Source organism: Silurus aristotelis, assembly GCF_946808225.1.
Source record: "Silurus aristotelis genome assembly, chromosome: 16".
NCBI classification, from domain to species: Eukaryota; Metazoa; Chordata; class Actinopteri; order Siluriformes; family Siluridae; genus Silurus; species Silurus aristotelis.
Genome location: NC_139589.1, coordinates 14,269,137 through 14,341,225, shown reverse-complemented (window position 1 = coordinate 14,341,225; position 72,089 = coordinate 14,269,137). Strand labels below are relative to the sequence as shown.

Below are 72,089 nucleotides of genomic sequence, written 5' to 3'. Positions count from 1 at the left end.
TAATGCTACTTAAAAAAAATTGCTGATAGTGCATAATCCACTGACTTACGGTTAGAAAGGTCCAGTTCACTGTAGCATAGTGTGCAATTATAAGTTTGTAAGCTGTAGCCTGTTATAAAACACCATGCCCCATGGCAGATAGATGGCACTTATTAGGTATATAATTGATTCTTTTTTATTTTTTTATTAATTATAATTAATAGGTATATATTACTAGTGGTATGTAAAATGTTTACATGAGAGTTGCATATGCAGTTGCATATGCAGATCTGATTATGTACATGATATTGGATCCAACAACAAGCAGTATTAAGTACAAATATATTACTTTATTAATTTTAGTACTGTCCAATTTTTCTTCCATTTTTTTGCATAGAGGGCATAGGAGGAGTTATCATCCAATTATGGTTACTATGGGGATTTTATGAATAACATTTTTGAATAACCTACTTAAAGTGTAGCAGATGGGTGCTTGATTTACTAATTGATCCTTCAGTCCATGTTTTCTATCTGCCAATTTTTTTTAGGCTTAAAGACAAGTGCGTATGTTTAAAAGTGGTTGTCCAAATTTTTGTGAAAAACACATGTAAGTGAAAAATCACTTTCTTATGTTAATATTTCTATATTTCATGCCCTGAGTAATGAGTCTAATCAGTCAAAATTGAAGACAGGCTGTCATCAACGGGGTGACATCACGACCAGGGAGTATAAAGCGCACCTGGAGAGAAGACGGCTTCAGCTTCTGTTTGTTCATGAAGCGCTCTGTGTGACATTTAATGATTGTCTGTCTGTTTTGTCAAAAGTATGAAGGCATCCAAGACAACCAAGCAAACGTTTCGGCCGTGTGCTTCTCCCTGTCCTCGTTTTATTACAGGAAGGGATACACACAGACTGTGTGTGGCTTGTTTGGGAGCGGAGCATGCAATTTCGGCTCTCGCCAGCACTGTGCTTGCATGCCTATGCGGCTGCTCCGGGGCGTGGCAGGCTCGTACGAACACGGAGCTCCTAAAGGTTGTGACTCGTGGCCGTTCAGAAGCTTGATATAGCTTGGCTGGCCAGTGAGCATAAAGCCCCTCCCTCAGGCAAGCTTGATGAGCATTTTTTGATTAGCATTTTTTTCACAGCCTCCACATTGGGGCTTGCCATTTTTTCCTGACCTGCACACAGAGGTGTCAAGGTCCTGGGCACGGCCTTTCTCGTCCCACCCCTTCGGTCCCAAGACTGCAGTTTATTTCAACGTCTCTGTGCTTAGGCATTGTAGCTATAGTATCATGCCATGGGTTGAAGAGACGCTAGCACGCAATTTTTTCCCGGGTGTGGCATCTTCCCTAAAACCCCCGATATTACCCACCAAGCCCCTGCGCACAACCTCGGCACTGGTGAGTAAGGCTTACACCTCGGCAGGCCAGGCCGCTGGATGTCTGCACACCATGCCGGTACTGCAGGCATACCAAGCCGACCTGCTGTGGGAGCTGGATCTGGGAGATCCTTTGGGCGGCCAGTTTTCTGAGATTTGCCATACAGCGGATCTGTACACAATGGACACTGCCAAGGCCATTGGCCAGTCTATGGCCACTCTAGTAGCCACTGAGAGACACCTCTGGCTTACCCTCTCTCCTTCGGGCCTGTTTGGCGACGCCGTTTATTTGGTAGTCGACAGGTTCCAGGAGTACAAGAGACAATCAATGGCGTTCCAGCGGTATTTCCTACATTGCTCTCATGGGGCTGCTTGGCAGGTGCAGCACCAACCCCAACCCAGCACTTCGTACCTCCAAGTGCATCATGATGCCCTCTCTCCTGTGTGGGATCCCAAACGGCGCCCTGGGTCAAAGCCCTGTGAGGTGACAGATCTGAGGACTGTAATATTCAGGAAGAAGGCTAAATATGCATGACCTGCTCGGGGTTTAGTGTTTAGTTAACTCCTCTTACAAGCCTGCAATTTTATCGAATACAGATAGATGTTTTGCAAATTGTCAACATTACCATCATAGTAGTGTTCTTTCAGCAATCAAGAACTCTACACTTTTTTTGTCCCACAATATCTTAGCATTTGCAAAGTTTTATACAAGTAGTATTTATACATTTGTTGAAGGATTAATATAAGTGTTTGAACTGCATGTGAACTGTAACATTATGTTCTGTGTTTAAATTGTAAGATTGTGCTTTAATGATATCTAATAACCAGGATTTATACAAGAGGGATCTGTAGTGTTCATTGAACAGCAATATGAATTATAGATAGTAGATACAGATGACACAATTAATAAAATAACAAACTTTTAATAGATTTTTCAGAGATACACTAATTTATGCTCTGTGGAACTTTCTTGATATCTTCTAATTCACAGACTCAACATAAATATTAGCTTCTTCATAAAATAAATACAGCAGAGTGGACTTAAGTGAAGTGAGCCATTCAGAACTTCACAGCTTGTCCTCTCAAAATATATCAGTGGAAATGATTGCATCACATGAGTCTAAAAGACAAGACGCAGGGGAGGAGCACCAGCTGCCTGTCTTTGTCAGTTGACAGCACTAATCTGCTGAAGACAACTCTCTGAGGATTTTGCAGAGCTAGGAGGAGAAAGAGCATGAAGCCATCTGTGCAGATATAACTTTCTCCCAGCATTAGCAGTAATAGTTTTCCTTCTCACAATTGCTGATAATTACTGTTGATGGAGCATGGAGATGTTTCCTCTCCCACAAGAGAGAACCATGCTTGTCGCTATGGCAAAGAGTGGGTAGTGGATAATAAATGAGGGGTTTGATGGGTTGAGACAGTGCCATGCAAATGCACAATTAAATATTCATGTTGCGAGTTTTGGTTGTTGAAGTTTCCACTGATCCACTGGATCTCAAAGCCTAGGATATTTCACCCAAATGTATGTATAATAAACAAAACTTCAAATAGCAAAAAGATTTTTTACACAATATTCACTTGTAAAGTACTACAACCAAATAAAATCACAAAGAAGTGACTTGACATTATACTAAAATCATAAAGAAGTAACTGGGCATTATACTAAGTGTAAACATCGACCTGAAATCGAAATCATCATATATCCTAATGACAAATCAGCTTCATTATCTATGTTGCCACTCTCATGTTTTGGAGAATAGAGAATAGAGAAACCTATTTTACTGGGTTAAAAGTGTGGTAGCTGGTTCTCAAATTCAACAATGCTAGCAAATTAGAGAAACAACCATGCATATATTCATGAAGCACATCATGTTTGTGCCTTTGAAAAAAGTCAGTTTTTGCTAGGGTTACACCTGTGATCTGTGGTGTTCTCTCCTCAAGTGAAGTTTCACCATTGGGCACAAATATATGCACCTTAAACTTTTGCTACAAAGGTGAAATCACACATTGTCTAAAATTTCTTGCATACTATAGCATTAAGAATTAGTGCCTGTTTTACTCGAGTCTAGCAAGTGGTTTAATTTCCTCTCAGCATGTTTGACGACTGCATGTTGTGCTAAATGATGGCTTTAAGTAGTTTTAATTAGTTCAGTTTGGTAGTGTTTCTAGGGATTCTGAAAAGTGCAAGCAAAAAAAAAATTCAGCTCAGAATTTAATGAAGCAATGTTTCACCAGGATCACGGTGCTATTTAAAACCTCATAGAACTATGTGAGACTACATAGAATTGAATAAGACTGCTCAGAGCTACTTAGGCTTACATATCCATGTTTAAACAGCACAAAACATACATTTATAGTATAATTATATTTAAATATAAATATTCTAAAAGCAGTACAATAAAAACATTGCAGTGCCCACTAGTAGACCAAGTGTGGATAAAATGTCTTATGTAACACTTTATGCAAAAAAAGATTTTACAATATAACAGTAAAAATTCTGTACAATTTAAATATAACTATAACACAAACTATAACACTAGGTATTAACTAGGATAAATACAGTATACTTCTTAATGTGACTGTGTTTTAGCAGAAATGTAAGAAAGTGTATTTGTGTAAGAGAGAGAGAGACAGAGCGAGAGAGAGAGCGAGAGTGAGAGAGAGAGAGAGAGAGAGAGAGAGAGAGAGAGAGAGAGAGAGAGAGAGAGAGAGAGAGAGAGAGAGAGAGAGAGATTTGAATGTTTTCTCTTTACATGCCACTCCAGAGCAAAATCCAATAAACTATTCTCTTTCTACTTGTGAGTAAATTGGGCTACACTCTGGTATAAGTGCTTTCTCACTGCCAGCTTTCACACAGTTATTCAGTGTCAGTGCCCCAAATTCCATACAATATGGCATACAGACAACGTTTCCCTGCTGAGAGCCCATTCGGATTTAAACATGCCACAGAGTAATGGCAGTAATTGATCTCAACAGTTCGTAAACTTGAAGGCCTGAAAACAATTAACACTTTTCTCGAGCATACTGGGCTCTCTTCTGACCAGCCAAAGAATAATATTTGTTTTAGCTAGCTGTGTCACGGATCACGTAAGATCATTAAGCTTTTAATGTTTGCAAAAGATTTGCAAACAGCTTTGACAATGTCAGTATTTTTTTCTTTTTCAAGTATTTATGATCTTCAGCAAGGGCTTTGTTTTCTTGCTCATTTAAGTGCTGTATTTAACTCCTTTCCTATATTCCCAGGGTGTGCGTTCCTTAATGTAATCCATCCCAAAGCAAATACATCTCAGTTTCTTCAAACTAGCCCATAAATGGCATGCACATATACACACAGTTAAAGAATACATTACCTATGACTTTGGTTTTGAAGCATGTTCAGTGTTTCCTTTCAATGACATTGACTTTGCAGCTGAAACATTCATGCTTTGGAAAGATATGGTTTGTATGAGACTACTGTTGAATTGCTTTTGTTGGCACCTCTTGATTATATCTGATTAACCCAAATAATATCAGTGACATAATATATTAAACATGTTGCACAATCTCCAACATAATTTTAGGAATTAGCTTTCACAAGATCCATGTACAAAGCTTGTTCTTTAAATTTTACTGTATTTTATTTTCAAAACCAATATGTTTATGCAATTTAAACTCATATACTCATATCTATAGGGAGAGCATGCAGTAAATGCAAACATTTTAAGAGCATGAATAGGAACTGAGTAGACATGATTTACTTAGTAATGTTAAATAATAATTCAGAACCTTTTTTTCTTCTGCTTTTATGTTGCAAAAAATGTAAGTTTAGTAAGAGACAAATCATAAAGACATAGAACTATATTTAGAAACACCTTTGACTGAAACACAAAGTTTTCAAGAAAGATTCAAATAAAAGATTTTCACAGATTTCAATTATAAAATAGATTTTATTAAATTGGTATTTGATTGTTTCTTGCTGCCAGCTTTCAGTGTTGTCATATATAAGATGTGTTAGCTAAAAGCTGGTTTAAAACTGTTTTTAGTTTGGTTGAATGACATCCAAATTAGGCAACATTTTGCGCATACTTTCTAAAAAGTAAATCTTGAACTCAGCTTCTGGATTAATGCTTTTAGACTGTTTTTGAGCTGCTTTATTGAAAAATAAATGTAAAAAATTGCACTTCATTAAAGACATAAATAAAAAATATCTTAATAAACTGGAAAATAAGGTAAAAAGACAGTTTTAGGTTTGTAGCAAACAAACATTTTTATGTGAAGTCGGGGACAGTTTGCTGTTAGCATGGAGATGCAAGCTATTAAAAAACTCTTTTAAAGTTAGTGGGATGTTTATATTTCACGAATAGGTCAAGCACATTCCATATGACATTAAATGAATTATTAAAGCAAACGATATACAGTAATCACCCATTTCTCGTCCGCGAGAAAACGAAAAACCGCGATAGATGGACGCCACCTCAAAAATGCTATTTTATGTATACAGAACTGTACTGTATTAACATTTTACTTCATTTTATAATTAATAATTATATTTCTATTAATACATTTAATTATATTAACATAAAACTCCATAAAAAACAATTCCCTGTAAGTTTTTGGTCTTTCGGCGAGAGACCGGGGAAATCAGCGAAACAAATTAGTTGTGGCAAATGCAATTCTGCGATAAACCGGGGGCGCGAGATTCGAACCGCGGTAAAGCGGGGGATTACTGTATTTATTAGTCCCTCGTCATTATCAAGAGTCACAGTGCCCTCTATTGGGTGTAACAAACAATTCACACTACATTTCACACAAAATAACCCTAACCCATAAAGGAATATAAGGCCAATTTATTATTATTAATTAATTATCAAATAGTACCAGCAATATAATAACTGCCAACTCAGTATATAGACTATAAACAAACAGTAACTATTGCAGGTTGATGGCAACAAAATAATGTTTGGCAGTTCTCTAGATATTATATCTTATACACTATATGGCCACAAAGGTGTGAACACCTGATGATCACACCCATATAAGGGACTAAGATGAAAACATAATTGTATAGGATATATTTGCATGCTGTAGCATTAAGATTTCATATCACTGGAACTAAGAGTTCCAAATATGTTTTAGTATGACAGTGCACCATGGTTTTACAAGGTTGGTGTTGAAGAACTCAAGAACTGTCCTGTACTTTTATTATCTGTCTGAAGAATCTATCAAGATTTTTATTTAAAAATCAGACTGATGTTAGCCATTTATAATAATAATAATAATAATAATAATAATAATAATAATAATAATAATAATAATAATAATTATTATTATTATTATTATTATTATTATTATTATTATTATTATTATTATTATTATTATTATTATTTTGGTAATATATGATAACAACAATAATAATAATAATAATAATAATAATAATAATAATTATTATTATTATTATTATTATTATTATTATTATTATTATTGTTGTTGTTGTTGTTGTTGTTGTTGTTGTTGCTGTTATTATTATTATTATTATTATTATTATTATTATTATTATTGTTGTTGTTGTGATCATATATTACCAAAATTATGTCAAATAAATGTAAAAACAGGATGTAAAATACATCCGGTTAGTAACTATGCTTTATTGTGATGAAGTGGTGACAGATAAGATGTTGAACTTTTTACTTTTTAAGAAAATGTGTCCATTAAAGGCTATTTAGTAAACTATTTAGTAAAAAAGTGACCTAACAATCTACCTTTAGTGAGTTTGTTTTTTGGGTTAGATTTTAGGCAAGCTATATAGGTTTGTTAAGGCACTATAAATTACAAATGGTAACTACCTAGCCAACTAAGACTCTTAAATTCATAGGGATGATATCAACTTTATAGATATGATTCTTTGCTACTTACCTGAAATGTCTATATATATATATATATATATATATATATAACATGACCCACATTTTGATGTTGTACTGTGTTTTATTCTTACTGTGTTTACAGTCATAGCCAAACCCCAATGGTTGGGGTGGATTGGAGGAGACAATGATGAAGGACTGTGTCAAGATGATCTTCTCCAGTCTGATCACATCATGCTTGGACATGGCTCAGCACTCTCTCAGTCAGTAACCTTCAGTCTAAATTCTTCACCATAAGATGTTTACCACTTTATGCTCCCAGTGGCCACACAAGTTCTAAATACTTCATTAGGAGGATACATGAAAAATACAAAAATGCTTAGCTGTCAATCTCTGACACTGTTTAGCATCCAGTAGATCCTGAGTGGGCTGATTTCAGAAATCCACTTAAAGGAATGTACAGTGGTGGCTCAGCTTATGGCACTAAGTACTGATACTTCGTCTGTCCACAAAACAGCTTGACATTTATTCTGTTGGTGTTTGTTTGTTGCATGGGTACTTATTTACATTTTGATTTGAAAGGCTGCCTCTTCTGTACTACTGATTCTATCCTCAAACAGAAGAATCTCGAAATTTAAGTGGTTTCACACTTGGAGGTAACTTATAACAGGACTCTTGAGTGAATTCCAGTTGACATCAGGAAACCATCACCACATCCTGTGTGAGTGTGTTTTGTCTGTAATGAAGACAAGCTCAATGGAGTCAAGAAGTTAAAGTTCAGAAAGTATAGGGCATTTGTGAAAAGGGTGTTTTCCGGGAGTTCTTGTTGTTGGATAAAGTAGACATGCACATTGTCTTTTTCCAGTGTATTGTTACATTTTTACATTTATCAAGTGGTCGGAGGCCATTTTGCAGAAATTATGCACTTTTAAAGTAAGGTAATGTACCTTGCCAAGGTGGGGAAAGGCTTTTTTCCTGCCAGCTAATGTGTTAAATAGTTTATAAATTCATGTTAAATCTAATTAATTTCAGCATTCTATAAAACTGCATTGTCTCATCTCTGCATTGTCCATATAATGACTATTTAAAAATTACACAACTTACAATAGATTTTAATGTTGTTCAACTTGAATAGCTTAATATATAGTATTCTTTCTATTTGAATAGATAATTTCTGCCAAAGTCGATCAATCTAGAATTTTAGTATAGGTTGTGCTTTAGATTCTGCAAACATTAGATGTCATTCCATTGCCTCACCTGTTTCATAATTGTCTTTATAGAAGTCCAACAAGCCATGTTTGCCTCCATATATATATATATATATATATATATATATATATATATATATATACCATATTTTCCGGACTATAAGCCGCTATTTTTTTCCCACGGTTTGAACCCCGCGGCTTAAACAACTAAGCGGCTAATTTATGAATTTTTCCAGGGTTTTTCCCGGTTTCACATGCTTCTCAAGCCAAACTACTGAGCCCCATAACATTAGACCAATGAAATTTCCGAATGGGTTTAGGTGAACCAATGAAACTCTTTATATTAAATCAGATGCCCTCCCACTGAATCGGACCGCACCACATCATAAATATGGATGAGGTTCCTCTGGCGTTTGACCTGCCATTAACTCGGACTGTCAACAGGAAATATGCAAATCATTCGTCACGCTGAAATCAACCGGGCATGAAAAAACACACTTCACCTGTGTTCTGAGCTGCACGGCATCGGGAGAAAAGCTTCACCGATGGTGATTTTTAAACGCACGACGATGCCAAAAGAAAAGCTCACAAGAAATTGTTGTGAAAGGAAGAAGGAAGACAGTGAACCATGACTTTCTTGGTAGGCTACTGTTTAGATACAAGCCGTGTAACAGGCACTGTCTTTCGTTAAAGCCTGTGTAAAGTTCATCAGTTTCAGTGTAGACACCTGGGGCTTATAGACAGGTGCGGCTTATTTATGTTAAAAAAAAGAAATCTTTGTCAAATTCAGTGGGTGAATTATATTTGGGTGCGCTTAATAGTCCGGAAATTATGGCGTGTGTGTGTGTGTGTGTGTGTGTGTGTGTGTGTGTGTGTGTGTGTGTGTATATATATATATATATATATATATATATATATATATATATATATATATGTATATATATGTATATATATATATATATATATATATATATATATATATATATATATATATATATATATATGTATATATATATATATATATATATATATATATATATATATATATATATATATATATATATATATATATATATATATATAGAGCTGATTCCAAAAAAGTTGGGACACTGTACAAATTGTGAATAAAAAAAGGAATGCAATGATGTGGAAGTTTAAAATTTCTATATTTTATTCAGAATACAACATGACATCAAATGTTTAAACTAAGAAAATGTATTATTTTAAGGGAAAAATAAGTTGATTTTAAATTTCATGGCATCAACACATCTCAAAAAAGTTGGGACAAGGCCATGTTTAACACTGTGTGGCATCCCCTCTTCTTTTTATAACAGTCTGCAAACATCTGGGGACTGAGGAGACAAGTTGCTAAAGTTTAGAAATAGGAATGTTGACCCATTCTTGTCTATACAGGCTTCTAGTTGCTCAACTGTCTTAGGTCTTCTTTGTCGCATCTTTTCGTTTTTATGATGTTTTCTATGGGTGAAAGATCTGGACTGCAGGCTGGCCATTTCACTACCCGGATCCTTCTTCTACGCAGCCATGATGTTGTAATTGATGCAGTATGTGGTCTGGCATTGTCATGTTGGAAAATGCAAGGTCTTCTCTGAAAGAGACGACGTCTGGATGGAAGCATTTGTTGTTCTAGAACTTGGATATACCTTTCAGCATTGATGGTGCCTTTCCAGATGTGTAAGCTGCTCATGCCACACGCACTTATGCAACCCCATACCATCAGAGATGCAGGCTTCTGAACTGAGCGCTGATAACAACTTGGGTTGTCCTTAACCCTTTTTAGTCTGGTCTTTTTTCTGATCACAGAAAAATTTTCCACTTTGCCACAGTCCATTTTAAATGAGCCTTGGCCCAGAGTAAATGCCTGTGCTTCTGGATCATGTTTACATTTGGCTGCTTTGTTGACCTATAGAGTTTTAGCGGGCAACGGCGAATGGCACAGTGGATTGTGTTCACCGACAATATTTTCTGGAAGTATGCCTGAGCCCATGTTGTGATTTCCATTACAGTAGCATTCCTGTATGTGATGCAGTGCCATCTAAGGGCCCAAAGATCACAGGCATCCAGTATGGTTTTCCGGCCTTGACCCTTACACACAGAGATCGTTCCAGATTCTCTAAAACTTTGGATGATATTATGCACTGTAGATGATGATAACTTTAAACTCTTTGCAATTTTTCTCTGAGAAACTCCTTTCTGATATTGCTCCACTATTTTTCGCCGCAGCATTGGGGGAATTGGTGATCCTCTGCCCATTTTGATCTCTGAGAGACACTGCCACTCTGAGAGGCTCTTTTTTATACCTAATCATGTTGCCAATTGACCTAATAAGTTGCAAATTGGTCCTCGAGCTGTTACTTATATGTACATTTAACTTTTCCGGCCTCTTATTGTTACCTGTCCCAATTTATTTTGAATGTGTAGCTCTCATGAAATCCAAAATTAAGCCAACATTTGGCATGACATTTCAAAATGTCTCACTTTCAACATTTGATATGTTATCTACAGTGGGGCAAAAAAGTATTAAGTCAGCCATCAATTGTGCAAGTTCTCCCATTAAAAAGATGAGAGAGGCCTGTAATTTTTATCATAGGTACACTTCAACTATAAGAGACAAAATGAGAAAAAAAACATCCTGAAAATCACATTGTCTGATTTTTAAAAAATCTATTTGGAAATTATGTTGGAAAATAAGTATTTAGTCAATAACAAAAGTTCATTTTAATACTTTGTTATATACCCTTTGTTGGCAATGACAGAGATCAAATGTTTTCTGTAAGTCTCCACAAGGTTTTTACACACTGTTGCTGGTAGTTTGGCCCATTCCTACATGCACATCTCCTCTAGAGCAGTGATGTTTTGGGGCTGTCGCTGGGCAACACAGATTTTTAACTCCCTCCCAAGATTTTCTATGGGGTTGAGTTCTGGAGACTGGCTAGGCCACTCCAGGACCTTGAAATGCTTCTTATGAAGCCACTCCTTCGTTGCCCTGGCGGCGTGTTTGGGATCATTGTCATCCTGAAAGACCCAGCCACGTTTCATCTTCAATGCCCTTGCTGATGGAAGGAGGTTTTCACTCAAAATCTCACGATACATGGCCCCATTCATCCTTTCCTTTACACAGATCAGTCGTCCTGGTCCCTTTGCAGAAAAACAGCCCCAAAGCATGATGTTTCCACCCCCATGCTTCACAGTAGGTATGGCGTTCTTTGGATGCAACTCAGCATTCTTTCTCTTCCAAACACGACAAGTTAAGTTTTTACCAAGAAGTTCTATTTTGGTTTTATCTGACCATATGACATTTTCTCAATCCTCTTCTGGATCATACAAATGCTCTTTAGCAAACTTCAGACGGGCCCGGACATGTACTGGATTAAGCAGGGGGACACGTCTGGCACTGCATGATTTGAGTCTCTGGCGGCGTAGTGTGTTACTGGTGGTAGCCTTTGTTACTTTGCTCCCAGCTCTCTGCAGGTCATTCACTAGGTCCCCCCGTGCGGTTCTGGGATTTTTGCTCACCGTGGGTGAGATCTTGCGTGGAGGCCCAGATCGAGGGAGATTATCAGTGGTCTTGTATGTCTTTCATTTTCTAATAATTGCTCCCACAGTTGATTTCTTCACACCAAGCTGCTTACCTACAGCAGATTCAGTCTTCCCAGCCTGGTGCAGGTCTACAATTTTGTTTCTGGTGTCCTTTGAAAGCTTTTTGGTCTTGGCAATAGTGGCGTTTGGAGTCTGACTGTTTGAGGTTGTGGACAGGTGTCTTTTATATTGATAACGAGTTCAAACAGGTGCCATTAATACAGGTAACAAGTGGAGGACAGAGGAGCCTCTTAAAGAAGAAGTTACAGGTCTGTGAGAGCCAGAAATCTTGCTTTTTTGTAGGTTTTTTATTTTTCACCATAATTTGCAAATAAATTCTTCAAAAATCAGACAATGTGATTTTCTGGATTTCCTTTTTCTCATTTTGTCTCTCATAGTTAAAGTGTACCTTTATACATGTGTCAGAATACATGTGAATACATGTGTGGGAATGAGAGGGAGGGCAGTGGAGTGATGCCGTTGCAGGGAGAAGAGCTGGAGAAGGTGGAGGAGTTCAGGTACCTGGGGTCAACAGTGCAAATTAATGTGGAGTGTGTTAGAGAAGTAAAGAAAAGAGTGCAGGCAGGATGGAGTGGGTGGAGAAGAGTGACAGGAGTGATTTGTGTTAGTAGGGTATCTGCAAGAATGAAAGGGAAAGTTTATAGGACTGTGGTGAGACCTGCGATGTTGTATGGTTTAGAGACAGTGGCATTGAGTAAAAGACAGGAGGTGGAGCTGGAGGTAGCAGAGCTAAAGATGTTAAGGTTTTCGTTGGAAGAGACGAGAATGGACAAGATTAGAAATGAGTTTATTAGAGGGACAGCGCATGTAGGACGTTTTGGTGACAAGGTGAGGGAGGTTGAGATGGTTTGGACATGTGCAAAGGAGGGACATGAATTATATTGGTAGAAGAATGCTGAGGATGGAGCCACCAGGTAGGAGGAAAAGAGAAAGGCCAAGGAGGAGGTTCATGGATGTGGTGAGGGAAGACATGCAGGTAGTTGGTGTGAAAGAGGCAGATGTAGAGGACAGGTTGGTATGGAGACGGATGATCCACTGTGGCGACCCCTAATGGGAGCAGCCGAAAGAAGAAGAAGAAGAAGAAGAAGTTAAAGTGTACCTATGATGAAAATTACAGGCCTCTCTTATTTTGGGAAAACTTGCACAATTGATGGCTGACTGAATACTTTTTTGCCCCACTGTATAAACTGAAGCATGTGTGTGTGTGTGTGTGTGTGTGTGTGTGTGTGTGTGTGTGTGTGTGTGTGTGTGTGTGTGTGTGTGTGTGTGTGTGTAGTAACTGATCATGTGAGATGACTTGGAAAAGATCCACACTTGTCCTACTGGCTTAGTGCTGGGACTTCTCTTGTGCTACCACTATACCTGCTTTCTTGGTGATTTCACATTAGTCTTCATACCACCTTAGTGCTGAAGCGCAATTCCTCCTCTTTATTCTTTACTCAGCTGCTTGTGGTTTTGCTTGGATAGCATTGTAACTAGCAAACATTTTGTCATATTTAAAGATCAAGCCGACAACAATCACTATGGATAGCAATCAGATCATGCCAATAATCAGAACTCACTCAGATGCCTGCTGATCCAACAAGGGTTGGTTTGAAAGAAGAGTAATTTTTAGCTGCAAAATGGCAACCACATGAAAAATACATGTTTGATCCTAGCGGCTTTACAGAGCAGTTTCTATTCACAAGGCAAAAAAGTAATTTGGGGAGCTTTCAACTGAACACAGATAGGACATTACAGTCATCTACAATCTTGAATTGTTTTTTCTCTCTCTCTCTCTCTCTCTCTCTCTCTATATATATATATATATAGAGAGAGAGAGAATTGTTGTTTTCTCTCTCTCTCTCTCTCTCTCTCTCTCTCTCTCTATATATATATATATATATATATATATATATATATATATATATATATATATATACACACACACACACACACACACACACACACACACACACACACACACACACACACACACACAGCGGGGAAAATAGGTGTTTAACACATCAGCATTTTTATCAGTGGGCTATTGACACAAAATTTCAACCAGATGTAGCCATCAAGCCAAATATTGAATTCATACAATTCAATATTTGCCAAATATTGAATTCAAGAAAATATATATATGGCAAATATTGAATTGTATGAATTCAATATTTGGCTTGATGGCTACATCTGGTTGAAATTTTTGTTTTTTTATATTTGCCAAATATTGAATTCAAGAACCAGGACACCCTAGGCCGTAGGTCGATGATCGACTTTGTGGTCGTTTCATCTGACCTGCGGCCGTATGTCTTGGACACTCGGGTAAAGAGAGGGGCGGAGCTGTCAACTGATCACCACCTGGTGGTGAGTTGGATCCGATGGCGGGGGAGGAAGCTGGACAGACTCGGCAGACCCAAGCGTACTGTGAGGGTCTGCTGGGAACGTTTGGCCGAGCCTCCTGTCAGAGAGATCTTCAACTCCCACCTCCGGCGGAGCTTTGACCAGATCCCGAGGGAGGCCGGAGATATTGAGTCCGAGTGGACCATGTTCTCCACCTCCATTGTCGAAGCGGCCGCTCGGAGCTGTGGCAGTAAGGTCTCCGGTGCCTGTCGAGGCGGCAATCCCCGAACCCGGTGGTGGAAACCGGAAGTGTGAAGGTTGTGTGAAGGGTGTGTTCCAACTATAGGGGGATCACACTTCTCAGCCTACCTGGGAAAGTCTATGCCAGGGTACTGGAGAGGAGAATACGGCCGATAGTAGAACCTCGGATTCAGGAGGAACAATGTGGTTTTCGTCCAGGCCGTGGAACACTGGACCAGCTCTATACCCTCTACAGGGTGCTGGAGGGTTCATGGGAGTTTGCCCAACCAGTCCACATGTGCTTTGTGGATTTGGAAAAGGCATTTGACTGTGTCCCTCGCGGCGGCCTGTGGAGGGTGCTCCGGGAGTATGGGGTCGGGGGCCCTTTACTAAGGGCTGTCCGGTCCCTGTATGACCGAAGCAGGAGCTTGGTTCGCATTGCCGGCAGTAAGTCAGAATTGTTCCCGGTGCATGTTGGACTCCGGCAGGGCTGCCCTTTGTCACCGGTTCTGTTCATAATTTTTATGGACAGAATTTCTAGGCGCAGCCAGGGGTCGGAGGGTGTCCGGTTTGGTGACGACACGATTTCGTCTTTGCTCTTTGCAGATGATGTTGTCGTGTTGGCTTCATCAGACCAGGACCTTCAGCATGCACTGGGACGGTTTGCAGCCGAGTGTGAAGCGGCTGGGATGAGAATCAGCACCTCCAAATCCGAGGCCATGGTCCTCAGTCGGAAAAGGGTGGCTTGCACACTTCAGGTTGGTGGGGAGTTCCTGCCGCAAGTGGAGGAGTTTAAGTATCTTGGGGTTTTGTTCACGAGTGAGGGAAGGGTGGAACGGGAGATTGACAGACGGATCGGTGCAGCTTCTGCAGTAATGCGGTCGATGTACCGGCCTGTCGTGGTGAAGAAGGAGCTGAGCCGCAAGGCGAAACTTTCGATTTACCGGTCAATCTACGTTCCTACTCTCACCTATGGTCATGAGCTCTGGGTCATGACCGAAAGGACAAGATCCCGGATACAGGCGGCCGAAATGTGCTTCCTCCGCAGGGTGGCTGGAAATTTTATACCGGATCGGTCGAGGCCCGGGTTAACAACGACCGCCACAGGTATCGTTAGCCGACAGGGTACCGGTGGAAATTGGGCCGAAGGAGGAGAAGGAGAAGAGGGAGACGTCTACAGAGACGGCAGGGAAAGGAGCAGTGCAGGAGAGTGGAGGTTCGGGTTAGTACTTTAAATGTTGGTACTATGACGGGTAAAGGGAGAGAGGTAGCTGATATGATGGAGAGAAGAAAGGTAGATTTGCTGTGTGTTCAGGAGACCAAGTGGAAAGGGAGTAAGGCCAGGAACATTGGAGGTGGATTTAAACTGTTTCATCATGGTGTGGATGGAAAGAGAAATGGTGTAGGGGTGATTCTGAAGGAAGAGTACAGTAAGAGTGTAGTGGAGGTGAAGAGAGTTTCTGATAGGGTGATGATCGTGAAGGTGGAAGTTGAAGGGATGATGATAAATGTCATCAGTGCCTTTGCTCCACAAGTTGGCTGTGAGATGGAGGAGAAGGAAAAATTCTGGAGTGATTTAGATGAAGTGGTAGATGCTGTACCTAGGAAAGAACGATTGGTGATTGGGGCAGACTTTAATGGGCATGTAGGTGAAGGGAACAGAGGTGATGAGGAGGTGATGGGTAGGTATGGTTTTAAGGAGAGGAATGTGGAAGGGCAAATGGTGGTAGATTTTGCTAAAAGGATGGAAATGGCAGTGGTGAACACTTATTTTAAGAAGAAGGAGGATCATAGGGTGACGTATAAGAGTGGGGGAAGGTGCACACAGGTGGACTATGTGCTATGCAGGAGATGCAACCTGAAGGAGATTGGAGACTGTAAGGTGTTGTCAGGGGACAGTGTAGCGAGACAGCATCGGATGGTGGTCTGTAGGATGGTTTTGTAGGCGAAGAAGAAGAGGAGGAGAGTGAGGACTGAAAGAAGAATAAGATGGTGGAAACTTAAGGAGGAAGAGTGTAGTGTAAGGTTCAGGGAAGAGGTCAGACAGAGGCTTGGCGGTGTTGAAGAGGTGCTGGATGATTGGGCAACTACTGCAGGAGTGATGAGAGAGGCAGCTAGAAAAGTACTTGGTGTGACATCTGGAAATAGAAAGCAAGACAAGGAGACGTGGTGGTGGAATGAGGAAGTGCAGAAGAGCATAAGGAGAAAGAGGTTGGCAAAACAGAAGTGGGACAGACAGAGTGATGAGAAAAGTAGGCAGGAGTACAAGGAGATGCAGCAGCAGGTAAAGAGGGATGTGGCGAAAGCCAAGGATAAGGCATATGAGAAGCTGTATGAGAGGTTGGACACTAAGGAAGGAGAAAAGGATTTATACCGATTGGCCAGGCAGAGGGACCGAGCTGGGAAGGATGTGCTGCAAGTTAGAGTAATAAAGGATGGAAAGGAAAATGTGTTGATTAGTGAGGAGAGTGTTTTGAGAAGGTGGAGGGAGTATTTTGAGCAGCTGATGAATGAGGAAAATCAGAGAGAGAGAAGGTTGGACGATGTGGAGTTGGTGAAGCAGGATGTAGATAGGATTAGTAAGGAGGAAGTGAGAGCAGCGATTAAGAGGATGAAGAGTGGAAAGTCGGTTGGACCAGATGACATACCGGTAGAAGCGTGGAGATGTTTAAGAGAGATGGCAGTGGAGTTTTTGACCAGGTTGTTTAACAGGATTTTGGAAGGTAAGAAGATGCCTGAGGAATGGAGAAGAAGTGTGCTGGTACCGATCTTTAAGCATAAAGGAGATGTGCAGTCTTGCAGTAACTACAGGGGAATTAAGTTGATCAGTCACACCATGAAGTTATGGGAAAGAGTAGTGGAAGCCAGGCTGAGAGAAGAGGTGACCATCTATGAGCAACAGTATGGTTTCATGCCAAGGAAGAGCACCACAGATGCCTTATTTGCTTGGAGGATGTTGATGGAGAAGTATAGAGAAGGACAGAAGGAATTGCATTGTGTATTTGTGGATTTAGAGAAAGCGTACGACAGAGTGCCAAGAGAGGAGTTATGGTATTGTATGAGGAAGTCAGGTGTGTCAGAGAAGTATGTGAGGGTGGTGCAGGACATGTATGAGGACAGTGTGACGGCAGTGAAGTGTGCAGTAGGTACGACAGACTGGTTCAGGGTGAAGGTTGGACTGCATCAAGGATCGGCCCTGAGCCCTTTCCTGTTTGCATTGGTGATAGACAGGTTGACGGACGAGGTCAGACAGGAGTCTCCCTGGACTATGATGTTTGCGGATGATATTGTGATTTGTGGTGAGAGTAGGGAGCAGGTTAAGACGAGCCTGGAGAGGTGGAGATATGCGTTGGAGGGAAGGGGAATGAAAGTCAGTAGGAGTAAGACAGAGTACATGTGTGTGAATGAGAGGGAGGGCAGTGGAGGGGTGCGGTTGCAGGGAGAAGAGCTGGAAAAGGTGGAGGAGTTCAGGTACCTGGGGTCAACAGTGCAAAGTAATGGAGAGTGTGTTAGAGAAGTAAAGAAAAGAGTGCAGGCAGGGTGGAGTGGGTGGAGAAGAGTGACAGGAGTGATTTGTGATAGTAGGGTATCTGCAAGAATGAAAGGGAAAGTTTATAGGACTGTGGTGAGACCTGCGATGTTGTATGGATTAGAGACAGTGGCATTGAGTAAAAGACAGGAGATGGAGCTGGAGGTAGCAGAGCTGAAGATGTTAAGGTTTTCGTTGGGAGTAACGAGGATGGACAAGATTAGAAATGAGTTTATTAGAGAGACAGCGCATGTAGGATGTTTTGGTGACAAGGTGAGGTGGGCGAGATTGAGATGGTTTGGACATGTGCAGAGGAGGGACATGAATTATATTGGTAGAAGAATGCTGAGGATGGAGCCACCAGGTAGGAGGAAAAGAGGAAGGCCAAGGATGAGGTTCATGGATGTGGTGAGGGAAGACATGCAGGTAGTTGGTGTGAAAGAGGCAGATGTAGAGGACAGGGTGGTATGGAGACGGATGATCCGCTGTGGCAACCCCTAATGGGAGCAGCCGAAAGAAGAAGAAGAACATTTAAATATACAAGTTGAGTCATAATAAATAAAGTGAAATGACACCGGGAATAAGTATTGAACACATTAAGATAACAAGGTGCAAAATGGCATAGAAAGCCAGGAGATCACCTGAAATCTGTCACTATTGAGAGAGAAACCCTGCCTCCTATCAGTACTAATTGATATCAGCTGCTTTAGCCCTCATTGATAGCCTATAAAGGCTTCTCATTACCCAGGAGGCACACAGAAAAGACTTCATGATGGGTAAAAGCAAAGAACTCTCTCAAGATCTTCGAATTATTATCGTTGAAAAGCATTTTGATGGGAATGGTTATAGGCGCAATTTCAGAATGCTGAATTTTCCTGTGAGCACTGTGGGGGCCATTATCCGGAAATGGAAAGAGCATCAGTTCACCATAAACCGGCCACGATCAGGTGCTCCACATAAGATCCCTGTCCGAGGAGTCCAAAGAATAATCAGGAGAGTTCGCCAAGAGCCAAGAACCACTCGGGCAGAACTTCAGGAAGACCTTGCATCAGCAGGTACTGAGGTCAATTTCAGACCCCTCCGTGATTTCTAAGTGGAAGAACTAGCAAAATAGCAGAGTGTTCAAATACTTATTTTCCTCACTGTATATATAGCTTTCAATAGGTCCCCTGGTGGTCTAGTGGTTAAGATGCAGCGCTCCCACCGCTGCGACCCGGGTTCGATTCCCGGTCAGGGAACCATCCCCAGCCACTCTTAGTGCCGGTCCCAAGTCCGGATAAATTGGGGAGGGTTGCGTTAGGAAGGGCATCCAGCGTAAAACATGTGCCAAATCAAACGTGCGGAGGATCCGCTGTGGCGACCCCTAACGGGAGAAGCTGAAAGAAAGTTTTATATATAGCTTTCAAACATACACGGCAATGTATAACAATATAAAAAAGGAACAAGTGTTACATATAAAATAAATAAAAATTAAATTAAATATAAAACAGATGACACAGTGACATAGTCATAAGGGCCTCGGTGTTGCTGGAGGAACTGAGTGTGTCCAGGTAGGATTTAAGTTCCAGAGAAATAAGGCTTATGACCCTGATAAGATACTGGCTTAAGATAAAGATGGGTTTATGAAGAAACTTTTTCGGTTGCACAGATTGTCCATTCATTACAGTTCCATAATTGTTGGGGTCTACTGTTCAGTGGTAGGCACTTAAATGAAAAACGGTTTATGCAAATGTATCACTCCTCGCACTGAACCATGCTCCTCGGATCTTCTAGCACTGCTTGAGTGGTCCCACCATTTCTCAGGGTAAGAGGTAGGTATACATCGAGACTCTTTTCTATTATGGCACCCAGGTGGTGAAACAAACATCCTCTAGATGTCTGCCATTGAAGTATACTGTTTACCAAAGACCAAATTCATCCTCATAGTTTTTAAATTGCTCAGTAACATTGTGGATCTCCAGGATGTTGATGTGTAACCATCCCCAGCTGCACAGAGGTCTTGAAGAGACCTCCATCCAGAGGTAGGGATTCGTGATAAATCAGATCTGAAGAGAAGAAACCCTGGTTAGTGGTACCTATGGAGCTTTAAGGGAGAGGTTTTTATTTTAATTTTTGTCAAGCACATGTCTCCTTGTTATCAGAACCTACATTTCCCAGGATGCAGGTATTGCAACCGACACTTCCGCTTCCGCATGACGTACAACGCGTGTTTCCGAGGTAACGAGGTTCGCTCTTTACTACGATTTGCACCGTCTAGAGAAGGCGATAGGGTTGTAGAGGGGGATTCTGTTTTCGGTAACAGAGATCCGAATCCATTCCTGGGATTTTTACCGAGTGGATCAAGTAGCGTTGAGAAGGAGAAGCCCTGCTAAAGTGACATTATGCTAAATATGTGGAAAGTTAGGGAGCTTGTGGATAAGGCGTGAGTATGCTTTAAATATATTTTTTTTCGGGCCTGTAGATGGAACCGTTACTTATGCAGACAAGGGAGACGCCGAGTTTGACCGTGACGTCATGTTCTGCGCCGAGAGTAGCGTATAGTAGTTTTGTTATCTTGCATTAATTAAATAATGTTTTTTTTCCCCTCATTTATAAAACTCTCACATTTGTACGACTAGCCTCGTAGCTAAAGCTGGACGGTAAGTATTCAAGCAGCTACTGAAGGGACTAGCTAAAGCTAGCTAACGCTGCATCCGTAATAAAACCATTCAATTACAATCATGTATGGCTCCCATTATAGAAAAGTGTTTTTCACTACTGTACAACGGTATTTAATACCTGGCTAGATAAAGGCAGTGTTAATGGGTCTAGTAATAAGCATTTGCTAGATCTCTCTTTCTCTCTCTCTTTCTCTCTCTGTGTGTGTGTGTGTTGTGGAGGGGGGCGGCGGTGTAATACCTTGGCATCTTAGTGAAGCATCATGGCAGCATCACTGTATTGAGCTGTATGTTATCACTATATGTGATCTTGTTATCACACTAACTCAACCCCAGTCCCATCTGAAACACCACTGCAGCAGTCATCTTATACATAATACTGTGTTTATTTCCATCTTAAACTCAATAATGCAAGGTTGCATTGTTTATGACATTAAGCGCACATGCCATAGTCTGGGCACTCCTCAGTACACACCCTTTCCCAGTTTCGAGAATAAAAGACCACCAACAAATCCTCACATAGTAAATATTTCTGTCAAAATCCAAACAGACTGATGAACATCTCTGCATCACTTGCCTATGTTGGAGCACTGGCATTTAGTGATGGTTGTGATGCTTGAGGAAATAATCATTAAGTAGAATGTGGAAGGCTCTGAGTTAAAGATTGGATTGGAGTTCATGTTTAATTACACGTTCCCCTTTGGGACCCTGACTTGGCTGTATGCTACATTTTAGGGTGTATTTGCACTAGGCATAGCAGAGGTGAAGAGCTTGATTGATGTGCACCTTCAGAATTTAACACAGTATCTTGTACAGTGTCAATCAAAAGTTTGGAAATACCTCTTTCAGTGTTTTTTGTTTATTTTTATTATTTACATAGTGCATTAATACTGAAGACATCCAAACTATGAAATAGTATTTATGTAATAATAAAAAGTGTGTTAAATAACCCAGAATATGTTTTTATAAAAAAATAAAAAAATAAATAAAAAAAAGGATTTTGATTCTTCAAAGTAGCCATCTTTTGCTTTCATGACAGCTTTACACACTCTTGGCATTCTCTCAGTCAGCCTAATGAGAGTCACTTGGAATTGTTTTGCAGTAGTCTTGAGAAGTTCCCCGAGTTGTTGAGTACTTGTTGGCTGCTTTTCCTTTAATCTCCAGTCCATCTCATCCCATATCATCTCACCTGGATTTAGATTGTGTGATTGTGAAGTCCATGTAAAGACCAGGCACTCCATCACTCTCCTACTTGAACAAATAGCTCTTACATAAACTAGAGGTGTGTTTGGTTTCATTGTCCTGTTGAAAAACAATTCTAGTCTCATTCAGTGCACACCAGAGGGGATGGTATGTCACTGCAAAATGCTGTGGCAACCATGCTGGTTAAATGTGACCTCAGTTTTGCCTTAATAATCAAATGTGTCACCAGCAGAGCATGCCCACATGATTCACAGTGTAAAACTGTTCAAGAACCATCCGTTTACTTTCTGTATGTCTAACAAAGACACTGAGGTTAAAGCCAAACATCTCAAACTGAACTCCACTGATCTATTGTCCATTCCTTGTGTTTATTGGCCCAAGCAAGTCTATTCTATTTTTTTTCTTTTTTAAGTAATGGTTTCTTTGCCACAATTCGACTATGAAGGCTGACTCAGCGTCCCCTGAACAGTGGATGTTAAAATATGAACATGGTGGTTTCTGAGCCTGGTAGTTCTAATAAAACCACCCTCTACAGCAGAGGTAGCTCTTGAGATTGCTTTCTTGGGATGATCCTCAGGAGAGCATGTCTGATTGATTTGGAGACTGTACTTGGGAATAAATTTAAAGTGCTTGAGATTTTTCAGATTGACTAACCCCTAATCCTTAAAGTAACAATGGACTGTTTTTGTCTGTTCTTGACTAAGTGTATCTTTTAGGGAAATCTGTACTCACCTTATCCTCTGCACATAACAACTGATGGTCTAAAGCACAATAAGAAAGCAAGATATGTCACAAATAACCATTCAGGAGGTAATCACCTGGAATGGTAATTTGTGACATTTCTTTCTTTCTTAATGTGCTTTAGACCATCAGTTGTTATGTGCAGAGGAAAAGGTGAGTACAGATTTCTTTTGACAGTTTTGTATATTGGCTGTGCTGCATGTTGGGGTGTGTTTGTACCAGGAAATATTGTGATTAGATGTTGTGACCCCTCCAACATGGGTTTTTATCAGAGTAATATTGACATCTGTAATATTGCAATTGTGGCATTGCTTTGATACAACACTATAATTCACAAAGAATTTTAGAAGTGCTGATGCACAGCAAGATGTCAAAGCAAGTGTGAGTCTCTCTCGTCAGCATGTAAATAAAATACAGCTTTGCACACAACAATATTATATATTTAGTTATATAGATTATATAACTATGTATGCTTCTCTCCATATATATTTCATGCAAGCTAAAGCATTAAAGCTTGATGAAAGATAGGGGCTTCACAATATATATATATATATGTTTTTCAGAGTTTCTTAGCACTTGGATTGTTTTGTTGAAGGGCAGTATGCACTTGAATGGCCATGGATACCAAAAATTTTTCAAAAACACAAAAACCCCACTAAAATAGATTAAGCATAAGGAACATATGATTTATATATCAGCATAGAACTAGTGTATTCAAAATATTTAACATTTGCTTACTTAAAAAAACAAAATCTCAAACCTTCATACATATATATAAATCTAAAAGTCTGGTCAGCTTTAAAATCTGATAGGAATGCGCTCATTTAATTACGTTTCATTAATATTTTCATCACGGAACATTTTTCGCAGTCTTATTTACTAAAAATCTTGAGTTTTGTTCCTAGCTCAGTTTCCAGAATGGGTATGGCTGTCTTCAGTTTATGAGCATCATAATTGCTGTGTGTGAATTAGCTGAACACTGTTCAACAGTTTAGACTTCATATGCTGTTTTGCACAAACATTATTGAAATCTAAAGCAAAAAGGGAATAGGGTTACTCTTGCCAGGATAGAATGTTGTTTGTCTCACTACTAACACACTGCTGTACTTTTAACCCATTAGTCCAATTAATATGCAAGTGAAAGTTGTTTAAACATTGAGAATTATTTCATGCTTACAAACTGAGACGCTTCTTCCCCCATGTCATAAGTGTGATCAGTTATAACTTGAGACCTTGCTTTTTTTGTCATCTGTGTGCAATACAGTAACTATCTAGTTAAACACAAAACGTATTTCAGTGTATAATGCTGAACATAAAAGCTGGCCTTCACTTTAAAGATATTAGCTAAAAGCTCCAAACACACATGCAGATGTGGGACACTTTGCTCTATTTGTAATGAAGAAACATGTAATAGCTGAAATGCTCTTAATTCTTTTTTAGCTTTATTATTTTGACCCATACAAAATACAAAAAAGCTATGTTTGAAATGTTATGTTTATGATATATGATTTATGGATCCCTTCCCAATCAAGTAGACAGGTTTCAGGTCTTTTGAGGCTTAAAATTACTGTGTTGACCATTTGTTTGCATAGAGGATAGAAGCTACTATAAGTACTTTAGCAACATTGATTTGTTTTTCTCTACAATTTTAGTAGTGAAATGTGAGTGTTTTTTCCCCACCTTTTAGTGTATACTTCACTTAAGCACAAGTACACCAAACAACACCAATGCAAAAAACTAAATATATTGGCAGAGAAGTATAAATCAGTTCTAACCCTCAATTGTTTTGATTACATTGTTTCTCAATTACGCTCATATTTGGGTTATATGGAATGGTATGCCAATTCTTTTGTTTTTGCTCTAGACAGAAGACAGTTGGGTTTTAGATCAAAAGACTAACATGAAACCAATATTTTTTATTTTTTATAGTTTAGCTTTTATTTTACAGTGAGATGTGTAAAGCAACATAAAACAGAGCCTATAGTCTTGGCTTACCCAATTTTAAAGTGAAGAAAATTATAGGAACAAATAAGTCTGGCTGTAAATTCAAGTAAGTAACACCTTGATTGCATATCCCTTGATAGAACTTACTGTATCAAGCTAGTGACTCAGTGACGACACCAAATTAATGGTTCCGTTGAAGGTTTTTGCAGCGATCCATTTTCTTTTTGTTTGTTGATTTGTTTTGGTGGGTTTTTTTCCTTACAGCCTCTTGCATTTTCATTTATGGCATTTTGCAGACCACCATATCCAGAGTGACTTACATTTATTTGATTGATACAACTGAGCAGGAGGAGCTATGGAGTTAAAGGCTTTGCTCAGGGGCCCAAGAGTGGCAGCTTGTTGTGGCTGGGATTTAAACTAATTACCTTCAGTTCCAAAGTCCAATGCGTAACCACTAAGCTACCACCTGCCCTAATTTTATGAATTTTTGTTAATATCTGGTAATTGAAATGACGATTATGCTATATGGCGAGTTTCTCAGTAAATTGACAGAAAAAATCTTCAGTAAACACCTGAATTTATTCCGCTGCTACCATCATGTTCTCAATCATCACTACAGATATAGTGAGCCCGTTATTGAAACAGACATTCAGAACCTATGACAATACTTCCACTATATTTTACAGATGGGCATGTACATTTTGGACCATGAGCAGATCCTTTCTTTCTCCACACTTTAGATGACTTTGGTTGAAATTCTAAATCTCTAAAGAGAAACTTTATCTCAAATCCAAATATCTTCACTCTGCACTCTAATTTGGCCTTGTTGTTACACTTGTTATGCTCACTTTAGTCTGAGATTCTAAATTTGAAAAACATTTTTATTATGAAAAACTATTTTTTAAATAAAATAAAATGTGATTAAACTTAGATTATTGAGAAATAAAATTTGTTGTATAAGACTGTGACCCTGTAGTGTTGGACTATTTTTGTGCAATTAGCAATAAATGAGGGTGAAATAATTTCATAATAATCTATTATGTTTTCTTGTATTGAAATGTTGGGATAGAGATCAGTAACATGAAGTGTTCCCAGTGTAATGTTTCCATGGAGCAACAATAAACAACCACTAAATATGCAGTCCATTAATAATTTACTGTCTGAAAATAGGTCAGTGACAGACCGTAACCTGAAGATTTGGACGCTACACCAAATAGATTGTGTATTAATACTTGCTAACTTTTAAAAATCATTAACATCAACAGGGACACTGTCTTCTATTTTTCACAGAAGTACTCCGTTATATTAACTTGCCTTACAAACCATGGTTTTACCAATTGGGACAGAATTGTCAAAGTAGTTGCTGCTCAAAGTTTATTTAGTACAGTATGAGCAGAGTGTTTTTGTTTTACAGACTTCTGGTGATTCAGCAAGTCAGAAACAAATTTGGACCTGATCTCATCAAGTTAATGAATAGGAGAGCTCAAAAAGCTTAACACTGTGTTTGAACTCATGTTGATTTGGTTGGAGATTTGTGTTAATGCTTTTGTTAGTATAAATGCTAGGGGTGTAAGAAAATGTGTAGTGTAAATTCCCAAAAACACAATACTGATTTAAAAAAATAATCGTACAAGATTCATGACAGTTGTTTAGTTTTGAGTTTATAGATAGATAGCAATGTGGTGTGGGGGTGTGTGTGTGTGTGTGTGTGTGTGTGGGGGGGGGTGATATATATTGCTTAAAGAACAGCAATATATACACAAAACCTAAAGTTAGCGTGGGCTGCGAGAGTGCATGACAGGCCTGTCTTTCCTTGTCTGATTGCATTCTCTACCTTTATAGAAGACATAATAGTCTTACTTACCCTTTATTTTCTTGTCTCCTGAGATTTGTAGCTTTTATTTGTAAAACACTAGTTCATGCTCAGATCATGCTTCTGCTACTAACCTAATAGTAGTACTACTAATATAATTCAATAATTATCATCAGTCCCACTTTATATTAGGTGTATTTAATTACTGTGTGCCTATGTTTCCAAAAATAATAACAAAAAATGACCATGGTACAGTTATACTAATTGTGTTCATGTATTGCAATACACTTGATGCCACTGAGGTGTGATGCGGGTAAGGCTGGCACAGGTTTCATCGTATGGGTAGGTTTAAAAGGTTTAGATGTAATGCAGATCCCACTGTGTTCTGGTAAAATTTTTGTTGCTAAGGTCTGAATATGGCAGTTTGTTCTAGGGCTGAAACGATTCTTTGAGTAACTCGAGTAATTCGAATGCAAAATGCATCAAGGCAAAAAGAAAACATGGAGGCAAACTAATTATTTGCTTAGTCCATTTAACTACACACACACAACACTATGGAAGCCCGTTTCCGCCACATCACAAAATATTTGCCTAATTCCGACAATTTCTCGCAATTCTTGCTTTTTTTCTTGCAATTCTGAGATCTTTTCTCGCAATTCTGAATTTTTTTAGCCAGTCGGGCAGCTTCAACCCTCTGTATTGCCAGAAAGATTTACACATTGAAAATCGCATGATATCAAACTAAGCCTCCGATCCCTGGAGAGATCTCTTTAGACCGACAACATGGTTTCCGGTGGATGCACCAGAAATGTTGGATGTTTACGAGAAATAAAGTCGTAATTGTGAGAAAAGAAACTCAGAATTAGGCTAACTTTTTTTAATGTGTCGGAAACAGGCTTCGATACAACACAGAAGGCACTGCAGAATGAACAATGAATTACCAGGGAGAAAAAACAGAGGGGTGAGGAAGATTCATTCCAATTAAATCGACAGAAAGTTTGGGATCTTTTCAAACTAAAACAAAGAATGTTGGCAGCACTTTAAATATAATACAGAATTGCCTCATCTTATAGCTCACATTTATGTGAAAGCATGACCGAAGTATCGTAATGATACTGTGAAAATATGTCACAATTCACATTTCTGTAGTTTTAGGTCTCTGATCAACTCCATTATTAGTGATCAGTTACTGGTTGGACATTAAAACTTATTTTCATTATTTCTCCTTTTCAAATTCAGTTTACAATGTGTTCAGATTCAGTTTAAAATGTTTCTTTTTTACGCATTTTGGTTTGCCGGCACTCTGCAAGCATATCTAGACATAGATGTCTACACTTCCGGTCAAATGTTCCAGAACACCTTAATTTGAACTTTTGGTTCACAATTTAATGTTTCATAGTAATTAAATTACTTTGACCTATTTCATTGCTAGTATCCAGTGGGCTGCTAATGCCAAGAAACATTTGCAATGTCCCGCACCTTGTTGGCTCTTTCAAACAAAGACTCGTACTAAACTATGAAAACTTCTTTTAACTTACAGCAGCACAGGTTTTGCATAATTTACATATATATGCATGAACAGGTTTGATGATGATGATTTTATAATCTGCTAGTTCAGTTGATTACACTGCATAATAAACTTTGCGTAAACTTCATTTCCTTAAAGTTCAATTTGTACACAATGTAGTGAAGTACAATACTTCAGACAAAACAACTTAAGTAAAAGTAAAATTAGAGATTTTAAAAACTACTCAGAATATAGAAGTACACAAAAAAACGATTCAATTACAGTAATGCGAGTAAATGTCATGTGCTACTTTCCACCTCTGGGGTTTATGTAGGGTGTATTAAGATTATGGGAATGACATCACTCACTGTCATATAAAGATCCCTATATATTCTTCCTGCCAGAGATCTGACCACATGTCTGGTGTATCTTCATCTATTTACATGCTTGTGCTCCTAAAAGTAAGTTTGACTAAAATTCTTGCTTATGGCAGACACAATGAACAATGATTTGTAAAAAAAATAAAATCTCACTTTACATGTATTTATACTATTAGTTTTTCAGGTATAAATATATACCTCTAGTATTAATATAAAACCAACAATTAATTAAGTTTCCTTATGTGTCTCATGTTTCACACACTTTACACACTGTCATATGATCTCTATTGTATATTGTATCTCTTCTTACAATCCTGATAAAATCCAGGGTGCAGCTATAAGAGCTGTAAATAATGGCCTATTTATTCCTTAAAGGCTGTACACTGTACTGTCGCATCTTCTAGCATACATCCAGTAAAGACGGAAGTTCAAATCAAATCTAAAACCATTCTGAAAACCATTCAAAACAATAAACCCTAAAACCAATATAAAGGAGAATTCATTTGGTTTATAATAAATCAGTTTCATTGTTATATTATTGTACATTATGATGTTCTGTGCTACACCAAGTAATTTATATCTCAAGTTTGTAGGTTCCGGTTTGGTTAATGCAACAATGTCAGTATGAAGACTTCACCATATGCATCTCTAAGTGTTCCTTACATGACGACCTTGCATGCTAAATGCATTCACTAAAGCAAAAATCAGTTTTTAAAGTATTTTCCTGACTAAGTATTATAGGCAAATAATACGTTTTTAATGTTACAGGAAATATGGGATATATATTTACAATATGAGGACACATACACGGAAATATACAAATGTATTCAGGTATGTAGCAGATAATCTAGGATATCCTGTGAATTTACAATAATAATTATATGGAAATTATACTGAAGGCACATGGTGTAATGCAAAATCAGTAAAAACAAAGTGAGCCATCAGTGTAGTAGAGTTCTTATATATAAAATTTTATTCTATATTTTTTATTTATACAGAAAGTCCCTGACTCTCGATGAAGATGTGTTCCGATGACTCCATTGTAACTTAAAAATATTGTAAGTTGAGATATGGCCAGTGGCAGGAGGTCAGGGCCAGTAAAGCCTTCTCTGCTGGCCTAAACACTATCAGAAGCACTGACCTACATTTACAACCTAAATTCTAATATTTGTTCCATGAAATTGAATTAATTTATTGGTTTAACAGTTTATTCTCTTCATTTTGTAGTGTTTCTCTTAACCGCACTGCTTCCAGTACGTGTATGTGGCATTATATTTTTTTGTCCTATCAGATTTCAGCCTCTATGTGCTGCCATGTCAATCTAATCTGCCCAGGGCCTGCAAAGTCTGTTCTGCAGGCCTTTTTTTTTTTTTTACCATAGTCTTCTTAGGAAATAGCTCTGTTTCTTTAACCAATCAGATTTCATATTCGCCTCACAGGGCAGCTAGGAAACTGTTACAGCCAAGACTGGCAAAACATGTCTGCACACATGAATACATCTAAGTTAGACTTTTTTTACGCCTACAGAGGAAGAGAGATTGATTTGGTCTCGGACATACTTAAAAATCCATTTTGAAGAAAAGCTAGACGGCTAGAAGAGGTCGGCCAACCCTTGAAGCTAGCTAGCTTTTCTCAGCCCCAGAAAGGGTTTGCTTGCTGCTTTCAGACCAGTAAATACAAGCGGTACCACTGGCTTACAGCCTCTGAGGAACGGTGCAAATTATGAGTTTGCATCTCTGGTGAGTAGGTTGTATTTTATTTACATTTTAATGTTTTTGTCATGTTATTAGACAAATATTGATTCTGATATGCTCCAGATGATGTAGGTGCACAGTTGCGGTGGTAGTGTAGAGGTTTGGAGTCTTAACTATGTTTCTTGCTTTAGTAAAAAAATTTTTCACCCACCATATGTGAAATGCCTCTCTCCTTGAAATCCCTGCTGTTATACTGTATTTTATTACAGTATTGATGGTTGCTATACCCCTGGTGGTCTAGTGGTTAAGATGCAGCGCTCCCACCGCTGCGACCCGGGTTCGATTCCCGGTCAGGGAACCATCCCCAGCCACTCTTAGTGCCGGTCCCAAGCCCGGATAAATTGGGGAGGGTTGCGTTAGGAAGGGCATCCAGCGTAAAACATGTGCCAAATCAAACGTGCGGAGGATCCGCTGTGGCGACCCCTAACGGGAGAAGCCGAAAAGAAACTTATTGATGGTTGCTATAACTGCGACTTGATAGTGGTGGATTAAGTCGGGTAAGTCCCACTGAAGGTCCAGGTACCAAGTGCACGGCCCGCCACTGGATATGGCCAAGCCTACCCAGGAATCTTAAAGAATGGTTATTAGTATGAGGTAGCATACTGTAATTAGTTAATAATTTAACTATTTTAACGATATTGCTAGACTGTCATAAAAGCGGAGATGGTTTCGATTTCGCCCATGCGCAAAACAACGCATTGCAAAACGTATTTCGGGCACTACAAATCATATTTTAGCCACAGTCACACTGCGCTAACTCACTTGGGGCTTTTTCTCACCTGCATATCCAGACCATTTTTATTTTCCTCAATTCCTCTATTCTTTAATTTCCTCTGATATTTGATATATCTCTGATATCTGATATAGTGAGTACCTAAGCAAGTCTGCCTACCACTGCCAGGAAAAAATAAATAAACCGCCAAGCACACCAGGTTGATGGAACAAACAGGCAGCGTATATAAAGGGTGGCACAATGTCCCTACACCTGTCTCTGTCCTTTTCTCTAACGTAATGAAGAAAGTTCGCTCTCTTGCTTTTGTCTCCCTGCAAATTAAATATTCTAGTACTGTGCACAGTACACAGTTCTGTGTGTGTGTGTGTGTGTGTGTGTGTGTGTGTGTGTGTGTGTGTGTGTGTGTGTGTGTGTGTGTGTGTGTGTGTGTGTGTGTGTGTGTGTGTGTGTGTGTGTGTGTGTGTGTGTTCTACTGGAGCTGCCTGCTTTCATAAACCACCATCATTTATTATTCAGTTTCCTGTGATTTTCCTTATAATCTAGGGCCTGCTTTGCTGCATTCAGTGCTAACTTCATTCTGTTGAAGTGAGAACTGTTTTCTCTGTTATGCTAATAAAATGCCATCGAATACCCTTAATTCTGTAGTCTCACAAAAAGCTTGTTTGTGTTCAGGCTGGGTCCAGCATGCTTTTATCCAACCTGTTTAGAATGCACAGTGGCTGCATAATATTTTGTAGACTGAGCAGACTTGAATTTTAACCCTAAAACTATTTGAAGTTTTGTCAAAATAATGAGAGCAGGTAGGCCACAGAATATAAGAAGCAGAAGAAAACTAAATGCAGTGATTTCAGTGTATTGTAAGTACTACATTTCTTGGAATCTGTTTGGCCAGCAATTACAGCAGTTTATGTCTTTGTGGTTTAGCCCTCTTTAAAGAAGGACAATGATGGTGCATGCTGCTTTGCAAGCAGTGCTACACTAGCAAAGCCTGCATGTTTTATTGACACCAACACTAGCACAAAAGCACTTTTTGATGCTGTTTTGAGATATTTTATGTTTAATAATTCATAGAATAAGGCTAGTTAGAGAGCTAATCATAATCCCCCACCAACAAACACGTGCTCCTCTTAGCCACACCCCTCTTAGACGATTGATTAGATTTAGATCGGCTCATCTAAGGCTTCTTTGCTCTCAAGGCTTCATTATCTATTCGTTATTTTTCTATTTTGACTGTAGTGTGTTGCCAGCTGTGATTTACAAAGCCATCAGAAAAATTTGTATCATTCTGCACAATCATATTTGATCTGTAAAGAAGGTGTTTTGGGATTTCTGTGAGTTTCTATGGAATGTTAACTTGACAACAAGAAAACAAAACAAGGGCCCTGCTTCAGTTGCTGTGAAATCAAAATTGCATTAAATTATGTCCTTAAACTATGCTCGCAATGTGGCTTGGTCTTTAGTATTAATCCATAAGGGACAGAATGGATTTTACATTTTCTAAAAGGTGGTAATGGAAAGTCATGCATCTCTAAAACACCATTCAATGTTGTAAGCAAATAACAGAATGCACCAAAACTGGCAGGTTTTCCAGAATTTTCTGTACATGGGAAGAACAAAATTAAAGCCAAAAATAGGAGAGATATCTATGGTTATGACAATATAAATATTAATTGCAAAGATGCACATGCAGTTAGAGCCCAAATATGCTCTGAGTACAAACTTGCTGCATTTTACAATTGAACAGAATGTAATTGAACCTTGACAGATCATGTCCACGTGTGCCATTTTGGTTCCCATCCCTGTAGTTTTTAATGCTATTTTTGAAGGTGTTATCAAAATTAGCATTTTCCTTATTCCCAGTAGGAGCTACATTGTTGGGGAAAATGCCTTCCATGTTCCAATGATTGTGACCCCTGGTTCATCAGACATGGTACACCATGCAATTTATTTAAGCCTGTAAGGCTTGTTGATGCATGGTGATACACCAGGAGTTCCCAGATTTCTTGCCGCCTAAATCTACCTCAAATCCACCATTGTCAAATCAGATAATAATCTTCAAATAATTCACCTGGTTAATTGATTATGGAAATAATCGTTAGTTTCAGCCCTAGTGCCTTATGATAAGACCTTAACATAAAAAAGAAATTCACAAACTCCACCTTGAGAACCTTTGATGTAGAGGGTTGTGTAAATAATTGTGGTGTCTGGTGTTTCTGAGGTTTAGGTATTTTCATAAATGCAACTTTACCTGTGTGTGTTGAATGATAGTGTATTTCTACCCTGTGTGTCTTGTCTTGAGGCAGGACAAATAAAGCACGAGTGGTGCAGCGTGAAGCAGCTTTATCCAAAAGCATTGTGCTGAGTTTGTGCGTTTGCATTTTTGTGTTTAAGTATTTAAGATATGTAGGTTGCCATGTTTAGAACACAGAGAGAAATTCTGAAATAAATTAAAATAATCGTGTTCTCGCTCTTCTTGCTCTCTCCTAATTCTCTTCATGCCATGACATCAGCAGTGTCTCTTTCTGAGCTATAAATGCTGTGCAGGGCAGCCCAGATTTTCTCCCTTGGGAACCAGAGATTGTATGCATAACCTAATGTTCAATGTCAGTCAATTCACAATAGTCTAATATGGGAATAACACATTCACAGCTGTAGCTAAAGAAAATAAGCCAGCTATGCTCCTTTAAATCAAGCAGAGCAGGATTTATAAAGAGCAACTTAAACCGCAGTAAGCTTTTTTTGTGAGCAAACCCTTAGGTACACAATCCTGGTGCAAAATTAGTGCATCTGGTGAGCAAAGACCCACATGGAGATCTCTCACATGCTTTGGTGAGACTTTATCTGGATGGCATTCCGTGATTGGCTGAAGGATCCACTAGGAGACATTGGGTCATCCAGTTACATTGCTCTGTGTCTGTGTGGCATATCGGGGAGTGTAATCCACAAATACCAAACCTCTATGAAGTCTGGAAACATTGGGCCAATATGCCTAACTTTTGTTGGAACAAGCCATATATCGTAGGACATAGATGAGTACTTGTCTTCTTTAAATCAAAAGTTAGGCTGGATTTGGGCTGAAATGATTCCTCGAGTAATAAGATAAGATATACCTTTATTTGTCCCACATTGGGGAAATTTCTTTGTTACAGCAGCAAAGGAAAGAAATAAAAATAAATGCAAATATATAAAAAGAATATACACATACTATAATATATAATATATAGTAGGGGTGGAGGTCAGGGCTCTTTTTATTTAAAAAAAAGAGTATAATTAGAATACAAAAAATTATTTTCCTCAATGCGTTGTTTAGATCATTTAACTACACACAAAGCTCCTCAAGGACCATGATTACTGACGCATCTCACGCTAAAGTCTGGAGCGCTCTAGACAGGTAAACACAGAAGATGCTGGCAGGGTATTACAGGATTGCCAAGATTGGTGTGGAAGACCTCACATGGTCTAAAAAGAGCCCTGACCTCCACCCCTTCTATATAATTTATTTTTATATTTTGTGATCACAACACAACACTAATTATGGAATGGCTGGTGTTAGTCTGGGTCCTCTCAGCAAGACTCGGTATTCTAACAACCAGAATTGTAAATTACGATAATTTCTACAACATATACAGTATATTGCAATAGGTGTTGGAATCATGTTTATATGATTTAGATTAATTATTAAGATTATTTATTTAAATCTCATGGTTGAAGGATTCTTCCAATCCCAAAATATCTTTTTTTTCTTCATTAAATTATGAGCTTAATTTTTACACAATTGGTTTAACTGATTTTTATGTTTTCCTATTGTCTCCATCTCCCAGTACTAATGTGGTGATGAACTATTCAGAGATCGAGTCTAAGGTTCGAGAAGCCACGAATGATGACCCTTGGGGCCCCTCTGGTCAGCTTATGGGCGAGATAGCCAAGTAAGTGCTGGCTGGAAAGTTACACATTTCGCACATTTAATGACTCAGTCTTGGCCTTGTGAAGTGTGATCTTTTTGGATTTACTGAACAGATCTGACATCATTGTCTTTGCATATTGCATATTTGTTTTGTCTGTATTTGCAAAACATATTTTAGAATTTGATAGTGTGTCTCATTTAAAGACTTGTAAGCTCATAAGCTTTGTGCAAAAGATCAGCATAGAATTTAATTTTAGTGATGATAAAGATTATTCTGAATCAAATGTATATGGTAGAGTTGGCTTATCTCTGCCCATTTCTTAATATCATTCAGATCTACCTTTATGTATGAGCAATTCCCTGAGGTAATGAACATGCTGTGGACCAGAATGCTGAAAGACAACAAAAAGAACTGGAGAAGAGTTTACAAGGTATATTGTTCTTTTCATCTATCTTTTAAACATTGATTGCAGCCCAGTGTGTACAACAATAGCTGTAGTCCCAGAGTTACAATGGTTCGAAGTAAGATTTTACGATTTGATAATGACAATAGCGAGACAATAAAATTGCAATTAAAAACATTTTAATATGCGATATGGTATGTCGGGATTTCAGTTGCCTTGGTGTTAGAGCACATATATTTTTTTGTGTTTCTGGTGTTTTAAAGCTCAATTTTAGTCTTTGTCTCTCTGCTTTTTACCGGCGTCTCTGGACACTGAAACAGTAGCACTGATTAGTCTCATCACTTAAGGTGTGCTTCCTACTGCTTGGTTTAGTCCAGCTCCAAATGTTTAAAAAGTATGGTAATGCAAATTGCTCTGTTTTGTTAAATTATGTACTTTAATTTGATAATTATTAAAAATTACAGTACACTACCTCATACTTATCACCTTTTTTTAAGACTCCTGTGTAGGCTAGGCCATGTCAGGGACTACCTGTATTATAAACTTTACTCTTCCCTCTGATTGTAGAAAAACCACAGTTAGCTTTATCTTATGATCAAGTAGTTTTGTGAATGTTTTGCTTTTATAGCAATATTAATCTCAAATGTATGCCATTTAGAAGGTTATTGCTGATTCACACCTTCCTTAAACTGTTCTTCTGGCCTTCAGGCCTTACTACTACTAGCGTACCTCATTAGAAATGGATCAGAACGAGTGGTTACGAGTGCCAGGGAACACATCTATGACCTGCGCTCTCTGGAAAATTATCATTTTCTAGGTAAGTTGAGTTTTAGAATGGTTTTGTGTTGTCTGGTCAATACAACTTTGAATACTGACAGTGTAATTGCAGTCCTATCCCTGATTGGGAGCTAAATTAGTTGTGTTCAATGGGTGGAATGAATAGCATATACTGTACACTCTCTCCCCTGTCAGTCATTTCAGCACTAGCCACTTTGCTCATGTATGTAACCATCAACCGCCTCACTTAAATTTTTCATTAGGTCTGTATTTTCAGAAGGAAACTATATGGAGTAAATTTATGGAGATAGAAAGATTACATTTTGCAAGACCCTTTGTTAGGTTTACCTAGATCACCTATTTTTCAGTTTTGAGAATGCTGTTTTCTTTCTTGTTATCTAGATGAAAATGGGAAAGATCAAGGTATCAATGTACGGCAGAAGGTTAAAGAAATGGTGGAGTTTGTCCAGGATGATGATAGGTTACGGGAGGAAAGAAAAAAAGCTAAGAAGAACAAAGACAAATACATTGGAGTCTCATCAGATGGCATGGGAGGCTTCAAACAAAGTAACTGTAAGTAATGAGAAGTGAATGTTGTGCCATATTTTCATATGATTTGCACAACTGTGAATATTTGTTTCCTTTTATGGGCCAGTATTGTAGGAGTTCCCTGTGGATATGTATCAAGTCCCCTAAGGGCATTAGCGATTTTCATCCCCAACATTCCTGTCCTGACAGAACTAAAATTATTTGAACATCAAAAGGTTCAGTTCGTTAGTCATGATTCTGTACATCATGTTTCATGTGACTCTGTGCATAACGGTTTGTGATCATGTTGCTGTAGAAACATCTTGTTTTTGTATTTGAAAAACACGTTTCTTGGATCTGACTAATCAAATGATGATTCTGTGTCCTCATAATGTCATTAGCATTGAAAGTTTTACAATGCAAATGCGAGTTTTTCCACTTTGATTACTGACATCTTTGATTTGATGCAATCATTTCTCACATTAGTCACATTGTATTCATGATTTGTGACTTAATGATGCCATATCAGAATTAGTTTTAGTCTCACAGGAACAAACTGCTTCTGACAGAATTGGGGTTTATTTTGAGTAGTGTCTCAGGTATCTCAATGGGATATGCTTTTACCCAAAGTTATTTTATGCATACAGTATTTGTATTTATTACGGCAAAGTTTTGTTTATGGTCCGGAATTTAAAATGGCATAATGAGGTTGCTGAGTGACATTTAACAATTTATTTAATAGCCCCAGTCTTTGTCTTATTTGGGACCAAACAAAATACATAATAAAAATACTACAACAATTAAAAATCCTTGCCATACCTGTTAGCTGTTATGCAGTGTTTAGCTTTGCTACAAAAAGGTTGTTTGCATGTAATGGAATTGTTTCTGGCATATTTTGTGATATTCCTGTTGACATGATTTGTGGAGTGCTAACTTCTGACCAGGCATAGTTGGTGGAAGTGGCAAAATCATTGTAGGTGGAAAGTTTGAAACCAGTAAAAATGTTAATTTGGATTAAAGCTTTCTGGAAATTTTGAACTGAACTGATATGTTCTGTTCAGTCTCTGCTCTTTCCCCAAGAGTTTAAGCAGTGTGCTCTTATCCTCAGCGGGAGAGCGCTTTGACTCTGAGTCTAAAAGCAAGTGGGATGAAGACTGGGAGAAAAGCAAAAGTGGATTTCCTTTTAGTGAAAAGCTTGGCGAGATCAGCGATAAGATCGGCAGCACCATTGATGACACAATTAACAAGTTCCGCAAGAAAGACAGAGAGGACTCTCCTGATCGAATCAGGTGAAGCTTGTTCCAACTCTATGGTCATGTCTACTGAATGAATGGTGTTTTTCGTGGTGTAAAAGAAGCCACATGTTGGCTGCTCTGCATTTTATACTCTTGAGCTAAAATAAATGATATTTTTCATAAATTACTTCATTTACTGTAGATCTTTTTAGCTGTTTTTTAATTTCATAAATTGCACCTTGTATGTTAGCATAAATGTATGTTCGCTGCATAAAATGTATGTTAGCTCTGACAAGTTAACATGTGTTAAATAAAATTAAAGATTTTTTTTTATTATTCAAATTCAAGTGATAATGAGGAGGATAGAACATCGCAGAACGGTCGGCCAGCTAAGTCCGAATTTAAAGATGAAGACGAGGCGGTAACATCCAAGAGTGTGCAGGTGATGCAGGCTGCTGAGACTACCCCTACCGCTAGTACTGCTACACGCAAAAGGGGTGGAATGCCCTCCAAAACGGTGGATTTGGGCGCAGCTGCACATTACACAGGAGACAAGAGCAACCCAGATGCAGACAATACAAAGGTAGTTTAGCGTCTGTTTAGGGTCACAAGATATGCCTTACTAGAGAACAATGGTAAATCTCAAGTAATGTATGTAGGTATTCTCATTATGATCACTCTTGTCACAGTTTTTACCAAGTATGCTGCTTAATATTTTAGGAATAGCAATTTCTAACATAAGGTTTGTTTTCTGTGCCAATACTGCCCTCTCGTGGACATGGTTCCTTTCTTATTTTCTCAATCACTGTCTTGGCTCCTGTTTTTAGACATCAGGCAGTCAGTCTTCCAGTGGAGGTCTTTCAGATTTGCTTGTAGTGGACTCCGAAACAACTCAGCCTGCACCTCAAGGTAAAGCCATTCTCCAATAATTTGTATGATTCCCATTTCCCTTTATAACTGCCTCCAACATATACCTCAGAGCAGCTCACCTCCAACTGATTGCCACATATCTATACTAACAGCACCAGGTTTGGCTGACTATTAGGGTTTTTTTGTTTTTTTTTAGCATAGGTTGAAAAAAAACAGCTTAATTTTATTCTTATCACTAATAAACAAACCTTTACACTAAATTGTATATTGTTATGCCACCTAAATATTAATAATTGCTGTGACTAATTCTGATGATAATTACTTCTCTGATACTACAAAATATAAGGTTAAAAGACTTTGCCCAATAAAACTATTATCATTAAAATAATTGGTTTTTAATCAACATTTTTTTTTTTTGCTTGGTCTGAACTGTCTGGGTGTGTCAGCATGCATAATAATGGGTGTTGGCATTTTCTATGACTGAATCTGCTGTAGGTAAGCAGCTTGTTGTGAAAAAATCAACTGTGGGAGCAATTATTAGAAAATGAAAGACATATAAAACCAATGATAATCTCTCTCGATCTGGTGCTTCACGCAAGATCTCACCCCGTGGGGTCAAAATTATCACAAGAACGGTAAGCAAAAATCCCAGAACCACACGGGGGGACCTAGTGAATGACCTGCAGAGAGCTGGGACCAAAGTAACAAAGGCTACCACCAGTAACACACTACGCCGCCAGGGACTCAAATCCTACAGTGCCAGACGTGTCCCCCTGCTTAATCCAGTACATGTCCGGGCCCGTCTAAAGTTTGCTAAAGAGCATTTGGATGATCCAGAAGAGGATCGGGAGAATGTCATATGGTCAGATGAAACCAAAATAGAACTTCTTGGTAAAAACTCAACTTGTCGTGTTTGGAGGAGAAAGAATGCTGAGTTGCATCCAAAGAACACCATACCTACTGTGAAGCATGGGGGTGGAAACATCATGCTTTGGGGCTGTTTTTCTGCTAAGGAACCAGGACGACTGATTCGTGTAAAGGAAAGAATGAATGGGGCCACGTATCGTGAGATTTTGAGTGAAAACCTCCTTCCATCAGCAAGGGCATTGAAGATGAAACGTGGCTGGGTCTTTCAGCATGACAATGATCCCAAACACACCGCCCGGGCAACCAAGGAGTGGCTTCGTAAGAAGCATTTCAAGGTCATGGAATGGCCTAGCCAGTCTCCATATCTCAACCCCATAGAAAATCTTTGGAGGGAGTTGAAAATCTGTGTTGCCCAGCGACAGCCCCAAAGCATCACTGCTCTAGAGGAGATCTGCATGTAGGAATGGGCCAAACTACCAGCAACAGTGTGTAAAAACCTTGTGGAGACTAACAGAAAACATTTGATCTCTGTCATTGCCAACAAAGGGTATATAACAAAGTATTGAGATGAACTTTTGTTATTGACCAAATACTTATTTTCCATCATAATTTACAAATAAATTCTTTAAAAATCAGACAATGTGATTTTCGGGATTTATTTTTTCCTCATTTTGTCTCTCATAGTTGAAGTGTACCTATGATAAAAATTACAGGCCTCTCTCATCTTTTTAAGTGGGAAAACGTGCACAATTGGTGACTGACTAAATACTTTTTGCCCCATTGTATTTGTTTTACACAGATAATGCAGATAATGGAAAGCGATTTTCTTCAGCAGTGGATGCTCACAATGACTACACACACAAAGCATGTACACAGAGATACACTGGGTAAAATATTACTCCAGTAAAAGTCCTTGAAATTAACTTAAATTAACTCAGTTAAGTAAAAGTCGAAAAGTATTTAAATGTCTTTAAATGTACTTAAGTTTCCAAAGTACTATGATTTAATATGGCTATAATGTTCCTATTATAATTTGTCAACTCAGTTTATGTGAAACAACTCTTTTACTCAGCACACCAATATATTAATAGAGTGATATTAATGAATCAAACATTAATTGATATTCTTTTAAAATGATCACGAGTGCAAAACCTTCTTTTCATCTACTTAAAAAAATGCACAAAAAAGCGACCGGTGCTGTGGCAAGTTAGATTCAGGAGTCTCTTAAAATGTTCTGTTTGCTGTTGAACTGACGCTGAACTGCATGTTAGTTATAAGTAGATACCAACAATCGGCAATCAAAACAAGTTCAATTCTGTGTCTGTGACTTTAAAATTAATTAGGAGTTTTCATTAGGAACATTGTGCCTCTCTACCTACCGTAATTTCCAGACTATTAAGCACACCCAAATATAAGCCGCACCCACTGAATTTGACAAAGATTTTTATTTTGAACATAAATAAGCCGTCTACACTGAAACTAATGAACTTTACACAGGCTTTAACGAAAGACAGTGTCTGTTACACGGTGTAACGGGTGAAATATGTTGTGGCTCCTTTAAGAGCAGAGCGGCATTTTGCCTGCCGCCACATTTTTCTGGTATTACTGCATGTGTGCAAGACTGAGGAATATGTCCTTATTATTTTCTGATGCTCATTTCTAAGTGTCTTTGACTAACCCATAACGCTGTTGCCGGAAAAAAAAAAAAAGCACGAGTTTTGGAAACCTGTCTGTGCTTATATGATTTCTGTTGCAACTGGAGTTAGCGAGCTACCCCTTAACCCAGACTTAACGCGTTACAACGGCTTGTATCTAAACAGTAGCCTACCAAGAAAGTCATTGTTCACTGTCTTCCTTCTTCCTTTCACAACTATTTCTCTCGGGAGTTTATCTTTTGGCATCGTCGTGCGTTAAAAAATCACCATTGGTGGAACCTTTTCTCCCGATGCCGTGCAGCTCAGAACACAGATGAAGTGCGGGGTATTCAGATTAAAAAAACCTTTACAAGACAATGGCTTAGAGATGTAGACAAGTGTGGTCCAAATGGGAACTGTAAGTAAGTCTGGGAATGAATGTGTGCAACTTGTACAGATGCTGCTGTCGTTCTTTATTTTCACAGCAGCACTGCATCATTGTCTGGTCCCTTTAGAAAGACTGACTTACAATGTTTATGCATTTCTCTATATATTCAGATTATTTTATCTTGTGATTTTACTTCACTCTAAATACTTAACATTCATCACTGTTAATTCTAAATTATATTGATACTTTTTAGGTGGGACCTCGGACCTCATTGCTGACTTTGCAGATTTTTCCTCCCCAGCTGCTTCTGCTAGTCTCCCTTCAGCTGCTGGTACATTTGCAGCTTACACACACACACACACACACACACACACACCCCATATGCTTTCTACTTTTGTATTCTTTTTGTCTTTGCTTTGCAAATGGATGGCTCTTTAGTGCTAAATTCACTTTTATTTCTGTAGTGCTCTTAACAATGGTCTGAGAATACCTTCTGATTTCTTTCTGATATTTTTGTAATTCTTGCATTAAATGCTGGGTCTCTCATGTGATAGAGGAAAATAATTGCATGAAAGAGAAATGACATGTACCCTATTGGTAAATTGCGTTTATCCCAAAATATCTGGCCAATTCAGGCTGAAATTTTTTATTTTTTTTATTGTATTTTTTTTTCCCCTTTGTGATCAGTGTAAAGGGTATAATGTGTCTGGTAGCTACTCTGAGTGTGTTAGAAGTGCTTACACGTTCCATCAGACACAGACAGAGGTCAGATAAAATATTGATGAGTGATTGAGGGCTCCAGATGGAGCAGCTACCTGCTGAGGCTTATGGGGACAGACACCCGTCAGTGTCCATTTCATGCATCATTCTCCTGACAATCTCAACTCTCTGTAGGGAGGTGGAGTGGCCTGTGCATATGCATTTCTCTGCTGGTATTCTATATGATCTAAACAATTTTTAGTTGTTAACTTTCTTCTTTAGTAGGTACTTGTCTTTTCTTTACAATCTTTCAGCTGTTGCCACAAAAATTTGCACTAGAATATTAACATTCTGATTTGTTCTAAGAAACACAAAGAATGTAATGCTAATTGAATTTGTTCTTACGATGCTTCTAGTAATAACTTTGTCAAGCCCAGACATAGAATAGGTTTTTGTGAGTGGACTAAAATCGAAATTCTGTGATTTCAGGACCAGTATCAACTGGCAATGGAGAGTTTGGTGACTGGAGCGCCTTCTCATCTGCTAGTCCACCTGAGTCTACAGCCTCATGTGCTGTCCCAGATCTTTTCAGCGATGCTCCACCCTCCACCCAGCCACCTTCTGCCGATCTTTTTGACCTGATGGGCCCTGGTCAATGCAGTCTGAATTCCTCACAAAGCATGACCTTTACTATGTGCCCTCAGGGCACAGGGTTCACTATGTCCAGATCACAGGTAGCTTTGCAAATTGTGGTCAATAATTTGAGTTGGTGTAAGAGCATCAGATGGTTAAAGATATCTATGGTTAACAGAAATTATCCTATATAAAAAGAGTTTATTAGCTTTATGCTTTTCCATTAATTTAGACTCTAGGGGGGCCTGTGCACAGTTTAGCAGGTCCTTTGTTGCCTCAGCAGATGGGAATTCAGAAACCAGGTGGAAACTGCTCAATGCCTGCTACGTGGTCTGACCCCAGCGTCAACATCAGCTTGGACTTTCTGTCTATGGGCATGAACCCTCCTAAACCTTCACAACCTAGCCTCAACACTATGATGCAGCAAGGTGAATAATGATATAATATTTTTGCTTAAATTATTGTGCCTAAAGTCTAAGATGCATCTAACTATCATTATAGATTCATATGTATATATTTGAATGTGTTAATAAAGTTGTTTTTGTTTTTTTTTGCACTGGTTAGATGCTAACTGCATTTCATTGGCTCTATACGTTAAATAAGTTGAATATATATATATATATATATATATATATATATATATATATATATATACACACACAGTACAGACCAAAAGTTTGGACACACCTGCTCATTCTCAAAGAGTTTTCTTTATTTTCATGACTATGAAAATTGTAGATTCACACTGAAGGCATCAAAACTATGAATTACCACATGTGGAATTGTATACATAACAAAAAATTTAACTGAAAATATGTCATATTGTAGGTTCTTCAAAGTAGGCATCAAGAGAATGCCAAGAGTGTGCAAAGCAGTAATCTAAGCAAAAGGTGGCTACTTTGAAGAACCTACAATATGACATATTTTCAGTTGTTTCACACTTTTTTGTTATGTTTATAATTCCACGTGTTAATTCATAGTTTTGATGCCTTCAGTGTGACTCTACAATTTTCATAGTCATGAAAATAAAGGAAACTCTTTGAATGAGAAGGTGTGTCCAAACTTTTGGTCTGTACTGTATATAAGAAATCTGGAATGAAACTTTATGCTATACCAGCATAGATGAAGAACAAATGTTTTATATATATATATATATATATATATATATATATATATATATATATATATATATATATATATATATATATATAATATATAAATAGATTCAACTTTATATAATAATAAGTCTTCAGTGCTCTTGAGTAGTAATATAAGCTACATAGGCAGAATAATTATATAATCACGATGAAGTCAAAGGAAAACTTGCTAAGAAAGCTTCTTATTTACTTATTTTACTCAGGTGTGCAGCCATCTGTGAACCTGGTTACACACAACTTTTCTGGAATGACACTTGACACCCAGCTTCTGCCTGCTAGACCAGCCATGAACCCAGCAATGGCAGGTGGGAACGTGGGTGTGGTGATGGCTCCCACCATGGCAACAGGTAACATAGGAATCGGTTCCATGGTCATAGGTGGAATGCCTGCCAATCAGGGTTTAATTGGCATGAACATGGCATCTGCTAGTTTTGGCCTCCCAAGTACCCTTGGCATGTCTAGCATGAGCATGGATCAGGGCATGAGCTCTGCCATGCTGCAACCCAAACCACAGGCCTTCCAGAACTTTGGCAATTTTGGACAATGAAAAACAGCACTGAAAAGAAAATGGTCCAAAAATATCTTCTTAATTAAAAGAAGGAGCTGCATCCAGTAAAATGGACAAAACTGATGAAACTAGCCATTGTCTGGACCCTTCAATCATTTAATATCAGCTGTTAACAGATGTTTGGGGTGTGTGCAAAATCTGTTTTTATTTTATTTTATTTTTTTGGAGTGAGAGTTGGTTGATTAAGGGAGGAGTGCTTTTTTTTTTTTTTTTTTTTTTTTTTTTTTTTTATAAATATAAGTTACACTAAACTCTTTTATGGTCTGGCATGTTTGCCGATGGCTGATTAAATGCAAAGGTCACTTTCAGATGTGAGTTTGTTTTGTCATTTTCACATACTCCCTCTCCCTATTTTAAACCATTTGAATTCAGGAATTACCTCAACTTCCACTGTTCATGCTGTGACTAAAATGCTGCACATGATTGACCATGTAAATATATATCCTTTTTCTTTTTTTTTCTGAAGAAAAAAAATAACTAAATTATTGCATTGTTTTATCAAGTTCTCAGATGGTATACAGGGAACAAGCTAAAAAAAAGTCAAAGAAGTAGCACAAGTTCTTAACCTTTACAACTTTTACTTTCTTGTTTTTACAGCTAATCCATTCACACTCCAACAAACCAAATCATAAATTTACGTCATTGATAAATGGTTTGTCTTTGTCTTGCAGAATTATTATATGAAGGATGTTCATTATTTTACTAATTATATTAGATGTGATGATATGATGTTCAAGTTGTACTATCACTTTTAAGAAATCTGGAATGAAAGATTATGCTATACCAGCATAGATGAAGAACAAATATGAAAGGTGATATTTAGATATGGTTCATTTCTATTCTGCCCGAGTACTGATATGGTGAGTGAGAATCTAATCTGCCCAGGCCTGTATGATGAAATTTTTTAAGATTTCCAAAGATGTGTCCCAAAAATACAGACATCAGCTCTATGGGAACCAGGAAATAATTGGCTAAGCAAAGATTTAAATTTCAAGATTTTGTAAAAAGGAGGCAGGTATATTTAACTTAACCTGAAGTTGTTTTTGCGTCTTCTTTTTTTTTTTTTTAAACCAATAAAATGTCACAATATGACACTTTGTACTGGTGGAAGTGGTGTTACAAAGCTCATGAGTAAACATTTTAATTGTTTCTAATGTCTTATTAGTCTTAAAACTAACATGCATGGAATTGACTAAAGTGTTTTAAAATGCTTTTTTCATGGATCACCTTAAATCAGTGTTAACACTCATTTTGTCTGTCAAGGATGTTACATCAGCTATAAGGTTAAAGGAGGAAACGTCAACCCCAATTAAAGGTGTTTTTATTTTATTTATTTTTTTTGTCATTCTTTTGTCTCTCCCCATGTGCTGATGTACACAGGTGAACAGATCCCTCCATTCTACACCAAGGTGTTGTTTTCAAGAATGACCAAATCTTTATTTTTAAACTGTTGAGATGATTCTATAGGGGTTTAGTTTCTTATTTTAATACCATTATACAAATTCTGTGCATATTATGGTGTAGGCATGGGCCAGTTGAGAAATCACTAGGTGCTTGTGAAGAGAGTGGTGGGGGAATCAAGATCAAACACCACTTTCATAAAATTATTTCTTTTGAAATTTACTTTTTTGACTTGATTGTATTCAATAAAAATATGTATGACAATTTGTTTACCTTGTGATTTATAGGCATGTGGTCATAGACATTTTTCTAGTTTATGTTGCATGAACATTTTGAACAGATCAGATTAGTTTATTCTTATGATGGTGTATGGCAGGCATATTTAATTAAAATATGTGATCATGTTACATAAACTTCCTTGTTTTAAAAGGTCTGGATAAGTAAATGATTATGATTAAATGATGACAAGAGACTGATGATAAATATTACCATTTGTTATTGTTAAAAAAATTGGTTTCTATTGAGTTAAAAGAAGGTAAGTATAATGGGAAAAAAAATAATGAAAATTATATAAAGTCTACAAAAACTCCCATCTTGACCACATCTATAAGTATTGTAGCTAGTCGCTTGTCTAGCTGTTCTATACAATTACAGTTTTCCAATATCAATATGGCATTTTGTCTAAAGTAAAAATAAAAGCCATCAAAACACTTTCTTAAATTTGTATATAAAACTAATTACAATCACAATTAAACCCCACATTTTGATCAAACACATTTTAGCCTTCAAACATTCCAGTTCATGCCAAAAATTTGAACGAATTCATTCAAAGATTTTTTGTGATGGTAGCTGAAGGAAAAGGACATAAGACCCAGTAGTAGCGTTTGTTTTTATTTACTTTCCCCAGTATTTAATACTAAATACAGAAATTGTAAACATGACTATATACAATGAGAAAGGGGAAAGAAAAGAAGCAAATAGATCAAAGGAATGCAAACAGTACAGCGATGAATAGCAGAGGTGGATTGTGCCAAATCAAAGAAAATAACAAAATAACTTCTACCTGTATACAAGCTATACTATCCAAAAATTATCAGTTTGACTCTAACCGTAGTGTTTCTATAGAAAGGAATACTATGGAAAGTACAATGATGTAGAGGCAAACCCACAATATATCTATCAATACACCACATTTGGTAATGGTATGGCCAGCAGGCTAGCGGTGGAGGTGTAGTGAAAAATGGATTTTACAAAAGAAGTCAATAGCAAGCACTGAGTATTTTAATGAACAAAACTCATATACACAGGGTTTACTATCATACACCATTTCTCTTGTCTTAATGCCCCCCTTTTTTCCTTTCATGATAGTGCTTGAGTCCTGGAAGCCACTTTCAGGTCTGTCCAGAGATGTTCAGTAGGGTTCTAATCAGAGCTTTGGCTGAGCAACTCTACACACGTGGACAAAATTGTTGGTACCCTTCGGTCAATGAAAGAAAAACTTACAATGGTCACAGAAAATACTTTAATCTGACAAAGTAATAATAAATTTTTTTTTAATGAAAGTCAGACATTGCTTTTCAACCATGCTTCAACAGAATTATTTAAAAAAAGAAACTCATGGAACAGGCCTGGACAAATATGATGGTACCCCTTACTTAATATTTTGTTGCACAACATTTTGAGGCAATCACTGCAATCAGACGATTCCTGTAACTGTCAATGAGACTTCTGCACCTCTCAGCAGGTATTTCGGCCCACTCCTCATGAGCAAACTGCTCCAGTTGTTTCCGGTTTGAAGGGTGTCTTTTCCAGACGGCATGTTGCAAGACCCATGACCTGCGACTGACGCCAAGCTTTCTGACACTGGCCAGCACATTTCTCTCTAGAATCCCTTGATAGTCTTCCGATTTCATTGTACCCTGCACAGATTAAAGACACCTTGTGCCAGATGCAGCAAGGCAGCCCCAGAACATAACAGAGCCTCCTCCATGTTTCACAGTAGGGACAGTGTTCTTTTCTTGATATGCTTCTTTTTTCTGTCTGTGAACATAGAGAGAAATGTGCTGGCCAGTGTCAGAAAGCTTGGTCTCAGTCGCAGGTCATGGGTCTTGCAACAGGACAATGACCTAAAACACACAGCTAAAACACCCAAGAATGGCTAAGAGGAAAACATTGGACTATTCTAAAGTGGCCTTCTATGAGCCCTGACCTTAATCCTATTGAGCATCTTTGAAAGGAGCTGAAACATACCGTCTGGAAAAGACACCCTTCAAACCGGAAACAACTGGAGCAGTTTGCTCATGAGGAGTGGGCCGAAATACCTGCTGAGAAGTCTCATTGACAGTTACAGGAATCGTCTGATTGCAGTGATTGCCTCAAAATGTTGTGCAACAAAATATTAAGTAAGGGGTACCACCATTTTTGTCCAGGCCTGTTCCATGAGTTTATTTTTTAAAATAATTCTGTTGAAGCATGGTTGAAAAGCAATGTCTGACTTTCATTGGTTTCCATTCGTAGAATTTTTATTTATTATTACTTTTGTCAGATTAAAGTTTTTTCTGTGACCATTGTGAGTTTTTCTTTCATTTACCGAAGGGTACCAACAATTTTGTCCACGTGTGTATACGTTTTTTCTTTATAATTGTAAGTTTGTCTGTAATGAGCAAGCCAGTGGCGAATGTGGCATGGAAAAACTGTCTGGGATGCCATGAAGAAGAAACCATTAGGGAAACCACACTTAAATGGGAACCAATCCTCACGTGGGTGGCACAAAATGGGTATTCATTACAGTTCATCATTGTTGAGGTGTGCAGTGATTAACTACCGATTAACTCCAACCTGTGGTTGACATTGTAGTTAACTGTTGACATTAACTACAGTCCAAATCCATTCTCAAAGCTCTTGTGTTGCTCAGTAATCAAGTCAAGTTTATTTATATAGCGCTTTTCACAACAGACATTGTCGCAAAGCAGCTTTACAGAAATCAACAGTCAAGGTGAATGGTGTGCATTTATCCCTGATGAGCAAGCCATGGTGACTGTGGCAAGGAAAAACTCCCTTAGATGTTATGAGGAAGAAACCTTGAGAGGAACCAGACTCAAAAGGGGAACCCATCCTCGTCATAAATCTTTCAACAATACAGAACACTGGAGAGTGAGAACTAACATGAGTACTGGAGTATAAGATTATAAGTAAATGTTCTTTCTACAGTCTTTGGTATAAAAGAAGAAGCTACTGAGCTCAACATTTGTGATCATCACAGATCCAGCAACAGCTTCTCCATGCCAGAGCCTTTAAACACTCCAGGAGGTCCAATGTCAAAACTCCACACATGTAGTGGGATCCATTTGGCACTGGTACATTTTTAGATGGTTCAGGATGTTTGCGAGTTCGGCATCTACTTCTTTAAAGTCCATAATCTTCACAAGGTGGGACGTGACTGGAGCTGGCCAAACCTCAGGAAGCCTCGGGATGGGGAGAGAAAGAGAAGCAGTGGAGAGCAATTAGCATAGCTGCTGTTCATGATATTAACACCACAAGTTGATAATGTGCATGTGATCAGATGTTCTGGAGCACAAGGTTATGATGTGAGACGTATGTTATGTGTAGGCTTTGCTTAAAAGATATGTTTTTAATCTACACTGTCAGGAAGACTATTCCAAAGTTTGGGAGCTAAATGTGAAAATGCTCTACCGCCTTTAGTGGATTTTGCTATTCTAGGAACTACTAGAAGCCCAGAGTTTTGAGATCTCAGGGAGCGTGATGGATTGTAGCGTGTTAAAAAACTGTAAAGATACATGGGAGCCAAACCATTTAGTGCTTTATAAGTGAGTAGCAGTAGTTTGTAGTCTATTCGAAACTTAACAGGAAGCCAGTGCAGGGACGATAAGATTGGGGTTATGTGATCATATTTTCTTGACTTAGTAAGAACTCTTGCTTCCGCATTCTGAACTAACTGAAGCTTGTTTATTAATGACGCAGGACATCCACCTAGCAATGCATTACAGTAGTCTATTCTGGAGGTCATAAACGCATGGACGAGCTTCTCTGCATCGGATATAGACAACATATTTCTTAGCTTAGAAATATTTCTAAGGTGAAAGAAGGCTGTTTTTGTAACTTGGTTGATATGATTTTTAAAAGATAAGTTCTTTTTTTCCCAGGTCTTTTACTGTTGAACTAAGTAGTTACAGAACATCCGTCTAAATTTAGGTTGAGATGCTGGAGCTTCAGTTTTTGAGCCGATGAGCAAAATCTCCCTCTTATCAGAATTGAAAAGTAGAAAGTTATTGGTCATCCAATCTCTTATTTCCTTAACACACTCAGTTATCCGAGTTAATTGAGCTGTATCGCCTGGTTTAGATGAGATATATAGTTGGGTATCATCAGCATAACAATGGAAGCTAATTCCATGGCTTCTAATAATTATTCTTAAGGGAAGCATGTATATTGTGAAGAGCAGGGGTCCTAGAACTGAACCTTGTGGCACACCATAGTTCACTAGCATTAGCCTGGATAGCTCTCCATTTAAATCTACGAAATGGTAACGATTGGACAGGTAGGATTTATGTAGCTTAATGCCTGTCCCTGAATGCCGATGTAATTCTGTGCGCGATCTAGGAGAAGATCATGATCTATAGTGTCGAACGCAGCACTAAGATCTAGTAAACTTATGGATCTCCAGGCCTTTGATGTGGACCATCCCCAGTGGACTCCAATTGAAGAGAACCCCATACAGGGCAGCATAATGGACAGCACAGACAGAGCTCTCAATAGAGCCAGTCCTATCACTTCCTCCAGGCTCGGACCTTGGACAGTGCCCTGCTCCTACTTTTGCCCTAACTTTAACTCAGATTCCTTTGTCTGGTGCCTCATGTTCAGCTCCTCACTGCAGTGATTATATTAGGGCTGTCAAAACTAATGCTTTAATAACTCAATAATAACGCGTTAATGCAAATTAATTTAAACAGCACTAATTTTATCATCACATGATTAATGCAACTTGCATTTCTGTTTGACAATTTTTATTAAACATAAATAAATATAAAAGGGGCTAAATAAAAAAAAATTTAACGCAACACACATTTATTCACAACGTCCTTTCTTCACTCTAATATAAAATTAAAGAAATCCAAAGAAAATTTATTCTTAATCAGTAAACATGTTCCCATTAATGCCCTTTTATGCGTTATGGTCTATACAAACACAAAACTGACTTAATCACAAAGTAATTTTTAAACACTATTTTATTAAAGTGAGACCAACACAAACTATACAACACATATTTCCACTTTGAGAAACTCGTAAACAGGTTAGACTGTAGGCTACACTTCAGCCAAAATTAATTCATTTAAAAAAGTAACGGGTAACGCACCATACGGTAACGGTAACGGAGTTACTTTATTTAAAAAAGTAACGCAATACAGTATTAGTTACTGTTAAAAGTAACTTTGTTACAGTAACGTGTTATTTATATATATATATATATATATATATATATATATATATATATATATATATATATATATATATATATATATATATATATGTATATATATATATGTATATATAATTGAATATATTGATATATAATTGAATATATTGAATATATCTTTACCAGAGCTAGTGTTCATATTTGGAAGTGTGTATGTATGTGTGTGTATATATATATATATATATATATATATATATATATATATATATATATATATATATATATATATATATATATATATATACACACTTCCAAATATGTACAATAGCTCTGGTAAAGTTCTTTTCAAAACTTTGTAATATGTTTAAAACCTAAGACACCAAAAAAATAGTTTTTAACATTGACAGAATTACCATGCATCCTGTTGTAAAACCTGATGGACTGAGAATTTATTATAAACTTTTAGTCTTTTGCACCTATTTAGAGTGCCGTTACCTGAAAATCTCCTTTCAATCTATGTGTCTAATGTGTAAATGGTTTGTTCAATAATCACATTATCTAACCTCTTCTAACTAGGACTGGTGGCAGCAGTGGGCAGGTGTAGGCTTAGCCCACCTAATGAAAGTTTAATTTTATTTAATATTGATTTAGGATATAATTTTATTTGACAACTAATCTGATCCAATAAAAACATTATTTAAGGAGTTTAAAGTTAAAATTGGCGCTGTTGAGTTTTGGTTTTAATTTTGTAAATATTACATTTACATTTACATTTGTGGCATTTAGCAGACGCCCTTATCCATAGCAACATACAAAAGTGCTTTGAGTCTCTAATAATGAATAAATCTACACTGGTATGCCAGATAACAAACGTAAAATAAATATAACTCTAGAATTCTACAAACTTGGTTATGGGGTTATGGGTTATATTAGTTATGGAGAGAACTGGATTAGGTGTGGAGCCTAACCGGCCCTGCTTCTAACATGCTAAAAGTAAAACAGGGATAGTGTTTTATTTAATAAAACACTTTTTTATTACTTTTTGTATTTTTTTTAATAATTTGTTACACTAGATGGCATCAGTGTCCTGTTGTCTATGCAGATGGGAGTTTTACTTACTCAAATAAGTTCTGCGGGCAGAAAGGAAATGAAGAAAAATTATTGGTTTAAAGATTCAACTAATTAAATTGAAGGAGATGCGGAGTCAGAGCGTATGGACGTGTGCAGCGGAATCCATTAAACAGCTACATTAGCATTGCATTCGAGGAGAGCTCAATTATTCAAAGTAAGTAAACATTTTGTTGAAATTCAAAACATCTAAAATTTACCGAGATAATTGCCAAACATTACAGAACAATACAGTGCTTGAATTTGACTGGCACCATCTTACCTCAGAGACCTCATCACACCTCGCACTTTTGTACATTGTTCTGGATAAGGGCGTCTGCTAAATGCTGCAAATGTAAATGTATCTGAGGGTGGAGGTGCCACTCTTCATTGAGTGGGTTCCCCCATGACAAAAGGTCTGCATCACTGTTCGGAATGCTCGGCACGTGAGTCGCCCGTAGCGACAGAAAATGCCGTCTGCTCCATACCAACAGCTTTTGAGCCAGAGCATGAAGCTTAGAGGAGCACATACAGGCTTAGCCGGTGCTCCTGCGATGCGCCGCTTCTCACTATTGGGAAGACCAGATAGATTAAGCAACAGTGCATGTTCTCCAACCACCGATAAAGCCATAGAGTGCCGCTCGCTTGGACAGATTGCCGGGCATTACGGAGAACAAGATCGTTAACTGTAACAATCTCCTTCCAGAGATCGGGTGATGGCGAACCTTTCTCCAGTTGTTGTCCCAAATCAAGCTGTAGTCCAGCCTGATATGCGGACAACAGCAAGGAGACATTAAGAGCTCTTATAAAAAAATAAAAAAAAAACGAAGGCTTTGTACGAAGCCTGATGAATAGACGCGTAGAAGCAATCCATCTTACCTGGTAAGACAGGCTTGGGTGGGGCTAACAGTTCACCTTAAGAGGGTTTAAGGTGTCTGGCAATGGAAGGCTCGATGACTGGGGGGTTACCCATGCCGAGAATGGCCATATCCTTAACCTCAAGATTATAAGTGTTTCAGAAGAAGCTGCTTTCTAGGGCTGGGAGGAGGTCCCAGAAGCTCTCTCTCCTGATCCGAAGCATTAAGGAGAGCTGGCCATTTGATATTGAGGCGCGCGGCAGCTCATTCACAAAGCTTCAGAAGTAACGATTGAGGCAGGGCAAAAGGAGCCTGAGGGGCCACGGACGACGGGATGGGCTCCTCGTCATCCGAGCCGTCGAGAAGGCCTGCCTCGCCCTCATCCCCAGAACTGGTCAGTCCGTCGGGGAAACGGTGGTCAGCCGGTAATAAATTCTCGAACAAGGATAAGCACAGGTCAGGCTGGTTCGAGGAAGCTGCACTGTGGGAGGCCCCCGAGTGCACAGCAGCGAGTCAGACAACTCAAAGTTGGCATTTAGCAGACGCCCTTATCCAGAGCGACGTACAAAAGTGCTTTAAATCTCTAGTAATGAATAAATCTACAATGGTATGCAAGATTACAAACTTAATATAAATATAACTCGAATTCTACAAACTTGGAAAGTGCTAATTTAGATTTCAACAGTGCCAACCTCAAGTGCGCGCTACCGAACTTTTATCAGCACATCACCTGCCCCACCAGGGGCGAAAGGACACTGGACCACTGTTACACAACATTTAAAAACAGCTACAAGGCACAATCACGTCCATCGTTTGGGAAATCGGACCATGCCGACATCTTCCTCATGCCTGTTTACAAACAAAGGCTGAAACAGGAAGCTCCGGTTCAGAGAGAGGTTGCGCGCTGGACTGACCAATCGATGGCCGCTCTGCAGGACGCTTTGGATGATGCAGACTGGGACATGTTCAGGCGCAGCTCTGATGAAGTCAACATGTTTACGGAAGCGGTTGTGGGATTCATCGGGAAACTAGCGGATGATACGGTGCAAAAAAACACTATCAGAACATTTCCCAACCAGAAGCCGTGGGTGGATAAAACCATCCGCAATGCTCTGAGATCCTGCTCTGCTGCCTACAACATGGGGCTCGCCACCGGGGACATGGAGTAGTACAAGGCTGCTTCTTACAGTGTTCGCAGAGCGTTGAAGGATGCAAAGCGGTGCTACGGGAGGAAACTAGAGTCACAGTTCCAACATGGTGGCTCTAGGAGCCTGTGGCAGGGACTTAGAACAATCATGGACTATAGAACACCATCTTCTAAAATGGTCAATGCGGACGCTTCTCTGGCAGACGAGCTAAACACCTTTTACGCTTGTTTCGAAGGTGCAGCTAACCACGCTAGCGGCGCTAGTGGCACAACCAGCGTGCACGCCGGGAGAGCCGGAGAGGTAAACACGTTCATCATCTCGGAGCATGACGTGAGGAGGGCATTCAAGAGAGTGAATACCAGGAAGGCAGCAGGATCAGATGGCATCACAGGTCAGGTTCTAAAAGCTTGCGCTGACCAGCTAGCACCAGTGTTCACTGAGATATTAAACTTCTCACTGGAACAGTCTGTTGTCCCCTCATGTTTCAAACAGTCCACCATTGTTCCTGTCCCGAAGAAACCCCAGCCCGCCTGCCTTAAAGACTATCTTAACTAGAGTTAATAGCCTTGACCTCAGTAGTGATGAAGTGCTTTGAGAGACTGGAGAGAGACTTTATCACTGCATCACTACCAGACACACTGGACCCATTACAGTTTGCGTACCGTCAGAACTGTTCTACTGAGTACGCCATTGCTCATCTCCTCCACACCACGATGAGCCACCTAGACCAAAGAAATGGAAATTATACAAAGATGCTGTTTGTTGACTACAGTTCAGCATTTAACACCATAATTCCCTCCACACTCACCTCTAAGTTAGAGGTCCTGGGACTCAGCCAGCCGCTGTGTCAATGGATCTCTAACTTTCTGACTGACAAACCACAAGCCGTACGGGTGGGAAAACACACCTCATCCACCCTCACCCTCAGCACTATCATCAAGTTTGCTGACGACACTGTTGTGGTGGGTCTGATCTCCAACAATGATGAGAAGGCCTACCTACAGGAGGTTAAAAACCTGGAGAGATGGTGCCAGGAGAACAACCTTCTCCTGAATGTCAGCAAGACTAAGGAGTTGATCGATTAAATTCAGCACGAAGCAGGAGTGGTCATACCAACCGCTAAACATCAGCGGGACTCCAGTGGAGAGAGTGGACAGTTTCCGGTACTTAGGTGTTCACATCACACAGGACGTTTCTTGGTCCTGTCATACCAACACCCTGGTGAAGAAGGCCCGGCAGCGTCTGTACCGTCCGAGACGCTTAAGGGACTTTAAACTACCCTCTCAGGTGCTAAAGAATTTCTACACCTGCACCATTGAGAGCGTCCTGACGGGTAGCATCACTTCCTGGTTCGGGAACAGCACCATGTAGGACAGGCGAGCCCTTCAGAGGGTGGTACGGTCAGCTGAATGTACTATCCACAAGGAGCTCTCTAACCTGCAGGACATCTACAGCACGCGGTGCCAGGCCAGAGCTTGGAAGATTATGAAGGACCTCAGCCATCCCAACAATGGACTCTTTTCTTTGTTGCGTTCAGGGAAACGCTTCTGCTCCCTGAAAGCGAACACAGAGAATGAGGGGGAGCTTCTTACCGCAGGCCATTCAGAGTTTAAACCAGGAGACACCCAGGATCTAAAAACTGGATCTAAAAGCTGGTCACTCTCTCTCCATCATCACACTTCTGCAAATATTTTTATTTTTCTTTCTTTTCGCACTACAACACTTTAAACCCTGGACAGTCACTTTAACTGTGGACTTGCACGGAACAGTGCACTTTAGACCACACCATACCGCACACGGTCACTTTAAGGACAATCACATCAACCACCTTATGTGATTATTGTTTACTGTACATAAGCATACCCTGTATCCAAAAACATATCCTGTATATAAAATTTTTCCTATTTTTTTGTATATATATCTTTATATATTTTTATATTTTACATAGTGTATTGTTTTTATTTATCTGCCTTCATGTTTCCCTTGTTTTATTCCCCCCCCCCATCCTATTCCCTCATGCAGGACAATCGTACAAAGCATTTCACTGCATGTTGTACTCTGTATGTATGTGACATAAAATTTTATTTTATTTAATTTTATTTTATTATGTCAGAGGTGGCAAAAGTACACACATCCTTTATTTAAGTAGAAGTACAGATACTCATGTTTTAAAATACTCGGGTAAAAGTTGAAGTACTGATTATACTTTTTACTCAAGCGAAAGTAAAGAAGTTTTGACTCGGACATGTGCTTAAGTAAAAAAGTAGTTATTACTTTTACCTGTTTTAGTGTCACACTGGTAAGTGGACCTCACATAATATGATTAGATAGATAGATAGAGATAGATAGAGATAGATAGATAGATTTAAGAAATGTGCAAGCTGAATAAACAAGTCTAATATATATTAATAGACCTTAAGGAGAGGAATGTGAAAGGGCAGATGGTGGTCGATTTTGCTAAAAGGATGGAATTAGCAGTGGTGAATACGTATTTTAAAAAGAAGGTGGAGCATAGAATGACGTATAAGATTGGAGGAAGGTAGACACAGGTGGATTATATTCTATGTAGGAGATGCAACCTGAAAGATATTGGAGACTGTAAGGTGTTGGCAGGGGACAGTGTAGCTAGACACCGGGTGAAGAGGAATGTGGCTAAAGCAAAGAAAAAAGCATATGAGGAGGTGTATGCTAAGTTGGACACTGATGAAGTCAAGTCAAGTTTATTTCTATAACGCTTTTCACAACAGACATTGTCTCAAAGCAGCTTTACAGAAATCAACAGTCAAGGTAAACGGTGTGCATTTATCCCTGATGAGCAAGCTGTGGTGACTGTGGCAAGGTAAAACTCCCTTAGATGTAATGAGGAAGAAACCTTGACAGGAACCAGACTCAAAAGGGGTACCCATCCTCATTTGGGTGACATCAACAGTTTGATCATAAATCTTTCAACAATACAGAACACTGGAGAGTAAGAACTAACATGAGTACTGGAGTATAAGATTATAAGTAATGTTCTTTCTACAGTCTTATACAGTCTATATGGTTATGTGGCGGGACGGTGATTGATAAGAATTAACACTAATGTATAACTAGATGAAAATGCAGACTACGCCACCCCGTTTCTATGAACGGGGAAATTTAGACCCAAAAATAGAGCACACAGGTTCGTTTCCACTAAACACAAGAGACGTGTATACGAATAAAAAACTACTTTTATTGTACAATAAGGATCATTGGTTAAAATATAGAAAACTTGACCAAACAGGTATAAAATTTGAAGGAAATAAAATACTTTCCGGCTGAGGCTTACCAGTAGGGTGGCTAGCTGCACAGTGAGGATCTTTAAACACCATGCACCCAAGTATGCTCCGCACAAACACACGCACTCACACCACACACAACCACTAAGTGAGGGAGATGCAATGGTCACAGCAAAAACACTTGTGAGAGAAACACCACCACCACAGGGTCAAAGCAGCTAGCTTCCCTCACTGGAGGCCTTCAGCTCCTGAAATAAAACAAACAAACAAGAGTATATAAAAAACCCCACCATTAATCAAAACGCATACAAGTCAACAATTTATAATGAATCAAGTTCAAACCATGGATGACAAATATGGACCATTCGCTGGCCACAAAGGTTCAAATGGAGAGGCTGGAACTCTGCTAGGTTTGAACCAAAAGCCAATGAACCTAGTCACAATGGCTCAACAAAGAGTTCAAAAAATAACAAAACCAAAAAGGAGAAACAAAGAAACAATCAGGATTCAAATCAAATCACAATTTAGAATTAGTCACAGCATAAACAGAATTATAGCAGTAGAATAAAACAGTGCAGTCTTAAGGTTGTATAAGGGGTAACTTATTTGCCCTACAGTCCACAGTGACGAAATGCTCACGAGCAATCACCCCCACTAAAATAAACAAAAATGAAGGCAAATCAGTCAGAGACACAAACCCAATAATGCTCAAAGGACTAGATATACATACCTGGAAGTAGATCGCTAAACACACCGGTTCAGTTACTCGCAGTTTTCTCCAAAATCAACAAAATGTAAATATGCAGGTGTTCCATCAGCACATACACAGGCTGCAATATGACCGAAGCATAAGTTATGAGTCACACCGCAACAACCATTAATCCACTGAAATTAACCTACCTGGAGTGAAAGACAGCCATTACCCAACAGCAACGTCGCACCAGTCCTAAGCACAACCTGGCTACACACCAATATACACACTTAATAGTGCATAAACACTAGCAACAATGTTAGCCAAACAGCTAGGTACATACCGCCCGCAAAGCTGCGTGCACACGCCCACAACCGACAATGATTGGATCATGCACCCTCAGGTGGCATAAACTGAGTCTTAAATATACCTGGAACGGCAGCCAATAGGCTGTCACACCAGTCATTCAGGCGACAGTCACATTAAAGGGCCGGTACCTAAATGACAACCATGTTTACTAGGGCGGTACCTAGACTGCCCTACTACAATCTACCCCTGGCTCTTGCATCGTCGCGCCGATGGTGGACAAAACCCCACTACGGCCAGGAAATGACTTAGTGCCAGGGCCTGAAAAGAACAGAAACAGCATTAGACACAGGAGCTATTGTAGAAACATCACACCTCTCTGCTTCCACTGCCTGAGGGAGGTGGTGCAGATTAGAATTATGACCAGCGTTAGCTCGCCTCGTCCGCCGCAAGGCAAGTTCACAATGGTGAACTTGCCTTACAGGTGAGGGTTCCCTTACCGGACTCCAAATCTGAAGATACCACACCAGATGGTCCAGGAGCCACTAAAGTTGTAGGGGCAGTATTTTCGGTTAGGCGTTGAGGGACAGGGGCAGGTAAAGACACTCTGTCCCTTTGTGTTAACCCACCAACACCCTGTGGAGTTTCAGGTACCAAGACCAACAGATCGACCTCCTCAGATGGAGAGTCCTCCGATGGTGGAACCCCCACTACTACAGAATCATCTGCGGAACTGACGGCAGGAGAATCTCTTTGTATACGGGTCTTCAACAAAGAGCGGTGAACCCGTTTTACCTTACTCAAATCATCTACTGCCACAATTGTGTATACTGACCCACCTACCTGCGGCGCTCTCACAACCTGATACACCACTGGGCTCCACAGGTCCTGGATCTTATGGCGCCCTCTCATGCCATAATCGCGAAGGTAAACCAGCTGACCCTCCCCCAATAGTGTATCACAAACTTGCAGGTCGTGATGCTTCTTGCGACGCTCGGCAGTCACCTTCAAATGTTCTCGAGCCCCCTCGAAGGCCACCTGTAAGCGGGTTTGGTGCTCCAACACCCACTCATTCACTCCACCCGCCACCATCTCCTGGCTTCTGCCTAACAAAAAATCGATAGGGAGCCTTGGCTCTTGGCCGAACATCAAGAAGTAGGGTGACCCACCAGTCGCTTGATAAGGGGTAGTGTTATAGCAAAAGAGCACTTGAGGGAGAGCAGAGACTCAATCTGCCTTCCGAGAAGGATGCAGGGTACGCAGGAGATTATGCAGGGTCCTGTTAAAACGTTCGCACTGCCCATTACCTGCCGGATTGTAAGGGGTAGTGCGAGATTTCTCAATCTGATAGAGACTACAGAGCTGTTGTATCAAGGACAACTCAAAGCTACGGCCCTGATCAGAATGAATGCGTCCAGGGACACCAAACTTATAGAACCACTCCCCCACCAACATGCAGGCCACAGTTTCGGCTCGCTGATCCCGAGTGGGGACCACCAAGGTGTATTTTGTGAAGACATCGGTCATCACCAAGACATTTTCCAACCCAGAGGCTCCAGCAGTATAAAATTAATGGCCAAGATTTCATTTGGCCTAGAGGCCAACAGATGACCCATGAAACCCCTCACCTCACTATAACTAGCAGGGTCCTGCCTGGAAAGGGCATCGGCATTTCGGTTACTCCTCCCTGGCCGATACCGGATACTAAAATCAAATGCTGCAAGTTGAGCAGCCCAGCACTGCTCGGTAGCCCCAAGCTTTGCAGTGGTCAGATGGCTGAGAGGGTTGTTGTCCGTGTACACAACACACTTCTGCCCTAACAAGTACTCCCTAAATTTCTCAGTCAAGGCCCACTTGAGCGCCAAGAACTCCAACTTCATGGAGCTATAGTTGGACATATTGCGCTCAGTGGGCCTAAGACTGTGGCTAGCATAAGAAATTGGCCGTACCTTACCTCCTTGTTCCTGCGAGAGGACAGCTCCTAGGCCCCCATGACTAGCGTCTACCTCCAGGATAAAAGGCAAGGAAAAGTCAGCATAGGCAAGTACTGGGGCAGAAGTAAACCTCCTCTTCAGCTCATCAAAACACTGCTGACACTGCTCAGTCCAGGCGCTAGAGAAACCCTGCCCAGTTTGTATTCTAGGCTTAGCAGTGGCCCATTCAGCTACCAACTTATGCAGAGGGGCTGCCAACTTCGCAAACCCCTCAACAAAGCGCCGGTAATAGCTTGCAAAGCCTAGAAATGAACGCAATGCCTGCACACTAGTGGGGCGTTGCCAATTAACTACGGCCTCAATTTTACTGGGGTCCGTAGATACTCCCTGAGCTGAGATAACATGTCCCAGATACTTTACCTCATGTTGGAAAAATGCACATTTACCCAATTTAGCTTTCAGACCCTCATGCTCTAAACGACTTAGAACCACCTCCAACCGCTCTAACTGCTGCGACACCGAGGAAGAGAAAACTATGATGTCGTCCAGGTACAAAAGTACAGACCTACATTGCTGGTCCCCAAACATCCGTTCCATTAGACGCTGGAACGTGCTTGGGGCGTTGCAAAGCCCAAAGGGCATACGGTTCCATTCGAACAATCCAAAAGGAGTGCAAAATGCAGTCTTGGGCTTGTCTCTCTCAGTGACAGGGACCTGATTGTACCCACTGGCCAAGTCCATTGTGGAAAACCAGCAGGCCCCCGTCAAAGAATCCAACGACTCCTCGATGCGCGGCAAAGGGAAAGCGTCCTTACGGGTCTTTGCGTTCAGTTGGCGGTAGTCAACGCACATAAGCAGACTACCGTCTTTCTTTTTAACCAAAACAATTGGGGATGCATATGGGCTACAGCTCTCTCTTATAACATTAGCCTCCAACAGCTGATTAACGTGGGACTTCACCACTTCATATTCCGATGGAGGTATATGCCTGTACCGCTGCCGGACGGAAACGTTATCTAGCAGGGGAATATCCTGCGAAATCAGGCCAGTACATCCTAGATCACCCTCATGAGTGGAAAACACTGACTGAAACCTATAAAGTAGGTCCCTTACCTGACCCTGTTCTGTTTCTGATAAAACAGACAAGTCGAGTGCATCAATTTGTTCTTTAATGCCAGAGATGACCTCACCAGCTGGGGAATGCACTGTGGCCGCCACCGACCGGACCTCACTAACTCCTGAAGGCAAACTAACCACACAAACATTATTCAGTGTACCAAGGACAGTGTTAGCATAAAGCAACACATCAGTGGTTCCCACATTTACCACAGGTAAATAAACAGTACCTCGTGTAACCTGCACTAGTACAGGAGAAGCCAACAGACCAACTGGTAACCCGGAGTCTGGGGGTTCAAAAAGAACAGTACCTTTGGCATATTGCTCGGAACAAGTGGCCGCCACAAACCTCATCATGCCACCTGGGATGCGACATGGTCTCCGCCCTCGTACTCTAACTCTTCCTGAACGTACCACAGGCGACTGATTATCAACTCGACGACAATGTTGCAGTGCCTGTAAAACAGAATTTGGAACATCTATGGTTGAGAGTGAATCAAACAAGGCCGGGCCATGTTGTCCGAAAAGCTCCTGGTAACATCGATTAAGGACATTCATTCCCAGAACACCTGGGACCTGTATACACAAGCCACCAGGAGGATCCCGCACAACAAGCACGCCACATTCTGTAATAACTTGATCGCACAGTTCGATATTCAACTCCATATATCCAATATAGGGGATTGCAAGACCATTAGCGGCTCTAAGCTGCAACCACTGGCACGATTTAAGTCGATCCTGGCCCCATGGTTCGAAATGTTCACGAAAACAACGCTCAGTAATTGTAGTTACCATGGAGCCAGTATCCACCAGACAGGGCACTCGAACCCCGCCAATTGAAACAACAAGGTGTGGGCACGATGACATTAAGTGTGACATATTTGAAACATTTGAGCCAGTTACCTCCCCACCCGTGCTATGGCCCTGAAGCACGGTGGGGGCTAGTTTTCCGACGCTGCTGAGGGGCCAGGCCGTCTACCTCCAGCTCTTGACGGGATAGAGGGTGAGGCAAGCTGAGGGCGAAAAGGGACACGTTCCTCGTCACAGTCTCTGGCAAAATGCCCCGGCTTTTGACACCTCCTACAGATAACTGGTCCCTGTCGGGAAAATTGACCCCGAAACGAGGGAGCCTGTAAACGGGCAAAACTTTGTGCAAGTTTAGTCAACTGTGCTTGCTGGCATTTAATCATATCCCTCAATTCAGCAGTCTCCGAATTCCCAGATGACCTACTCAGCCAAACAAATGGATCCCCTTGTACTCCATATTGAAGCCCATGAACTGATGGAACAGAATGACTTCTGGTCCTTATACTTCCTGGCATGCCCTCCCGCTCCCATCTAATGGCTTCACTACGCACCTCCAACAAAGTTAACGTAGGTTGACGGCGTATCAACTGCTTTATTTCACGACGCAGGGCGCTATCAAAAACATGTTCAACAAATTGGTCCCGTAGTAAAACATGTGAATTTGGCATACCATGAGGTGATCGTTGTTTCACTTGCTCAAGGAGACCCATCAGGACGAGGGAGAACTCCAACAGGCTCTCAACCTCTTGTTGCCTTCTCGAAAAAAAGGCCTCCTGCAAAGAAACATATGACTGCGAGCAACCATACAGTTCCCGCAAAGCCGAAATAATTTTGTCTGGGTCTTTACGCTCTACCTCTGGGCGGTACTTAATCTCTTCCCTTGCTTCCCCTTCTAAGTGGTCAAATAGATAGAACGCCTTGTCAGCATCAGAAAGATGACGGGCACGCATACCACGGGACACTTTCTGTCTCGTGGTACAAAAACAAATCGTTCTGATCTAGTGACCTCTACATTACTGGGTTGTGATAAAACAGAAGGCCCAGGGGAAGTAGATGATAAGTCATTGGGACCTGGGGGCACGGGGAGTACTCTCCTGACGCAACCTCTCATTGTCTGCTCTTAACTGAGCAATCATCTCCCTTAACTCTTGTAACTCCTCTTTCATACTTGAACGATAGAGGCACTTACCAATGAAAGGTGAAGAGTACACCCACAAGAAGGGCTAGGTTTAATACAAGACGTGCACTGCTGTCCTACTGCCACACCAAGGAAATAAACAATACTCAAAAAAAGAAAAAAACAAAAAAGAACAAAAACTGTATATACACACCCACGTCTCTGTCAAATGTGGAGCCCTGCCGACTACGCCAAAGTGTGGCGGGACAGTGATAAGAATTAACACTAATGTATAACTAGATGAAAATGCAGACTACGCCACCCCGTTTCTATAAACGGGGAAATTTAGACCCAAAAATAGAGCACACAGGTTCGTTTCCACTAAACACAAGAGACGTGAATACGAATAAAAAACTACTTTTATTGTACAATAAGGATCATTGGTTAAAATATAGAAAACTTGACCAAACAGGTATAAAATTTGAAGGAAATAAAATACTTTCCGGCTGAGGCTTACCAGTAGGGTGGCTAGCTGCACAGTGAGGATCTTTAAACACCATGCACCCAAGTATGCTCCGCACAAACACACGCACTCACACCACACACAACCACTAAGTGAGGGAGATGCAATGGTCACAGCAAAAACACTTGTGAAAGAAACACCACCACCACAGGGTCAAAGCAGCTAGCTTCCCTCACTGGAGGCCTTCAGCTCCTGAAATAAAACAAACAAACAAGAGTATATAAAAAACCCCACCATTAATCAAAACACATACAAGTCAACAATTTATAATAAATCAAGTTCAAACCATGGATGACAAATATGGACCATTCGCTGGCCACAAAGGTTCAAACGGAGAGGCCGGAACTCTGCTAGGTTTGAACCAAAAGCCAATGAACCTAGTCACAATGGCTCAACAAGGAGTTCAAAAAAGAACAAAACCAAAAAGAAGAAACAAAAACAAATCAGGATTCAAATCAAATCACAATTTAGAATTAGTCACAGCGTAAACAGAATTATAGCAGTAGAGCAAACAGAATTATAGCAGTAGAACAAAACAGTGCAGTCTTAAGGTTGTATAAGGGGTAACTTATTTGCCCTGCAGTCCACAGTGACGAAATGCTCACGAGCAATCACCCCCACTAAAATAAACAAAAATGAAGGCAAATCAGTCAGAGACACAAACCCAATAATGCTCAAAGGACTAGATATACATACCCGGAAGTAGATCGCTAAACACACCAGTTCAGTTACTCGCAGTTTTCTCCAAAATCAACAAAATGTAAATATGCAGGTGTTCCATCAGCACATACACAGGCTGCAATATGACCGAAGCATAAGTTATGAGTCACACCGCAACAACCATTAATCCACTGAAATGAACCTACCTGGAGTGAAAGACAGCCTTTACCCAACAGCAACGTCGCACCAGTCGTAAGCACAACCTGGCTACACACCAATATACACACTTAATAGTGCATAAACACTAGCAACAATGTTAGCCAAACAGCTAGGTACATACCGCCCGCAAAGCTGCGTGCACACGCCCACAACCGACAATGATTGGATCATGCACCCTCAGGTGGCATAAACTGAGTCTTAAATATACCTGGAACGGCAGCCAATAGGCTTTCACACCAGTCATTCAGGCGACAGTCACATTAAAGGGCCGGTACCTAAATGACAACCATGTTTACTAGGGCGGTACCTAGACTGTCCTACTACAGTTAGTAGCTCCTATTTTTATGAGCTCAACATTTTTGATCATCACAGATCCAGCATCAGCTTCTCCATGCCAGAGCCTTTAAACACTCCAGGAGATCCAATGTCAAAACCACACATGTAGCGGGATCCAATTGCCACTGGTACGTCTCTAGATGGTTCGGGATGTTTGCGAGTTCGGCATCTACTTCTTCAAAGGTCCATAATCTTCATGAGGTGGGACGTGATTGGAGCTGGCCAACCTCAGGATGCTTCGGGATGAGGAGAGAAAGAGAAGCAGTGGAGAGGAATTAGCATAGCTGCTGGTCATAATATTAACATCACAAGTTGATAATGTGCATGTGATCAGATGTTCTGGAGCACAAGGTTATAATTTGAGACGTATGTTATGTGTAGGCTTTGCTAAAAATATATGTTTTTAATCTGTACTTAAACTGGGAGAGTGTGTCTGAGCCCCGAAAACTGTCAGGAAGACTATTCCAGAGTTTAGGAGCTAAATGTAAGAATGATCTACCACCTTTAGTGGACTTTGCTATTCAAGGAACTACTAGAAGCCCAGAGTTTTGAGATCTCAGGGAGCGTGGCGGATTGTAGCGTGTTAAAAACTGGAGAGATACATGGGAGCCAAACCATTTAGTGCTTTATAGGTAAGAAGTAGTAGTAGTTTAAAATCTATTCGAAACTTAACAGGAAGCCAGTGCAGGGATGATAAGATTGGGGTTATGTGGTCATATTTTCTTGACCTTGTAAGAACTTTTGCTGCTGCATTCTGAACTAACTGAAGCTTGTTTATTAATGATGCAGGACTTCCACCTAGTAATGCATTACAGTAGTCTATTCTGGAGGTCATGAACGCATGGGCGAGCTTCTCTGCATCGGATATAGATAACATTTTTCTTAATTCAGCAATATTTCTAAGGTGAAAGAAGGTTGTTTTTGTAACTTGAATGATATGATTTTTAAAAGACAAGTTGCTGTCTAAACTAACTCCCAGATCATTTACCATTAAACTAGTGGTTACAGAACATGCATCTAAGTGCAGTTTAAGATGCTGGAGCTTCTGTGTACTGGTTTTTGGGCCGATGAGCAAAATCTCTGTCTTATCAGAATTTACTAGTAGAAAGTTATGGGTCATCCAATCTCTTATTTCTTTAACACACTCCGAGCTAATTGAGCTGTATCGCCTGGTTTTGTTGAGATATATAGCTGGGTATCATCAGCATAACAATGAAAGCTAATTCCATGCCTTCTAATAATATTTCCTAACGGAAGCATGTATATTGTGAAGAGCAGGGGTCCTAGAACTGAACCTTGTGGAATGCCATAATTTACTAGCATAAATGGATAACTCTCCATTTAAGTCTACGAAATGGTAACAATCGGACAGGTAGGATTTAAACCAGCTTAATGCCTGTCCCTGAATGTCGATATAATTCTGTAAGCAATCTAGGAGGAGATCATGGTCTATGGTGTCGAATGCAGCACTAAGATCTAGTAAAACCAACAGCGAGATGAAACCTTGGTTTGAAGCTAAAAACAGGTCATTAGTGTTTTTTACTACTGCAGTTTCTGTGCTATGATGGGGCCTAAAACCTGACTGAAACTCTTCATCGATATTGTTCTCTTGCAAGTGGGAACATAACTGGGCAGCGACAATCTTTTCTAAAATCTTAGACATAAATGAGAGATTTGAAATTGGTCTGTAATTTGATAGCGTGTTTGGATCCAGATTAGGTTTCATCTATTGAAAGAGAAAAGGATTTGTAGCGATTGGCCAGGCAGCGGGACCGAGCTGGGAAGGATGGGCTACAAGTTAGAGCAATAAAGGATGGAGATGGAAATGTGTAATAGAGTATTTTAGCAGCTGATGAATAAAGAAAAGTATAGAGAGAAGGTTGGTTGATGTGGAGATGGTAAAGCAGGAAGTGGATAGGATTAGTGAAGAGGAAGATGTTTAGGAGAGATGGCAGTGGAATTTTAAAGAAGATTGTTTAACAACATTCTAGAAGGTTAGAGGATGCCTGAGTCCTGCAGTAACTACAGGGGGATAAAGTTGATCAGTCACACTATGAAGTTATGTGAAAGAGTAGTGGAAGCCAGGCTGAGGGACGAGGTGACCATCTGTGAGCAAAAGTACGAATGCAACAGTATGCCGAGAAAGAGCACTACAGACACAATATTTGTTTGAGAATGTTGATGGAGAAGTATAGAGAAGGTCAGAAGTAGTTGCATTATGTGGTTTTGGATTTGGCAAAGGCATATGACAGGGTGCCGAGGAGTTGTGGTATTGTATGAGGTAGTTAGGTGTGTCAGGGAAGTATGTGAGGGTGGTGCAGGACATGTATAAGGACAGTGTGACAGCAGTGAACTGTGCAGTAGGAATGACAGACTGGTTCAAGGTGTAGGTTGGTTTGCATGAAGGATCGTCTCTGAGCCCTTTCCTGTTTGCAGTGGTGATAGACGGACGAGGTCAGACAGGAGTCTCCATGGACTATGATGTTCACGGATGATATTGTGATTTGTGGTGAGAGTAGGGAGCAGGTTGAGAAGTGCCTGGAGAGGTGGAGGTATGCGCTGGAAAAAAAAGGGAATGAAAGTCAGTAGGAGTAAGACAGAGTACATGTGTGTGAATTAGATGGAGGGCAGTGGAGTGGTGCGGTTGCTGGAAGAAGAGGTGAAGAAGGTGGAGGAGTTTAGGTACATGGGGTCAACAGTGCAAAGTAATGGAGAGTGTGTTAGAGAAGTGAAGAAAAGAGTACAGGCAGGGTGGAGTGGGTGGAGAAGATTATCAGAAATGATTTGTGATAAAAGGGTATCTGCAAGAGTGAAAGGGAAAGTTTATAGGACTGTGGTGAGACCTGCTGTTGTATGTTGGTATGGTTTAGAAACATTGGCATTGAGTAAAAGACAGGAGGTGGAGGTAGCAGAGTTGACGATGTTGAGATTTTCATTGGGAGTGATGAGAAGGCATAGGATTAGAAACAAGTTTATTAGAGGAACAGTTCATGTAGGACATTTTGGAGACAAGGTGAGGGAGGTGTGATTGAGATGGTTTGGAGGGACATAGGGCATATTGGTAGAAGAATGCTGAGGATGGAGCCACCAGGAAGGAGGGAAAGAGGAAGACCAAGGAGGAGGTTTATGGATGTGGTAAGCAAAGACATGCAGGTAGTGGGTTTGAAAGAGGCAGATGTAGAGGACTGGGGGCGGGGGGCGGGTGTATGAAGACGAATGATCCGCTGTGGCAACCCCTAATGGGAGCAGCCGAAAGAAGAAGATTACATTGGCTAAAACATCAGAGTGTTCTCTGATGCACACCTTCCTGTGAGTTTGAAAACGTACAACAATCTAAAGATACCAGACTAGGGTAAGAATAAAACAATCCTGATTGCAGATGTATGCAAAGCTCAAATGGTAAAATCACTTTTAGTTTGAGCTGAGATGTTGCACAATCCCTTATTATTATATTCATTCATTCATTCATTTTCTCCCGCTTATCCGTAATTCGGGTCGCGGGGTCAGCAGTCTAAGCAGGCCCCCGCCTTCGACTGCTGCCCAATCCTCACAGCACCGTCCCTTACGGTCCCTCCTGCAGGTGGTGAGCCCACGGGAAGGCGGCCCCACGTCACTCCGACGTCACGGACCTTGATATTTCCCTCGTAAGGAAATTATTATTAAATCATATTATATTATATATTTACAGTGTATATGATACAATATATACAATACACTGTACAAATTGTGAATGAAAAATGAATGCAATAATTTACAAATCTCATAAAATAATATTTTATTCACAATAGAATATAGATAAAATATCAAATGTTGAAAGTGAGACATTTTGAAATGTCATGCCAAATATTGGCTCATTTTGGATTTCATGAGAGCTACACATTCCAAAAAAGTTGGGACAGGTAGCAATAAGGCTGAAAAAGTTAAATGTACATATAAGGAATAGCTAGATTACCAATTTGCCGCTTATTAGGTCAATTGGCAACATGATTAGGTATAAAAAGAGCCTCTCAGAGTGGCAGTGTCTCTCAGACGTCAAGATGGGCAGAGGATCACCAATTCCCCCAATGCTGCAGCGAAAAATAGTGGAGCAATATCAGAAAGGAGTTTCTCAGGGACAAATTGCAAATAGTTTGAAGTTATCGTCATCTACAGTGCATAATATCATCCAAAGATTTAGAGAATCTGGAACAATCTCTGTGCGTAAGGGTGAAGGCCGGAAAACCATACTGGATGCCCATGATCTTCGGGCCCTTAGACGGCACTGCATCACATACAGGAATGCTACTGTAATGGAAATCACAACATGGGCTTAGGAATACTTCCAGAAAACATTGTCGGTGAACACAAGCCACCGTGCCTATAAAACTCTATAGGTAAAAAAGGAAGCCATATCTAAACATGATCTAGAAGTGCAGGCGTTTTCTCTGAGCCAAGGCTCATTTAAAATGAACTGTGGCAAAGTGGAAAACAGACAAATCTAAATTTGAAGTTCTTTTTGGAAAACTGGGACGCCATGTCATAGATTGGTATTACACACACACATATATATATTTATATATATATATATATATATATATATATATATATATATATATATATATATATATATATATATATAAATCTATCACCATAGCTTGTGTAAAAGTGATTACCTGCAGTTTCCTTAACTTTCACACAACAATAAGGACACATAATAATCCATACCCTTCTCTTCCTGTCACCCCTCTTCTCTCTCGCTTTCTCTCAGTTAAACACTGTTCCTGCCCCTTTTTCCTTCTCAAATCTTCCCACTTTGATTTTGTTCCTTGTTACAAAAGGATAGTCATAATTGTGTTTTAATATTTTATTGTAATGTTAGAACAATAGGCAATTCAACAAATACATTTAGTGAAATAATTGTAAAATAATCAGCATTTGTTCCTTCATTTTGTTCTTATACAAAGCATCTGTACAATAGTAATTGACAAAAACAACAAAGGAAATAAAAAAAACATTTTTGGCTAGGCAAAAACTGTAGCTAGTAGTGATCGTTTCCTCAGCAAGACATTTATCTCTCTACAAGATCAACCTCGTTTTTTTCTTCTTTTTGACTTTGTAAGTTACATTGACGGCATTTTTTTTTTATTTTTTTTTTTACTTTTTTGATAATAATGAAGTGCAGTTACCTTCCTTTAGTAAACTCTTGAGAGTTTACTAAACTGTGAAAAAAACTAATTTGTGTGCTCTCTGTACTAAACTGTACACTTCCTTATTTTTTTTATGAATTTTTCTGATTAGCTCCACTCTTGAAGAGGTATGAGCATGCTTTGCAGCCTTATTTTTTTTTTTCAATTAACTTTAAGCAACATAAAATTTTGAATTACAAATCCTTGTTTCTCCGCAATGTTCTGTGAGATAATTCGGTGTTTGCACATAGATCCACATCTTTTGCAATTGCATTTATGCATCTCCCTCTGTAACTGGATCCTGGACTTCCTGAATGGGAGTCAGTCCGGATCGGAAACAGCATCTCCAGCACCACCACACTGAGCACTGGGGCACCTCAGGTCCACTGCTGTTCACTCTGCTGACTTACGACTGTGTAGCAATGCACAGCTCGAATCACATCATCAAATTCGCTGATGACCATTGTCACTGCCTGGTTTGGGAACTGCACGTCTTGGAACGAGAAGACCCTACAAAGGATAGTGAGGACAGCTGAGAAGATCATCTGAGTCTCTCTTCCTCTATCATGGACATTTACACCACACGCTGCATCTGCAAAGCCAACAGCATTGTGGATGACCCCACACACCCACTTCACCCTCCTACCATTAGGTAAGCGGTTTTGAAGCATTTGGCCCGTCACATCCAGACTGTGTAACAGTTTCTTCCCTCAAGCCATCAGGCTTCTCAATACACAGAACTGAACTGAAACTCATGCACACACACACACACACACAAATATGTGACTGATCTGTACAACCCAGACTCAAACACACAATCATACTCATTTCACTCATCCATGTCTTCAGCACCACTCATTACATCACCTCATTACTACAAACTGTTTACATGGCATTTTTGCAAAAGTTTTTTTTTTTTTTTGGATTGCTGCTACTGCTCTTTTGCACAACATTTTGTTTACATTTTTGTTAATTACAATGTTCACTTTACTCTTTTACACACTGCAATGTGCAATACACAACAGATTTCCCACAGTTATGGTACAACCTTCCAATCAGTGTTTAGGACTCGAAAACGTATTTATTTAGTCAAGTCTTTTATCAGTAGATTTTTTTAGATAAAGGAGCAGATTTATAAGAATCATGAATAAAGATTGTTTGGTGAACTGGGATATTTGTCTGCTGTCATCCCCTCACTCTCACACGTTCACTCAGGTTTGTTGACGGTGGTGTGGTGGGTTGTCTCTTATCCCTTATGTCTCTTAGCCCAAGCCAGTCAGGTGAGACACAAGCACACTCGTATCCACCTCCGCTTGCCGCCGTGACGGAACGCAGAGGAGTAGATCGTCCAAAAACGCTGACACTCTGAGACCCGCTGCTCTCAGCGGTGACAGTGCAGCCTCAGCACATTTGGTAAAGATCCTTGGGGCTAGAGCCAGCCCGAACGGAACTGTCAAAAATTCGTAGGTTGTGCCCCGATAGGCAAAGTGTA

At 39.7% G+C, this 72,089-nt stretch overlaps 1 protein-coding gene and 2 long non-coding RNA genes across 8 annotated transcripts; 1 reads left to right on the top strand and 2 right to left on the bottom strand.

Annotated features, from left to right (window-relative positions):
* Nucleotides 1-19,912: 19,912 nt before the first annotated feature.
* Nucleotides 19,913-46,181, top strand: LOC310739310 (clathrin interactor 1-like). 6 transcript variants are annotated; one of them, XM_083565151.1, is made up of 12 exons: nt 19,913-19,931; nt 34,674-34,778; nt 35,091-35,187; nt 35,869-35,977; nt 36,340-36,510; nt 37,574-37,754; nt 38,049-38,283; nt 38,528-38,609; nt 41,713-41,790; nt 42,648-42,892; nt 43,024-43,219; nt 44,152-46,181. In XM_083565151.1, exons 2-12 carry the CDS (start codon nt 34,687-34,689, stop codon nt 44,493-44,495), a joined length of 1,830 nt encoding a protein of 609 aa, XP_083421277.1. In that variant the 5' UTR covers nt 19,913-19,931; nt 34,674-34,686; the 3' UTR covers nt 44,496-46,181. The 6 variants fall into 6 exon arrangements, with proteins under 6 accessions (XP_083421277.1, XP_083421274.1, XP_083421278.1 ...); XM_083565148.1 differs by lacking the exon at nt 19,913-19,931 and adding an exon at nt 20,288-20,337; XM_083565149.1 differs by lacking the exon at nt 19,913-19,931 and adding an exon at nt 20,344-20,542.
* Nucleotides 46,182-57,657: 11,476 nt separating this feature from the next.
* LOC310739389 lies at nt 57,658-59,994 on the bottom strand. The gene is made up of 2 exons (XR_014537368.1): nt 58,624-59,994; nt 57,658-57,971 (listed from the first exon to the last, which is right to left on the bottom strand). It is a non-coding gene; the product is annotated as an uncharacterized lncRNA (long non-coding RNA).
* A 4,762-nt stretch (nt 59,995-64,756) lies between these two features.
* LOC310739393 lies at nt 64,757-65,309 on the bottom strand. The gene is made up of 3 exons (XR_014537372.1): nt 65,218-65,309; nt 65,084-65,140; nt 64,757-65,013 (listed from the first exon to the last, which is right to left on the bottom strand). It is a non-coding gene; the product is annotated as an uncharacterized lncRNA (long non-coding RNA).
* Nucleotides 65,310-72,089: the final 6,780 nt, after the last annotated feature.

Bases quoted from the DNA above. Each gene is read 5' to 3' on its own strand.
- LOC310739310 (XM_083565149.1), top strand. From the start codon at position 20,502: ATGCTAAATATGTGGAAAGTTAGGGAGCTTGTGGATAAGGC. The intron at 38,610-41,712 runs GTAAAGCCATTC...GATACTTTTTAG, and splicing joins AACTCAGCCTGCACCTCAAG to GTGGGACCTCGGACCTCATT. The intron at 42,893-43,023 runs GTAGCTTTGCAA...CCATTAATTTAG, and splicing joins TCACTATGTCCAGATCACAG to ACTCTAGGGGGGCCTGTGCA.